The sequence below is a fragment of the Thamnophis sirtalis genome, unplaced genomic scaffold (genome assembly GCF_051295495.1).
Source record: "Thamnophis sirtalis isolate CommonGarterSnake01/CBP01778 unplaced genomic scaffold, rThaSir2_p1.2 scaffold_3, whole genome shotgun sequence".
Taxonomy (NCBI): domain Eukaryota; kingdom Metazoa; phylum Chordata; class Lepidosauria; order Squamata; family Natricidae; genus Thamnophis; species Thamnophis sirtalis.
This window is the reverse complement of record NW_028261383.1, coordinates 118,566,092-118,638,180: the sequence shown is the minus strand read 5'-3', so window position 1 is coordinate 118,638,180 and position 72,089 is coordinate 118,566,092. Positions and strand designations below refer to the sequence as shown.

General features: G+C 40.2%; 1 protein-coding gene across 2 annotated transcripts; it reads left to right on the top strand.

Annotated features, from left to right (window-relative positions):
* The first annotated feature begins 32,861 nt into the window (after positions 1-32,861).
* Positions 32,862-49,428, top strand: TRIM16 (tripartite motif containing 16). Of its 2 annotated transcripts, none has more exons than XM_014068631.2 (6): positions 32,862-33,534; positions 38,477-38,572; positions 44,836-45,069; positions 45,612-45,783; positions 45,934-46,026; positions 47,546-49,428. In XM_014068631.2, exons 1-6 carry the CDS (start codon positions 32,968-32,970, stop codon positions 48,160-48,162), a joined length of 1,779 nt encoding a protein of 592 aa, XP_013924106.2. In that variant the 5' UTR covers positions 32,862-32,967; the 3' UTR covers positions 48,163-49,428. The 2 variants fall into 2 exon arrangements, with proteins under 2 accessions (XP_013924106.2, XP_013924105.2); XM_014068630.2 differs by having other exon boundaries at positions 32,863-33,534; positions 45,931-46,026.
* Positions 49,429-72,089: the final 22,661 nt, after the last annotated feature.

The window sequence follows — 72,089 nt, the reverse complement described above, 5'->3', positions numbered from 1 at the left end:
GAGTCCAGTTCTGAGGATGCTGTGACTTAGTTCATAAAACGACATTGTGATTTAAGATACTGGATTAGGACTTGGGGGTCCAGTTTCAGCCTTGGAAGTCATCTGATGACTTTGGGCTAGCCTTTCTTTCAGCCCAAATGGTTATTGTGGTGATGCAATGGAACTCAGGAGCTCTATATAAGTCACTTTTGAGTTACTGAGAGAATAGGGGATAGAAATCTAACAACCTAATAATACACTTGGCTACCAATTATCCCATTTTTGGATATAGACAATGGATCGAACCATAAACTAAGCTTGAGAATAGGATTCTCACAACTCACTCAGTCAGCAAAAAAGAGAAAAAGAAAATCAAAAGTAGAATAAAACCAATGAAGATCAGCATGTTGTGTGAATGCAACTGTGAATTTTTAAAGATAACTTGAGAAAGCATGTTGTATCTATTCAACCCAAATTTCATTTATGCACCAGCTCTTTTGAATTCAACTGAGTTATCAGGCTCCTAGCTATAAAAAGCTATGGCTGCCTATACAAGTTTCCTTCTTTTGCCTTTTTTTCTTTTACAGCCTGTCTTTTAAACTTTTAATACATTAATTACATTTATTAGTTACTTTATAGTGGCAGTCGGCAAGCTATAGTGCCAAATCTTTTGCTGGTTCTCTGTGGTGGTTGTAAGCTGTTGTTGAATTTTGAGGGCAAAACGTTGAAAATTGTAGCCTGTTTTCCATATGCCGTACTACAGTATTTGGCTGAAAAATAAATATTACGATTTGTTAAGCTTAATGCACTTATAAAAACAATTCCCTAAATAGGCAAAACAAAAGCAAAAAAATAAGTCCTGCACTTCTTGGCAACCTGGAGATGGTGATTGGGCAGATGAAGTGTAGCCCTTGGCTGCAAATAAGATTACTATTGCTTCACACAGTACAATTCTCAAATGGCCTTTATTATCACATATAAAACCAAATCAAAGGCAATATGTATGCCACTATTATAAGAAGGCAAAATATAGGACCTTGGAAAATGGAAAAATTCTCTGAGAACATTTTTGGCTCATCTGGGTAAAGGAGAAATGCTTTTAATTGCATTAAGATCACATGTTTTGACTGAAAGTATAGTGAGATGTTCTGACCCTTTTCTGATTTTCACATGATTGCACTTCACCTGAAAGAATGAAGAAGTAAAACTTTATTTATTGCCAATTTTATTTTACACCTTTATTGCATTTTGAATAAACACAACCACAGCTGTTCCCATGGGAAACAGTCAGCTCTATGGAAGAAAGGAAAATGCAACATATTAAAGCGTGCTTGGCAGTACAAAGCATAAAGGGATTTAATCCTATTAGCTCAGAATAAGGTTCAGTGAAATATTTATTTAATTATTTATATCTTTAACATTTCTATGAAAACTCAAGGTGATGAAAATACCCAATATTCCTTCCTTCTCCTATTTTCTCCACAAGAATAGCTCTGTGAGATGTCTTGGGCCAAAGTTACCCAGCTGCTATTCATGTCTAAAGCAGGATTAGAATCATGGTCTCCTGGTTTCTAACCAGATGTTTTAGCCATTAGACCAAACTGACCCATTCCTAGAATTATCTAGGAACTTCTTGTGGAATTATAAGAAAGTGGAAGACAAATCATTCTTTAGTGTCACATAGAATCTGATCAGTTTTCTGGGTCAATATTACTATGTGTTTTATAACACAAACACACAGGATTTAGGTTGCAGTTTCACCAGGGGTGGGCTTCAAAAATTTCAGCAATGGGTTCTCTGCCCGGTTTCTGGTTGGGAGTGGCCATGGTGGGTGTGGTCTTGTTAGCCTCCTGCACCACAGCAGGTGGGTTGGCCCGTTTTTGCTTTCCACAGACTCCAGAGACTTTCCTCGAGCCTCTGGGAAGATGAAAACTGCCTCCCCTAAGCTCTGGAAGCCCCCCAGAGGGCCTCTGGAGGCTGGAAATGGGGCTGTTTCTGACCTTTCAGAACTTTCAGGAGGCCTGTTTTTCCCCCTCCCCAAGCCTCTGCACAGGACATGCACTTACCTTGCATCCAAAATGGGCCACGTGTATAGTGACCAGACGTCCCGCTTTCGGCGGGACAGTCCGCTTTTGAACAATTTGTCCCACGTCCTGCAGCATTTTTAAAAAGTCCCAATTTTTCAGTCAGCCGCACACGTGGCAAGAAAATACCACACAGCAGTTTGCAACTGCCACACAGTGATTTCTACTGTCACAGGCTCGGGAAGCTGGGGAGGTCCTTTGCAGGCGGCTAGAACTGGCCGCCCGCAAAAGATCTCCCCGGACTTGTTTTGATGAGCGCGGGGCGACTGACGGTAATTTGCGCCCCGTGTTAAAATCTGGTCACCTTAATTATCCAATTAAGGCAGAGCAGAAATGGGCTGTGCGCTGACCCTAGAGAAGGGGCGCAGGAGGGGCCGGCAACCACTCCTGCTGCAGATCTGGCTCCCCTAAGAGGGAGCTCCCTTCGGCTTCTTCCGCCTCAACCACTTCTTTGCTGCATGGCCATTTAAGGGGAGCCCAAGCAGGGATTTGGGCTTTGGTCAAAGCAAACCAGAAGGGCCAAACAACAGGACATCAGACCGCCGGAGGGAAGGGAGGGGGAGGAGGGGGGTGTTGGAAAAAAACCTCACACAAAGGACTTCTCTAGTTAGCCGCTTCTGCAGACAGACTCGGCTCCGCTAGAGAAGAGAAAGTGAGGTCTTCTACCCTCCTTTTGCTCGCTTCTCTCCAGCTTTTCGGGACCCAAAGCGGCAACTGCGAAGCATGCTTCCTTTTCTTCTGCCCCTCATCTTCACCCCCCTCCACATCCCTCCATCCCCCCACGCCCGCCACTGCCGCACCATCTGAGCGTGGGGGGGAGGGAAGCGGGGGCTGCCAAGAGAGAAGCCGAAAGCGTGCAGCCGGGGCAGGTCAAGCGAGAAGCACTGCTTGCCCTTCTTGCTCTGGCCGTGTGTGCGTGCAGAGAAAAAAAGAGAGAGAGGGCTGGCGGGCGCAAGAGCTCAGCCCCGCGGGCAGAGAGAGGAAGAGAGAAAGAGAGAATGGTTCGTTCGCCGATGCTGCTCACTGGGACAGAGGGAGCTTGAGGGGTGGACGGAAGGGAGATGCAGCCACGGTCTCTGGCTGGGAATCTCTGGAGATGAGGTGGGCGTCTGCCACCACCGCTGTGTTTGAAGTAGCCCTGCGTTTTTGAAGGTAGTTTGTGTGGATGGGAAAGCAAGGTGTGATGGGGCGCAGCCTAAGTCCCCCCTTTGCCTAGGACGCCTGGGGGTGGGTGGGTGGAGAAGATAATTTAGACCAAATTTTTAATCAAGAACCCCCCCCCCCAGTCAATGGTGTCCCACTTTACCAATGTTAAAATCTGGTCACCTTAGCCATGTGGAGACTCTGGGAGGTGTGGGATGGGCAGAGCCAACCAGGGGTGGGATTTGGAGGTTCTCTGAACTGGCCACAATGTTAGCTATGGGTTCTCCTGAACCCGAGTGAACCCATAGCAGCCCACCCCTGAACTTCACATAAGTAACACTATTCTTGTCTTCATCCCATGCCTTTACTCTATTGCCCAAGAAGGCCACAGTTCTCATTTCATAGAGTTTGGAGGGACTTTCTAGTCTAACTCACAGCCCAGTGCAGAAATCCTCAGTTCATTCTGGACAAAAGGTGATCTAATTTTTTCTTGAAAACTTCCAGTAATTGTACACCCACAACTTCAGGCAGCAGGCTGTTCCACTTCCTAATAGCTTCAGGACACTGTGCCTATTAACATTGCAAAGTTATAGCTCTTAAGACTTTTAAGCAACATTCAACACCTAAATGTTTAGAAGGGAAGGTTTAGTTACCGTCCCTTCTAAATACTTCCTAATACACTATAATGTTTTCTGCAGTTGTATCTTTAACAACCACAGAGATAGAACTAAGCAGGAAGAATATTATATTTTAAAAACTGCAATAAATTTTCCATAGTCACCATTATTAAATTTAATGCTTTTGATAATATAATAATACACATTAAAAATACTGCAAATATTTATGGCCATGACATTGTTTCAAATACCTACTTACGCTGCATGACTAACACTAAGCTCAACATTTATAAATTTCCTGGGAACTTAAGCCTCCTTTATATTAAGAGAAGCAAGGACGTGTATAAACATAGTAAGAATTTAAAACAGTAAGTTGAAGGTGCGAAGGTGAAGTCGACTTGACTTGGCTTCAATGAGAGTATGCTTCTATGGACCAAGAAGCAGAAATTACAGCGTTGGAATGGAACTTGGGGATCTTCTAGTCCAACCCTTTCTCCAGTATAGGAAGCCTAATGTCAGGGTTCCAAATAGCATCCAAAATTAAATCAGAGTCCAAGGCAAAGTATTGCTCAAAGTTCCAATTTATTAAGAGAGCCATGTTGGCACATCTGGGAAAACCCGAACTTGAAAGCTTCCTGGTTTTCCCCACCCTGTTGAAAGTTTAAGATCTTGCCCCACATCCAAAATTCTATTACATGGTCCAATATCCCACTGCCATGCTGGCAGTTCCACCCATCCAGTTCCGGTCAGGTGCAGAGGTGCAAAGGCAAAGGATGACTTTGGCTTTCTAGAAAATTTTTTGTTATGGCTACATGGCATCTCACACCTGCAATCCCCCTTCCCATTTTTCCACCATGTAGAATATGTTGGATCTGTGGCAGGCCAAAGATCCAAAAGAAAAGATGGCTGCAGGCCTGACACCTCACACTATTCAGGACAAATAGAACTTTAGTCTTTTCTTGCAGACTTCGAGTGACAAAGACTCACAAATTCAGGAAGTAGGTTGTTCCTTTGCTTAATTGCTCTCAAATCCTCCTGAGATCAACTTTGGATCTCTCACTGTAAAGCTTCCACCTAGTGGTCCTTGTCGTCCCCTGAAGTGCTCAGAAGAATAGATCTACTATCTCTTTTCTGAGGCATCTCTTCATGTTTCTCTAGATTGCTCTCCTATCTCCTTTGTTTAAGCTGTTCCACCTTATGAATAAACAAAACAAAGTAAGCCAAACTGCTTCTTGGCCTTGGCTAAGAACAAGTGCAAGTGACTTATGAATAATGTATTAGGATTTTCATTAATTTCATGGGATTTAATAAACGCACAAATTGCAGTTCTGAGTTCCTTCTTTAATTCTGAGCTAATCCAGCCAGTAAGTGATTAAAGTTGGAAACCCCCAAATTTCCCAACTTTCCTGCTCTTCAAGTGCTTCATGTTCTAGCATGCAACTATTGAATATCTTAATATGAAGCTGCATCTCATTAACAGAAACAATATCCATATCCAATGTCAAGCACATGGTATGATAGAATAATAGGCATCTGGCTGGGCAAAACCCAGAGACAGATTACTGACATTCAGACATTTCTTCAGAAAGAGCCTGGAACTGAACATTTTAAAGTCTCGGTTCTTAAGGCTCCACTAAACCACAACCACTCATGATTATTCTGAAGCGTTCCTTCTTCTGAGAAGAAATGGTCCATTTCTCCCAAAGAATTCTATTTTTCAGGATGCCTGAGTTTGAATTCTTTACCGCTTATGGAATCTGAAGTTGGACAATGGCCTAACTAGCAATTCAATATTAGAAGAAGCTCTCTGAAACTTTTTAACTTCTGTTTCACCTCAAGGAGCTTATTCCAAAGAGAAATAATCTGAATTAAGATAAATTTTCTGTTCAACAGTTTCTATTTGCATTTCCCCCCATTCACTGTGTCTGCCCCCATCTATGCTGCCATGGGGACTTTGGAGTAGCTTAATGTCTTTGATACCCTGATTAAACACAGTTGCAACTCATATCCAGGAGAAGGCAAGTTGATAAATAGTTCTCACTTTTGCTATATCATCATGGCCAACCCATGAATAACCTATTTTTTAGCAAGATCCACAACTCTGAAAGTAGACGTGCCTATCTTGTATTAATTTAATGAAGATGATGAGACCATCTTGAATCTGGAAAAGTGTTTCTTACCTGTGTATACTTATTTCAAGAGAATGCTGGGAGCTGAGTCCTCATATCTGTTGTCACAGGTTGAGAAACATTGCTCTAGAGCATGAATTGGAAAAATGGGGCCATGGTTTCTGATGATCAAGCATGGGAAAATTTTAACTCTTAAAGATATATTTAATGTTGTTTAATTAGAATGATCAGGGAGTGTCATGAAAATTAGTTTTGAAATAAATTTATAATTCATCCTTGCTTAAGACATGTCTTCCCCTAAATCTTTGCAGATCTCCATTTAACATTTTGCCAAAGCAGAATGAATAAACATTTATTTTTTATCATATAGTTTACAATAAGGTTTGATAGCTTTTGACATACCTAAGATTTGTTGTACTAGAACAAATAGCACCATAGCTAGAGAGGATAAGGAAGTTACTGTCCTTCTATTACTTCTCCTTTTGAGAATAGGCTGAATTTCATTTCATGAAATCTACATGATTTATTGCTGTTATAAAGGAAAATAAATTTACAGGCCTTGGTTTGACTGCAATCAGTCACATCACATTGCAGAATGGTTACTAATGTTGTAATTTTACCCACACATTAACAAAACTTATTGTGATTTTGTGTGTGTGTGTTTGTGTGTATGTTCAGGTCCTGATGACTTCCTGGACTAATTCCTGTACTATTCTTGGCAAGATTTTTGGAAGTAGTTTGCCATTGTCTTCTGCTTAGAGCCGAGAGAAAGTGACAATCCCAAAACCGAGTTGGCTTTGATACTAGAACTCATGGTCTTCTGGTTCCTATATCAGCACCTTAACCTCTATACCAAGGTGGCTCTTTTGAGCATTAAAAGAACTTGAGAGAAATGCATCAATGAGACATAAAAACAATTACCCCAAGAAGCTCTCCATGTACTTTAGACTGTGTCTTCCATTGTACCCAAAGATTCTGTTAAGTGGAATTGAGGGACCTTATGACCTAATACATTAGAAGGTATCATTCTGGACAAGTCTTCTTTATAACAATCTTGTAAAGAAAATTCATCTTTTTTAATCCACACAATACAAACCAAGAGCAATGAGTAATGCTGATAGGCAACAGTTGACTTAAAGCCACATTTAATCTTTTGCATTACAAAAGATTAAAAATAGGCTATTTCCTGATTCCTCATGTAGTCTCATTCTCACTGTTCTTCCTGCCATCTCTTTCAATAGGTTTCAGCAATGCTGTCCTGGGAGGGAGCCTGCATTCATTCCTGAATAGAAAGGTCTGTACTCTTTTTTTGTATCAGCTGTTAAGTGAACAGTTGAACATGTAGTGTAGGAGTAGGCAGGTTGATGCCTTACACATATTTAAAGTTACTTCTTTTATAATCCCCTAACATTTGAGGCTTATTGGAGTCCTTGAGATATCTTCTCACAAGCATCCCTGGAATCTAGTACTTCGCAAAGTTTACATTAATTTCAGATACTTATCTGCCCTTAAATTCATGGTTTGGATTAGTTCTGGACACTCTAAGCTTCCATTTCTTTGCAAAGATTTGGTACCTTGTGTGTTTAGCACACAGGACTAAACATAAGAATAATCCTGCTGGATAATACTAAAGTCTATTTCAGTCAGCCAATACTTTCTTACAGTAGCCAACCAGATCACGGGTGTCAAACTTGCTGTGTCACGTTGGTGTCATGTGATGCTTCACAATATTTTGCGATGTTTTTCCCCTTCATGGAGCTGGGGTGGGCATGGCCTGCATGTGACACATCCAGCCCACACATTGCCAGTTCAACACCCTGAACCAGATGGTCTGGGTTGATCACAAGCAAGGGAAAGATTGTTCTCCTTGCAACTGCTTTTTGGCATGGTGCCACCAACCTGAAGATAACATCAAGTCTTCAAGGCCAATGAAAATGCATGAACATTGCTCATGCATGCAGTCCCTTCATGTGTTAAATGTTTTATCCTCGATACTCCTCTTGACTGTAACCTAAAAGCAGACCGCAATTGCCTTACTCCCTGCTACCCAAGACCAAAGTTTTAATAAAGTTTAATAAGTTTTAATAAAATCCCAATTCTTATTCCAAAAATTGAGGAACAGCCTTCCTCCATCTTCTTTTGTCACCTGAAATAGGTAATTTCCTTTAGCAGGACTGGCCTAAGTAAAAAAGCCCAAATAGCTGATGCTGGAAATTTGCCTTTCATAAATCTGTCTCCTTTTCTATGGAACAGTTTTCTAAGCCTCAGCTTCCCTCTCCTTATGGAACATTTTTGGAGTTGCTCAGGCAGACAAAATCACCCATGTTAAATTCCTTAAGAGCAGGCAAGTTCTGAGGAAAAGAACATCCTGCAAAAAGTATTCACAGATAACAACTGGTGTTATACCTGCCTGCAGCAATGAAGAGAAACTGCCTATTCATTTAGGTTACCCTGATACTATAGAGGTTCAGTCTCCTCAGTTCTTAGGCTTTTACTACCAAGAAATAGCTCTTTGCCTACATAGCTCTCTATTTTTGCAAGGAGTTTTCTCTTGTCTTTACAGGTGTCATCCGTAGGCCTCCGTTGCTTGCACATGGAATTTAAGAAGAGAGATACTTGCTTACTCACCCACTCCACCCTAACCTGCTTAGCAGGAAAAGCAATCTCTTTTTCCCTTCCCTTCTGGGCGTAATTTGTCTTCCTGCCTTTAGGCTTCAGGGCGAGGTGGGGCAAATGGAGATTGACTATGCACATTGGCTGCTGACAGTAATGAGGCAATGAGGAGAGATGTGGGGAATTGGCTTGCTGATGGGTGGTGATAGATCTGGTTTCAGGTGAGTGGAGAGAAGGGGAGACAGTGGATTTCCAAACAGGACCAGCGTCTGATCAAATGGAGAGGCAAAACTCTGGGAGAGAAACAAAGCTGCCTTTCTCAGGGGTTATGGCCATGTTTCTCAGGCATAGAAATGCTTTTTCTGGCATGGCAGGGCTTTCTAAGATTGGCTTTTTTAAAAAATTCCACTCATCTTTACAAGAGCTTTGGCTGGGCTAATGAGCTTCTTTCTCATCCAGATTTTTCTGTTGTTGCCATTGCTCTTATAACATTCCAGTGTGGAAGGTTAAGCTAAAAGGCCATAGCTTAAGATAACCTGCTCTGCTTTATGGCCAAATACAGATCAGAAGAGGTGATTTAGTTGAACATTGTGGTACAATTGCTTTCTTTGTTCTCCTTTTTAAATAGGTCTGGACTACATGTGGAATATTTTGACCAGCTTTTCTAAACAGTCGGCTCTCTTGCTGCAGTCATAGCAGGTGGAAGCATTTAAGAAATCTTGGCTGGTCTCAAAAAAGTCAAGTAGTTTTCATCCTGGATAATACCAGAGGGAAGACTAGGGCTGTGAGCTAGAAAATTTGAAAATGTGAAAAAAGCATTCTGAGAAAAAAGCAATGGCAAACTACCATCATAATGAAGCTATGCAAATTGCCTGGGTCCTTGTACTCGTCAGGAATTCCAGCTGAAGAAGTACCATGTCTCTTTTCTGAATTGACATTGTTCCACAAACTTTACAACAAGTGCCTTTTAAATACAATATTCACAAATTATGGTAGAGTAAATATGTAGCCCAGGGGTGTGCTTGGATGTGTTCTCTGAACATGGTTGTTTTCCTGCAGATATTTCATTACCAGGTTACCTAATCTGACAATGAACCTAAGAAACCAACAATTCAGATGTTTTCAGCCCTTTCCCTAGAGGTTGGAAAGGCTGAGAATGCATAGCACAAAGGTTTAAAATTCCAGAGCCTGTAGACCATCACAAATGAAAACATGTCCAGTTGGGAAAGACTATCTTAATTCTGCTGCCAAATGTGCAAAGTACGAATGTAAATTCTGTAGGAAGAAATATGGATCTTTGACCAAGTCCCATTATGGTCAAAGGCACGGGTGTCAAACTCACATTGCGGTCATGTGATGTTTTGCGATGTTTTTCCCATTTGTGGAGCTAGGATGGGTGTGACCTGTTCATGACACATCTGGTCTGTGGGTCGCCAGTTTGACACCCCTGGTCTAAGGAGATCAAATCAATCCTAAAGAAATCAATCCTGGCTGTCTTTTGGAAGGGAGATACTGAAGCTGAAGTTCAAATAATTTGTTCACAAAATGAGAACAGAGGACTCATTAGAAAAGATCCTGATGTTGAGAAAGATTGAAGGTAAAAGGAGAAAGGGATGGCAGAGGATAAGATGGTCAGATGGTGTCATCAGTGCTGTGGGCATGAGTTTGGGCAGACTCGGGGAGACAGTGGAGAATAGGGGACCTGGCCTGAGGTAGTCCATGGGGTTACAAAGAGTCAGACATGACTTAGCAATTGAACAACAACATTATTCTCTGCCTTATGGACTGGTTCCATGACTTTCCAATATGCTATTATTGGTACAGGCCATTCTCTTGTCTCACTATCACAAGGTGATAACCTCTGGTGCACCATGTTTGAAATCTGCTACACTGCCATATCTATAATACAGTTTAGGATGACTGAATCTTGATCTCAAAAATATGGATGGCCATCCAGTGGTTGTCTGGAGCTGGGCACCCAAATATGGTAGCGCTGGGACTCACTGGAGATGAAATTAATGTTGGCAAAAGAAGGAACATTTTATATTAAAGGTTAAGGAGTAATAGCTTTTCATTGTCATCCCTACCTGGTCATGACTTCTTGGAGGATGGTGGGAAAATACTAAATTTAGCTAACAGGTGAGAGCAGGTATGATAGCTGCCAGAAAGAGGCTGTGGCCACGGCAAATTACTTAATCAATGTGTCTTAGCCAATGGACCACTTCTACCATATTGATGGGCAAAGAATGGAGCCAGGAAGCAAAACATTGAGGAATTGCATCCTTATGAGAGTTAAATTAAAAGCAATGCATATTTATTCAAACCATTTATTGTGAACACTTCCTATCTTTTCTTTCTTTATTTCCCAAAATTACAGAATTTGGTAGATTTGACTATGTGCCATAAAATCATTTTCAGCTCCTAATGTAGATTGATTTTTTCCATATTGATCTATGCTTAAACTGTTCTTTAAGGTGTGAGGTGTCCATGATGTTACATTACTCAAAGTAGGTAAAATCATCAATGAATACTGATGATGTTTCCTAGTTTGGGTAATAAAACATCTGCAAGAAAACAACCAAGCTCAGAGAACACCAAGGATCCCCTCATTTCAACTCTGACTTACAAATATTCTTTTTTCTTTCATTTTTCCCAATGTGCATACATCACCATTGTAACTGAGTCCATCCACCTTGCTTCTGGTCATTTTTCTCTTTCCCAAAGCAAGTTTTGGCAATAACTTGTAAATAATTTTCATGTTTATAGATCATCCTCATCTAAACTGAGAGAGATATTGGTATGTATTTGCGTGCACCAATAAATTAAGATGTTGGGGTAGTAGACCAAAACTGAGAGGGCAGTTGAAGGCATTCCTGAGGTTTCTATATGCAGATCAATATGAGCAAACGCATCACATCTATTAGAAGAGTGGCATATATGCTGCTTACCTAAACATTTTATGTGCACGTGAAATCATTTCCCATAAATATCCAGTGTTTTGTCTGTCTGGAAGCTAAAAGAAACTGAAGTTTAGAGCTTCTCACAATCTCATCTTTTGTCCTTCTCATTAAAACAGAATCCTATAGATGCCTTTGGTATGAACACTAAGTTTAGCAAGGAAATACCAGTTTCAGATGCCCTCCTTCCCAAGATCCATTCATTGGGGACATTGGCAGTCCTTCTATCTTTCTGCCAAGCTGTCGAATGGGATCTCTTGGGAGTGGTGCTCAGCTTCCTCTCTTTCCACTTCCAGAAAAAGAGACAAGATCTCTTTCATTCAGCTAGGATTTTTTCAGTTTGACTTGATTAATGGTTTTGAAAGGTTTTAATTCAGGTTTTAGCAGTTGAGGTTTCATTTTTTCCTTGAGTGACCATGAGCCATATCCATAATTGGCTAAGAGGCATTTGTTCCTTTATCTTTACACTGTTGCCTTCCTAACCTTTTAGGGCAGGGCTGTCAACGTCGTGGCCCACGGGCCAAATGCGTCATGCAGTGGCCACACCTATACTCAGTTTAGTGAAGGAGGAAAAAAATTCTGACGTGATGACGTGAGTTTTGCACACCTGTTTTAGAGGCTCAAAGAGTGAAAAGACAATAGATGAATGTCTCTTCAAGACTCAAACCTGGTCAAATATGCTCCTCCCTCTAAAAGGTTTGAATGAAGCTATGTGTATGAGTGCAGGTACGAAATCAAAACTCAATACTGCCATTGACTATAGCACATTATTTTTAGGCTACATGATTCCAATGCCTAATCTGGCTATTCTGCCTGACCACTTTGGAGGATGAGAATGAGAATTTTGCTGGGTAAGACCCACACATGATCCTCATTAAAGGCAAAGGCCAGGATAGCTTCAGGAAGCACCTGAAAAAAGCCACTAGACCAGTGAGAGCAAACCTTTTCGGCACCAAGTGCCCAAACTTGAACATGCATGTATGTGTGTATGTGCACATGCTGGAGCACTGGAAACTCTAAGATCAGCTGACCAGCACGTGCATGCCTGTTTTTTAGCCATTTTCTGGTGTTTTTCAGGATGTTTTCAGGCCATTTTCCAGACATTTTTGGGCTCTTTTTCAAGCCAAAAATGCCCCCCCAAAACACCCTGAGAATGGCTCCCAAAACATCCTGAAAATGGCCCAAAATGGCTTGAAAATGGTCCAGAAAGCAGCCCTAGAAAATGCCCCCCAAATGGCCCCGGAAAGGCCCCGAAATATGGCCTGTTTTTTGGCTGTCCTGGCGCTCTGGTGCCCATGAAGATCAGCTGGCTGGCACACATGTGTACACCAGAAACCAAAAGAGCAGCTGGTGATGGCACGTGCCCACAGAGAGGGCTCTGCATGCCACCTCTGGCATGCATGCCATAGGTTCGCCATCACAGCACTAGACTTTTGGGGGAGAATGTTTATGTATATGATATGAGCTAATAACCAGTTAGTCATTGGTGAACTTAACCAAATCCTTTTCTTGCAATTGGTTTGTGCCCTGTACAACAGAAGCAGTTAGCATGGTTGCTCCTGAGTGTTTGTTGGCAGAGCACAAATACCTTCAGCTCTTTTCATCTCAGTTAAAAAGGGGACTTTGCCATTGGATAGCTCTGCCTTTTCCTGGCACCTTTTTGCACAGCTCGGCAGGAATGGGTATCATCTGACAGGATGTGTAAATACTCTCAGGAAAAACACAGAGAAGGCTTGTTTTACACGAAGGCCTCCAAGACTGAAGCACTCCTTCCTGCAGACCCTCAGCCTTGCCGCCCCCACCCCTCACACGGGGCTTGCAATTTGATGGTGAGGTGAATAACTTCTTTGACATCAAGAACTAGACCGAAACTATGTCAACGGAGACAGGGATTGGGGTGGGGGTGAGGGGGGGGGGTGAGGGTGGCTTTTCCTGTTGATCCTGTTTGAGCTTTTGAGCTGCGTCCCGAAAGGTCAGTTTGTTCAGGAGACAATTTTATCTGGGGAAGAAAAGAAAGGAAAACAGAAACCGAAGAGGCAGGAGAGGAAGAAATAAAAATAATAAGAAAAAAAAACCTTTTGATAAATGCCTCAGCCGTGACCTAGCTGAAAATTCATTCCATTTAAGATTGTTAATCAGAAAGAAAGAAAAATAGCTGCGGAGTACAAAAGACATTTGCCTGAAGCTTTGGGGATACATGATTGCTCAACCAAGCAGTGGAAGGAACAAGTAAATAAAAAGTTGTAATTGGGGCATAAATGTTAAAGGATTGCTTTATTGCTTTACAGTTAAAATTTCATCACTTTTCCTTTGTGAGTTTGCAGAAACATATCTGGAGATGTCAAATGTTGCTTGGACAACAGTGCCAGAATTATTAGTGGAGGGAAAAAGGAGGGGTGTCAGTGAAATTGACCTGGCTGTCCCATATTTAATCATATTGTGTCTTTCTACATAGCATAGGCTCAGTGGCTAAGTGGCTAAGACGCTGAGCTTGTCGATCAGAAAGTTCAACAGTTCGAATCCCTAGCGCAGCAAAACGGAGTGAGCTCCCGTTACTTGTCCCAGCTTCTGCCAACCTAGCAGTTTGAAAGCATGTAAAAAATGCAAGTAGAAAAATAGGAACCACCTTTGATGGGAAGGTAACAAGGTTCCGTACACCTTTGGCATTTAGTCATGCTGGCCACATGACCATGGAGATGTCTTCTGACAATGCTGGCTCTTCGGCTTTGAAACAGAGATGAGCAGCTCCCCCTAGAGTTGGGAACAGACTAGTATGCAAGTGCAGGAGAATCTTTACCTTTACCTTACATAGCCTTTAAAAATCAATAGTTGGAAGGGCAATCTAAAAAGTAAAAGTTGGTTTCTTCGTATGGTCTGAGCATCCCAATAAGATATGCTAGTTTTACTAGTTGAATTATAGGTAGTCTTTGACATCTGACCCCATTTGAGCCCAAAATTTATGTTGCTATGCGAGACTGTTGTTAAGTGAGTTTTACTCCATTTTACGGCCTTGCCACAGTTGTTAAGTGATTCAGTGTTAAGTTAGTTAAGCTAGTCACACTTAAGTGAATCTGGATTTTCCATTGCTTGTCAGAGGTTGTTGAGGTTGTTGCCTTTTAGCTTGTTTTTCCATTCGTCTGGTAGTCATACGGCTAGGTCTTTGCTCCATAACACCTTGCCCTTCTAGGGAGGGGAGATGGTACATCTTGTCTGGTAGTTGTGTGGTTTGCTGTCTGTTGTAAGTCGGGGTCTACCTATATACAGGGACTCTTCTTAACACTGAGACAGCAATATGCTTTGTTAAACAGGTAGTGGATATCATCAGTGCAAATAAGGGGGGCAGAGGGGAGTCATGCCATTAACAAAGCAGGCCAGTAACCCATAGTAGAGAAAAGATACCTACTTTTTAATACTGTGTTAAAATTTCTTTTGCAATTTCTCTTCCTCTGTGAAAGAGACTCCATTATACTCTGAATCAGAGGTGGAATTTAGCGGGTTCTGACCAGTTCTGGAGAACCGGTAGTGGAACTTTTGAGTAGTTCAGAGAACCGGTAAATACCACCTCTGACTTGCCCCACCCACATCTATTCTCTACCTCCCGAGTCTCAGCTGATGGGGAAAGAATGGGGATTTTGCAGGAACCTTCCTCTGAAGTGGGGAGGGAATGGAGATTTTACAGTATCCTTTCTCTGCCACACCCACCAAGCCACGCCCTCAGAACCGGGATAATTTTTTTTTTGAATCCCATCACTGCTCTGAATACTTGAAGGTTTTCTTTAGGATGTTTTTGGATCTGTTGGATTGCCAGGAGATGCGGATGCTTTTGTGCTAAGCATGGATCTTCCCATCAGTTTGAACAGCTTCCCATCAGTTTTATGCTAAGCAGGGATCTTCCCATCAGGTTGTAAAACTCTTCCTAGTCTGAAAAAGCCCAACAGGAGAAGTTTTCTCAGATGTCTTCCCTGCTGAGCCCAGAGCAGAGAACGTGAACAACAAAAGACATGACAATAATGTCCACCTTTTACCACCATCAGTTGTGAAAATCTCTTAGATTCTCTTGAATTTGAACGGTCTGAGAACTGTTTAAAAATGCAGGATCCCCTCCCCCCGCATAACACTAATACTTGGTATGCATGCAGTAATACAACAGAAAGGTGAAATGCTTGTGCAGACACACACACACACACACACACACACACACACACACACACACACACACACCTAGATGGAAAGAGTATGTGAGTCTTAAAAACTTTCCTTTTGATTATTATCCTCCTTGTTCCCTTCCAGGGATCTGATTAAAACAATGTAGGATGGAAACAATATTCTTTTCTTGGCCTTCAAGTGACATCTAGTGGTTTGCTTTCAAAGAACACAGAAAATGTAATCTGCAGCACAAACTGAGGCTCTTGAATAGATAGCCGTCAGGCTATCTATAAGATAAGAAAGGACATTAATGTTACTCACTATATTTCTCCAGACCTTCCTCTTTTTGTGAATCATCATTGCTTTCGTTCTCGCAATACACTGATTTATGAATTATCTTTTGCTCTTGAACTTCCAGGTGTTTTCCTCTTCTTCCATACATTGGCTTTGCGATCTCATCTTCATTCATTCCCTTTATATACCCCTTTGTATACCCATCTTTGTCATACAACCCTTATTTCACCACATTTAATGTTGATTTTATTGAATCTTAAATATACCATTCCCCCTGCATTCAACAACTTCTGTGCTTTTCCTTGCATAACCAACTCTTAATTCCATGCCACAGTGGGGGTTTACTCATTCTTTTATATAGAGCCACCTTACTTCTCTTAACAAACATTCATTCTTCACAATAGGCTATGCATTATCCAGTAGATTGGCACAACTGCATATCTTAACATTTCCCTATCCATTTCTGCCTTTTTAGTAAACATATTCTACCGATATACACATTCATCTTTTTGCTTGCATCATTTATATATGACTTTCAAGTATTCACTCTACTTTCCCTGTCAAACAAAACATCTTGGTCTTTAATTTATTAATTTCTAGAGCCATATTCTTCATTGAATTATATACTCTTCATTTGCTGCAATTTATTCAAAATCTTAGCAACTATATGGCATTATTGGTATACAAAATGCATACACACACAACGCGCGCACGCACACACAAACACATCATATGCACATCTAACTTCACTACAAGTGTTCCTTACAGGTATATTCATAAATATATTAAATACTAAAAGGACATTACACACCTTTGCCTTATTTATCGCTTAATATTGAACCAACCACTGAAAAATCCATTTATTTTCATACTTGCTTTGTTTCATCATATACTGATGTTATTATATTCAGCAACCAACTTTCAATTAGATTTTTATACAACACTTTCCATGATTAATTTGTATTATATGCAATAAATTTTATTTCTCACAATTATACATTTTTCAAAGACCTACTAAAAAGCAACAGTCATTTATTCCCTGCCCTAAACCATTCTGTATTACAAGAAATGTTGGATAGTACTGTACTGGAAAAAAAGAAAATTGATGATTTCTTAGAGAATTTTAGTAAAATGATATTGGAGGATTCTGGAAACCACAAAATGGGATTTGGTGCTTTCTATATGTAGGCCTCCAGTTTGTTACCAGGGGATGAAAAATCATATATTTGGGAAATTAAAATAAAAAGAGATACTAAGCAAATGTTAATAGACAACACAGATCTTTAAAGTCAATAATATAATCCATCCATTAAGTAGGAAATAATTTTAAGAATGTATCTTTGTATTCTACTAAAGTACATACAGGAGGCAGAAGTACCTGTCACATCCCAAAGTAAATAGTAGATCAGTTTCAAGCAAACAGAGATGTAATCATATCTAGCAAGAATAAATCTGTAAACAATTATGTAACAATTCCAGAAATATTGAGACTTTGGAAAAAGTTCAGAGAAGAGCATCTAAGATGATCAAAGGCCTGAAGACAAAAACACATGAATAACCACTGCAGGATTAGGTCTGGCTAGTCTAAAGAAAAGAAAAATTAGGGGTGACATTATAGAAGTATTCCAGTATTTGAATAGACTGGAATTCCACAAAGAAGAGGGGGTCAAATTATTCTCCAAAGCACCAGAGGACAGGACAAGATACAATGAATGGAAACTAATCTAGGGGAGAAGAAACCTGAAATTAAGGAGAAACTTCCTCATAGTGAGGACCAGTGACGTGCGGTGACCACTGTTCCCTCTAAGGTGTGCGGCTGCCCAGCCGCGCATGTGGAAAGAAACCCCCGTGCAGCAGTTTCTAACTGCCGCGCAGAGATTTCTACCAAAGCAAACGTGGGGAAGTCCTTTGCAGGCGGCTAGAACTGGCCGCCCGCAAAGGACCTCCCCAGACTTGTTTTGATGAGCTGCTCGTGGCAGTGGTGCCTCTCCCTCCACGCGGAGCACCTGAGCTGACCCCCGCGTTATCCCTCCCCCTTCCTCCTCTGCCGTGCTTTTGAGGCCGCGGGAGCTAGTAGGAAAGTGGCGGAGGTGGAGGCGGCGGCAGGGGTAACCCAGAGCCCAGCTGAGGTGCTCCGAGTGGAGGGGGAGGCACCACCGCCGCTGCGGGAGCTTTGCAGGTGAAGGAAAAGAAGCAAGAGAACCGGCGGCTTTGAAATGCAACCCCCTGGTCCCGCCGGCTGCGGATTTGATTCGGCATAAGCGGGGGCCGAACACATGCTGAGCTGACTTTGCGCAGTGAGGCGGAGTAATTCAACCCCCCCCAAAGAACGTGTGTGTGTGTGTGTGTGTGTGTGTGTGTGTGTGTGTGTGTGAGAGAGAGAGAGAGAGAGAGAGAGAGAGAATTGGATCAAAATTGGTGGCCAAAGGAGTGGAGGGAGGGAGGGAAGGAAGGAAGGAAGGAAGAGAGGAAGGAAGCCCTGCCCCCTGTGAAAAAAACTGAAGATGGAGCAGTGAATGAATAAACCATAAAAGCAACAAACAGTTAATGCGTAAGTAAGCTGAGGAACAAGTTCTCAACTAAGGAAGAAATATAAGAAAGAAATATAAAAAGCTCAATATGCCAAAACACTTATTTTAGTCTTCATTTAATTACTTGTATTGTAGTCTGATGTAACATCTTTTTAAAGTTAACGTTAGTTAGAAAAGATAGGGTACAAAACTTAAATAATAATAAAAATTGTACATTCATTTTGAAAAATAAATGCAATACTTGATTAATTTCATATCTTTATTTAAAATAGTTTTGGCATGGCATATGATTTTATTGACTCAGTTGGAAATGCTGTGGATGTTGTATCTGATTCTGAGGTATATATATTCTTAAGTAACATAACATATAGCATATTGTCCAAACTTGCTAGACTATTTAATTGATCTTACTACTTTAAAGGGGGAGAGTTTCATGATAAATTATTTTATTACATTTATGTTGCATTTATATATTATATTTATTACATTTATATTCCACATTATATATTTGTATTGTTATTTTAGTGTTTATTGTCAATTTTGATAGATATTATATTGATATATCAATGCTGATTTTAATCATACTAAATAACAATTACTGCTATTATTTATCAGCATTAAATATTTACAGTTTTTAATATTGAGTTAGTCATATTTTAGAATAATAGCATTATCGTTTAATAAGATAATTGGCAAAATCTAATTCAAATGTGATGGGTTGCATTCCAAAGGAATGTGAGAGGACAGGTTGCCTGCAAAATGCCAGGACCCAGGACCCCGTTGGTGCCATGTCTCTCTCTAGCCAGTCTAACAATCTAAAAGCTGAGCAGAGAGCCTTTTTTTTTCAGGGTGAGCGGAAAAGTATAGTGGCATTCATCAGGCTGAAACCTCGCTCGCAATCGGCACTTGACGCTTGGAATGTTGTGCAAATGTCCAGCAGACGTGACAGCAGTTCAAACTGTTGCTCTCTTAGGTGCTCAGGCATGAAACTGAGCAGCTCAAACACTGTACTTTTCCGCTCACACTGAAAAAAAATTAGAGGGAACATTGGCGGTGACGGTTACCGTTGGTGAGGCAAGTCCGCAGCAGTGGCGAGAAGCAACGTCCCCGGCACTGTGTCCGACAGGCATCTCGCATTTATGGCGGACATAAACACGACACACCTGTCGGACACAGTGGCGGGGGTGTTGCTTCTCGCAGCCGTCGCACTCCACCGCCTTGCCCCCCGCCTCCTCCGATAAACAATCCTGCTGCCCCGGCCTGCAGCCAGCCCACCCACCCCTTGCCCGACCTGCTCCCTGCCTGGACTCACCGCTCTTCTCCCCCTCCTCCTCCTCGTCCCGCTCGGTGCTGGGCTGGGTGGCGAGAAGCATCTCAGATGGAGCCGGGACACCCGGAAGGCAAGCCGGCACTTCGGCATGCCTTTGATGCCGGCTTGCCTTCTGGTTTCTCGCCGCCATCGCATTCCACCGCCTTGCCCCCTCTGCCTCCTCATACGAACAATCCTGCTGCCCCAGCCTGCAGCCAGCCCACCCACCCCCGCCCGACCTGCTCCCTACCTGGACTCACCGCTCTCCTCCTCCTCCTCCTCGCTCGGTGCTGGGCTTTAAAGAGGTCTCCCCTCCCCAGCCAGACAGCCCACCCAGCCAATTTCTCCCCCCACCACCACTGTGTCCAACAGGCCAGGTGTCTCGCGTTTATGGCGGACATAAATGCGAAATGCCTGGCCTGTTGAAACACAGCGGCGAGAACGTCCCTGCTGCTTCTGTGCTCCGCGGCATCGACCCCCTGCCTCCTCCGACCCCACCGCTGTGAAGAAAGAAAAAAAAACACACACAAACCTCACAATAAAAAAATTACAAATTAAATTACAATAAATTTGAATCCCCCCTCCCTCCGTCCGATCCACCTTTTCCAGCTGTGGAAACTCTGTCAACTCTCCTCTTGTCCGCCCAACGTAAGCGTGCTCAACGTAAGCGTGCTCATAAGGCATGATTCGCTGCTCCCTGATCAGGAGGCAGGAGAATCAGTGCCTCTTTTGCATATGAAAGTTTTCGGTTTTTAACTCCTCCTTAACTTTTAAAAGGCGAACAATTCCTTAGGCAAAAGAGGCCCCGAGTTCTCTAGCCTCCTCCCATAGTTAACACTGAGAGCAGACATCAAGCCACTGTGACTTGGAATCTGGTAGCAACTACCCTGGCTTTAATTATTTAAATTTTTTTTAAAAAAATTCTTCCTTTTCCTCAGGAGACTGGGGAGGCCCAGCCTCCCCTGCCTCTAGTGACTGCACGTCCCTGGTGAGGACAATTAACCAATGGAACTGCTAGCTTGCAGAAATTGTGAGCGCTCCATCACTGGAGGTTTCTAAGGAGAGATTAGACAGTTGGTTATCTGTTGTGGCCAAGCAGGATCCGGTTGAGCTGCTGATGGACTCGGATAGCGAGGAATCATATGAGTCTGCCAGGAAAGATGTGGAGGACCCTGGCCAGACTCAGAGCAGGGACCAGAGAGGATGGTTGGTCACCAGGAGGCACCTGAGGCATGTAGCAGTGAGGAGGACTCAAGGCAGTTTGTTCCTGATGCCAGACAGAGAAAGGTGGAGAAACGGAAGCAGCAGCTGAAGAGGCAGACTCAGAGATGATAATTAAGCCCAGAGTTTGTGGCTTGGCCCCTCCCAAGAGAGCATATAAGGAGGAGGAGGAGTCATTTGCAAGACACAACCTTTTGAAACTGTATTGGAATACTCTGTCTGTTGTGTATCTGTGTCTGTTGAATTTTCAACTAGTCTTGCGTGTGAGTCGTGTCTGGTCCTTCAGCCAAAGGAGTTGATAAAGCCGTGATTAAAGAGTGCAAACAGCCAAGTCTGTTTCTAGATAATTTGCAGGGGGGGGGCGGGTTCAGAACAGTTATCTAAAATGATGTAAGTTCTCCTGCTTGAGCAGGGGGCTGGACTAGAAGACCTCCAAGTTTCCTTCCAGCTCATTCTATTCTATTCTATTCTATTCTATTCTATTCTTTAAGGGCTTAAATGATAGCTAGTCTTTGGGGAAGACAATTGCCAGCCCACATAAAACATGGTTGGAAAACACAGCATGCATATGCACTATGGGATTTCTCTGTGAGTTTATACTACTAGATTAATATGAAAATCTAGTAATAGAGAAAGTAGAGAGGAAACAGATCACAGTGGGATCAAATAAATAAGTGTTTGCAGTGGTGATTTTGTAGATTTGGGGATGAGAGAAATATACCCAATAGCAGATCTAGAACAGATATAAAAATAAGAGAAACCAAAAATTCTAGAAATACAGGCTTGTGGGCAAGTGTTTAATAGTTTAATAAGTGATTAATATGAAAGACTGCAGAGAGAAGAAATATAACCAAATGTACATTTCAGAATTTGTGAAAAAGCAATAAAGAGAAACTGAGGTATTTGTGGCAAGGAATTTTAAGAATACACTTTTGAGGAATGGCAAGATAATCAAAAGGAAGAAGTTGCAGGACAAGGTAATAAAAGTGCATTTGGGATAGTAAATAATCCAGGATATGTGTGAAAAATGAGAAAGTGTAAGGTAGTTCAGGGATTGAAGAATTTCCATACTGTTATCATCATTCTCATCCTCTTTATAGTTAACAACACCGTTGCCACTGTCACATTATTTCAGAGTTACTTCAAATTTATTAAATTTCATTTAGTGTTTGGCTTATATCTGAACCATACATATTCCTATAATGTGAACATTGTCATGATACCATGGGGCTTTTGGGAAGGGATATCTATCAAATCTAAATGTCTGTTACAGTTGCTCCTTTTTGTCCTTTCTCTTTGGAAGTTGACAACAAGCATTTATGAAAACATCTTTTGACATTGTAATTAGGGTCATCCACATTGCTGCTGGTCATCCTCTTCTTCTCCTTCCACCTTTCCCAGATTTAGAGTCTTTTCCAGAGAGCTATGTCTTCACATAATATGTAGGATAATTGGAGGCTATTTATTTGTGCTTCAAGACACTGGGCCAGTTAAACACTCAGAGCCATTTGGAGCTGTTTACCGCAAAACAAAACAAAACAAAACACCGGGAGCTGTTTCTCCCATTATGAAGCACACTAAATTTAACTGTGCTGCGCAAGGCGCAATGAGAGCAGCGAGCAGGCTATGGAGATGGCAACAGCAGTGGCAACAGCTGCAGCCGGGGTGGTCCAGGCCAGTGTCTCAGAGTGGAGAGCAAGTTGCATGTCTCCCCGAGTGACTGAGATGCGTGCAGCAATAAGGGCCAGAAGAAGTGTCCACGAAATATGGCAAGTACAGAGGCACTATGCTCTGGAATATGGAGCAAGTCTCCATCCCCCACCATTGCCCTTACCTTCTCAGGCCAGGCAAAGAGTGACTGGGAATGGGAAGCCAGCCAGTGGTGGGTTCAGCCAACAGGGAGCCACAGCAGGGAGATGAAAGAGCCACATGTGGCTCTGGAGCCACGGGTTGCTGACTCCCACACTAGACTGATTTGTTCAATAAATCATTTATTTTCTTGGCTGTCCATGGATTCTTAGGAGCCTTCTTCAACACCAAATACTCTTCTGCTTCTTTGCATTGTATTCTCTTTCTTCAAAATTCTGTTTTCATTTCCATATAGTGTCATAGGGGATAACATAGCTAACACTATTTTAATCCTTGTAGGTATATCACATCAAAGCATCTGTATAATCTTTTCCAAGGCTTTCATGGCTGCTTTACTGAATGCTAGTTGGTGGTGCATTTTTGATTGCTTCTTCCTTTACCAATGGTGGGTGATTCTAAAAGGAAGAAGTGATCTATCACTTTGTTATATTTATAATCAGTTCTATGAATGGTTGTATCAGTTGTCATTCATTTGGTGTTTGTATTTATATTCCTTGACTTTCATTACTAGAGTTTGCACATGCTTTGCATTTTCAGGTATCTGAATAGTGTCATCAACATAGAACAAGTTATTAATGTTTCTTCCTACAGTTTTAAAACTGTGCTCTTCCAATCTAGCATTTCCTAATTCAGAATATATGCTGAATAAATAAGAGGAGAGACCTTGGCTTACATCTTTGTCAACCTAGAGCCAGTCTGTTTTTATCATGTTGTGTCTACCCAGAGGCTTCCTACCATGTATATAAATCTCATGAGAACAATGCAATATATTCTGGGATTCCCAATTTACCAAGCACATTTCAAAGCTTGATGTGATTGACACAATTAAACATTTTTCTATAATCAATGAAGTACATATAAACCTCTTTATATGTACTACACACACACACACACACACAAACACAAACATCTTGGGTTTCTTAATTATACAATGCACATCAGCAGCAATGTTTCATGTTCCTCAGTCTTTTAAAATGCCACCTTAAACAACTGGTACCTCTTTTTCTATGTAGGACTCTCATCTACATTAAACAATTCTAATCATTCTTTTGCTAGCATGTAAAATTGAGGATGTTTTACAAAAGTTGGCTTTTTTGGTATTAGAATATAGATTGACTTCTTCCAATCTTTTGGCCACTATGTCATTATCCAGATTTTTCTTCTGCTTCTTGCTCTTGCTCTATGGGTAAGCTATGAGTACTTATAGTCTTCCAAGTGAGTAAGGACCTACTAATATTAGAAATTTTGTAAATAGGCAATATTCTAAGGCATTTTGAATGTTGACATGACTGCTGTACAGTATTTCAGTATACTCCTTCCACATTTATTTTATTTGCTTTGAATCAGTTACTATCTGTCTACTGGTATCCTTTAGCATACCAATTCAACACTGGAATGTCTCTTTTTGTTCAGAGATCTTTTGGAAGACTTCCCTTGTTTTTCCGTGTCTGTTTCCATCTTCAAAGGCTTACAGATGTTATTGTAATACTGCTTCTTGTCTTTTCTAACAGCTCTCTGAAAATCATTGTTAAGTTCCTTTCTGAGATGTTTGTCTTTCTTGGCTTTGGCTTTTTTTCTCTTCTTGGCAATTTTCACGGTTTGTTCTGACATCCCGTTTGCTTTCTTCTGCTTCTTCATTTTTGGCAGTCCCTTTTCTCATTTTATCCTTAACAGATTCTTTGAGTTCATTCCACAGTTCCCTATCAATAAGGTTCAGAGTTTCAAAACAATTGCTAATTTTCTCTTTGAAAATAGTGGGTAAATGATCAAGATCATATTGTGGAAACTCACACTGGCTTTCTTTTTCTTTTCTTTAGCTTAATTCTTTTACTTAACTTTCCCAGATAACCATCAATAATTATTTCAACAAACTATTTGGACAAACATTTTGTTTGTTGTATCTGAAGTCTGCTAAACTGAGGAATTATTGTATCTGGAAGGAAGAGGAAGTTGGAAAGATGGTTTTCTTCAAGAACATCTAAATCTTTCCATATTCTATTCTTATTAGCATAAGATTTCTGCTTTCTGAATAAAAGTAAAGGAAAGCTATTATTACAGTACTAGGATAGGGGAGAGTATGGGTTTGATTTAAGAGTAATATATATATATATGATTTTTTTTTAAAAAAATCCAGTTCATTGTGGTTTTGGAAAATGTATTTAGCAATCTGTATTTCATTTTCTTTCCACTTGAAAGCCATGATCAATAAGCATTTCCATATATACAAATAACACCAATTTTGTACTTTATAGTTTTTATATGGAACAGTTGGTGATAGGCTGGGTATAGTGACCACAAACCAGTGCAGAGCCAACTGTGCTGAAGCCCATTAATTTCAACTGGTTACAGATACAAACCTTGTGTTTACCCTTAGTTGCTGAATAAAAACCATGACATAGCTAAACACTGCTGTCTATTGTATAGGAAGAAATTGCTGTGTTGTTGTGGTCATTTTTTAAAGATGGCTGCTGCACTTTTCCTGGCTTTCGAGAGCAGAGGAAGAAAATATTAGCTCCTAATTGACAAGATGATTTTGAAAAACTGCAGGGGAAAAAAGACCAATTAGAATTTAGCTTGGGATGATTACAAGGAGGCATTTGACTCCATGCCACAATTGAATAATTAAGTGTCTAGAAATAATAGGAGTCAATGAAAACATCAGAAGCTTTATACAAAGATCAATGGAACAATGGAAGACACGGTTGCTGGTTAATAGTGATGCAGTAGGAGAGGTTAATACCAAGAGAAGAATCTTTCAAGGAAACTCACATTAGTATTTACCATTGCATTGATATCTCTTAATTTTGAACATATTTCTTGAACAATTTGGGTCATAGCTATCAAACATCAAAACCATCTGCCAGTCTATCCCACTCCTTTATAAGGACAACTGGAAGGTGTATAGAACAACATTGTCTGAAATAGAATTGGTGCTCAATACTGTCCTTATATACAGCCAGAATATCACAATGGAGTTTGGATTGGACAAATGTGTCAACTAGGGGAAAACTAGAGAAAATTAAGGAATCAAGATGTTTTATAGAAATAACATCAGGGGTATGGATGAAGAAGATCATTACAAATACTTAAACCAACAACATCAAGCCAACTGAAGTCAAGAAGAAAGTTAGTAATGAACTTCTTCAAGACTGAAGAAAATTTTAAAGTCCAAAGTCAGTGAAGGAAATGCCATCAAGACAATTAACACTTGGGCAATTCCAGTCATTAGATACTCAATTGGCATAGTAGATTGAACTCGAACAGAACTAAAAACCCTGCTTCTAGATTTTTTTAGATTTTAGATTTTATTTATTATTTATAGGCCGCCCTTTTCCCTGAGGGGACTCAGGGCGGCTTACAATTCATGGGAGGGGGTGTGCAAGACAAAACATAAGACAGTACGTGAATAAAAAGAAAAAAAAACAATAAAACACAACTTTCATTCAACATTCGGGTGGGGCGGAGTAGAATCTTTATCCCCAGGCCTGATGGGATAGCCAGATCTTAAGGGCTGTGCGGAAGGTCTGGACGGTGGTGAGGGTGCGAATCTCCACGGGGAGATCGTTCCAAAGGGTCGGAGCTGCTACTGAAAAGGCTCTCCTCCACGTAGTTGCCAGTCGGCACTGACTGGCGGATGGAACTCGGAGGAGGCCTAATCTGTGCGATCTAATAAGTCGAAGGGAGGTAATTGGCAGGAGGCGGTCTTCTAGGAAGTCTAAAAAATAATAATGTCAGTAAATCATGCCCTTTGTCAGCACAATACTGTTGATAGGCTCTACTAGCTTAGGTGGACATGGAATGTTGCACGCTTGAAGAAGAAAAAATGGCATTGGAAAAATTTCTGAGGGACAGTGAAGGAAGATGAACTGAAACTAATATGCCATGAAGGTTTACTGAGTAATTGAGAGACCACACTGGCCTACAAGAAAGATCAAATGAAGAAAAGAGACATGAGAAGGCAAAGTATTACATGACCAGTACATTAAAAAAACAGAAGGCCAAGGGGATAAAAAGTTGAAGAAAAAGACAGGCTAATTTTGTCTGCACAAGACGAGTGGTGAAATCTAATCCCCGCCCACTGATTTGAGGGCGTGGTCAACTGTTTTTTCACTTTTTAAAACTTTTTTTAGTTCAGGCAAACTGGCAGGAGAAAAAAATGCTTTAAAAAGCTTTTTAAAACGTTTTCGACAATCGCGCGGCTCAGCTGCAAGCAATATGATCATTGAAAGCTATTTTTAAAGCTTTTTAAAGCATTTTATCCCCTGCCAGTTTGGGCAAACTGGCAGGAAAAGAAATGCTTTAAAAATCTAAAGAAATAACTTTCGACTATCGCGCAGCTCAGCTGTGAACTGGGTCATTGTCGGAAGCTTCTTTTAAATCTCGAACCAGGAAGGAAAAAATGCTTTAAAAAGCAGAAAAAAAGCTGCAGATGATCACGTGGCTCACAGCTGACTGTGCGATCCTCAGAAGCTTCTTTTTAACTACTGGTTTGCAGAACCAAGGACAATCGTCCCTACCAGTTTGTCCAAACCAGGCTGAACTAGGAGGATTTCACTCCTGCACAAGACTAACCCTTCAAAACAAATGCATACAAAATCAAAATTGAGAAGACAGTGTCAGCATTCCAGATAGCATCCAAAATTAGAGTCCAAGGCAATGTGCTGCTCAAAGTTCCAATTTATTAAGAGAGCCATGCTGGCGCATTTGGGGGAAAACCCAAATCTGAAGCTTCTTCCGTTTTTCCCCCAAGTTAAAGTTCATGATCTTGCCCCCATACCCACAAGCCCATCACATGGTCCAATCTTCCACTGCCATGTTGGCAGTTCCACCCATCCAGTTCCGGTCAAGTGCAGAGATGCCAATACAAAGGATGAGCTTGGCAATCTAAAAGGAATTTTATTTTGGTTACATCACATTCTATTCCTTACTATCCCCCTCGCATTCCCCCACTATAGAAACAGCATTGTAGATAGAAGTGTGGCAGGCCAAAGATCCAAAAGGAGCATGGCTGCAGGCCTGACAGACAGCAGCAGACCGCAAATGCCTTCTCTACAAAGAAGCTGACGAAACAGTGGACCACCTGGTTAGAAATGCGGTTGCACAGATTAACTACAAACAATGTTATGACAAAGAGGCAACAACCGGGCACTGGAATATTTACCAGAAATACCTGCCTTCAAGCAAGAACTGGTGGGATCACAAAATAAGCAAAGTAATAGAAAATGAAGAAGCTAAAAAGGTCTTGGATTTTAAAATTCATATAGAAAGCACTTGCTACATAACAACAACATAGATTTAAAAACTGTTCATAAGAAAGACCAAAAAAAAACCAAACCTCTGGATAGTGGACATGGCAGTACCTGGAGACAGCAGAATAAAAGAGAAAGAAGTGGCAAAAATAACAAAATGCAAACACCTGAAAATAGAAGTAGATTAACTGTGGCAAAAAGGCAAAGATAATACCAATGATAATAGGTCCCTTAGATGCAATCCCAAGGTATCAGTAGCACCCATTAAACATCACTGGCTTTGACAAAATCACTATCAGTCATTTGCAAGAGGTAGCTTTACTTGCAGCTTATGTTATGTGATGATAGATTTTACACCATCAAACAACAAATCTGCCTATGCCAGGTCTTTGGGAAGGACTTGATAGAAGCACTTAATTAATGGATAAAACTGCCAAATCCAGACTAAACATGTGGCTGACTGTAATAATTTCAAGCAGCCATTTCAATTCTGACAAATTGTAATTTTTAGTATATAATTCCTAGAAATAAATGCTTATTTATTACATAAATTCTTATGCTACCTATCGCCCCCATAAGGTGACTGTGCTAATACACTGATGAGAAAGAAGAATTGTCTTTATTTGCTTTTCAGTGGAGAAATGTGAAATGTGAAGGAACACAAGAATGGAAATGGAAAGAATGAAGAAGAAAACAAATTGGAGTCCCAACAACCTCTGGGGCTCATCATATGAACAGGATGAGATCCCAGTGTGGCTCCAAAGCTTGTCCATCCCTAGCTATTTTCATAATTGCCATGACAAAGTCTTCCTCCTTCCTTCCATGTGTAAGTGCCATGATAGTTGGGCAATTCAACTGTCAAGGTGAGAGATCTGCTATGTGTCAAAACATATTTACGATGTTCTCTCGATAAAACTGCAATCTTTCTATCCAATATACACCAATAGCTATAAGAGACCCCACTAGCAATACATTCTAAGTCCCATGGAATAGAAATAAATTGAACTAATTAAATCCTTATTCCAATTATTTGTTATTAAGTCACTGCAGGATTAAATATACTATTTAATCTGGCCATTACCGGGGAAGGAGGGTTCGCTACGTCACAGAGATCCCTCCTTCCTGGCCCTATGAGTCCCACTCCGAGGCCAGATGGCGCGAGTAATCAGGACCCTGGTCTCAGGCTGTTGTCGCTAAATGCCAGGTCTGTAGTTCACAAGGCTCCCCTCGTCCGGGACTTAATTTTAGACGAGAGGGCAGACCTGACATGTATTACTGAAACCTGGCTGGGCCCGGAGGGAGGAGTCCCCCTCGTAGAGATGTGCCCAGATGGATTTCAGGTGCTTCATCAGCCGAGAGCCCAGGGAAGGGGTGGAGGTGTGGCTGTTGTTATCCGGGAGTCTTTAGCACCTCGTAGGATCCCTGCTCCGGAGCTTGTCGGGTGTGAGTCCCTGCTGGTGAAGTTGGACCTCAAGGGTCAAGTGGGTTTGCTGTTAACGTACCTGCCTCCCAACAGCGTTGCAGCAGCCCTCCCCTCGCTCCTCGAGTCGGTAGCCGAGCTGGCAATTGAGTTCCCCAGGCTTATGGTCCTGGGGGACTTCAATTTGCCTTCGCTCGGTGAACACTCTGATGGGGCGCAGGAGTTCATGGCTTCCATGACGGCCATGGGCTTGACCCAGGTAATTCGGGGCCCAACCCACTCAATGGGTCACATGCTCGACCTCGTATTCCTCTCGGAGCAGTGGACTTGTGATCTTGGTCTGAGGGGTAATGAGATCATACCCCTGTCGTGGTCAGACCACTGCCTACTGAGGCTTGACTTTTGGAGGCCTAACCCCCACTGTAGGGAGGAGGAACCGACCAAGTGGTTCCGCCCCAGGCGACTTATGGATCCTTTGAGGTTCCAGACGGAGCTTGGGGTTATTCCTGATACTCTTGCCCACAGTCCGGCGGAGACTCTGGTTGCTGCCTGGCACTCGGCAGCATCGGAGACCCTTGACCGGATTGCGCCACTACGGCCCCTCTGAGGCAGCGGATCCCGGAGGCCTCCTTGGTTTACCGAGGAGCTCCGGGAGAGGAAGCGCCGGAGGAGACGCCTAGAGCACCTGTGGAGGTCCGATAAATCCGAATCGAACCGAGCACTCTTAACAACTTGCACCAAGGAATACATCAGGGCACTTAGGGCAGCAAAAAGATCATATATTGCCACCTTGGTTGCGTCCGCTGAGTCCCGCCCAGCCACCCTGTTTAGGATAACCTGTTCCCTCCTAAATAGGAGGGATACGGGGGTCCCCTTGCAGGGTAGGGCTGAGGATTATGTCCAATTCTTAGCGGACAAAGTTGCTCGGTTTCGGTCGGATTTGGACTCCACCTTTGCAGATCCAGCCGAGGCACAAGAGGATGAATTGGTAGACCACCCCTGGGTTGAGTTTCAGGATGTTGCCCCCGGGGATGTGGACAAGGCCATGAGGGCTGTGAGTGCCTCCACCTGTGTACTGGACCCGTGTCCCTCCTGGCTGGTTACTAACAGCAGTGAGGTGACACGAGGCTGGATCCAGGCGGTTGTCACCGCCTCCCTTCGGGAGGGGCACTTCCCCGCCGCACTTAAAGCGGCGGTGGTGAGACCCCTCCTGAAGAAACCATCCTTGGATCCAGCTGTACTCAACAATTATCGTCCAGTCTCCAACCTCCCCTCGTAGGGAAGGATGTTGAGAAGGTGGTGGCCTTCCAGCTTCAACGGTCCTTGGAGGAAGCCAATTACCTTGACCCCTTCCAGTCGGGCTTCAGACCTGGTTACAGCACAGAAACCGCTTTGGTCGCATTGACCGATGATCTCTGGAGAGCCAGGGATGGAGGCCATGCCTCCATCCTGGTTCTCCTTGATCTCTCGGCGGCTTTCAATACCATCGACCATGGTATCCTTCTGCGACGACTGCGGGAGGTGGGGGTGGGAGGCACTGTCTTACAGTGGTTCTCCTCCTACCTCTCGGACAGGTCGCAGTCGGTGTTAGTTGGGGGGCAAAGATCGACCCCTAGGCCCCTAACATATGGGGTGCCGCAGGGTTCGGTCTTATCCCCTCTACTACTCAACATCTACATGAAACCGCTGGGCGAGATCATTCGGAGGCATGGGATAAGATACCACCAATACGCGGACGATACGCAGCTGTATCTGTCCGCCCTGTGCCAACTCAATGAAGCGGTGGACGTGATGAACCGGGGTCTTGAAGCCGTTAGGGACTGGATGAGGGCTAACAAGCTTGTACTCAACCCGGAGAAGACCGAGTGGTTGTTGTGTTTCCCTCCCAATAATTTGGTTAGTGTTCCATCACTCAGGCTGGGGGGGCCAAATTTTATACCCCTCAGACAGGGTTCGCAACTTGGGAATCCTCCTGGACCCACAGCTGACCTTCGACCACCATCTGACGGCTGTGACCAGGGGGGCATTTGCCCAGGTTCGCCTGGTGCACCAGTTGCGACCCTACCTGAACCGGGAGGCTCTCACAACAGTCACTCGGGCCCTTGTGACCTCTAGTCTGGAATACTGCAACGTGCTCTACATGGGGCTGCCCTTGAAGAGCATCCGGCGACTTCAGCTAGTCCAGAATGCGGCCGCGCAAGTGATTGTGGGTGCACCTCGGTTCGCCCACATAACACCTATCCTCCGCGAGCTGCGCTGGCTACCTGTTGATCTCCGGGTGCGCTTCAAGGTGCTACTTACCACCCATAAAGCCCTTCATGGTAGTGGATCTGTGTACTTGAGAGACCGCCTCCTGCCAATTACCTCCTTGCGACCTATTAGATCGCACAGATTAGGCCTCCTCCGAGTTCCATCTGCCAGTCAGTGTCAACTGGCAACTACGTGGAGGAGAGCCTTTTCAGTAGTAGCTCCGATCCTTTGGAACGATCTCCCCGTGGAGATTCGTACCCTCACCACCCTCCAGACCTTCCGCACAGCCCTCAAGACCTGGCTATCCCGTCAGGCCTGGGGATAAAGAGTGTAATCTGTCCCCACCCAAATGATGAATGTTGTGTTTTACTTTTACTTGCACTGTTTTCATGTTTATTGTTTTATTGTCTTGTATCCCCCTCCCTATAAATTGTAAGCCGCCCTGAGTCCCCTCAGGGAAAAGGGCGGCCTATAAATAATAAATAATAAACAAAAAACTATTTAGTTTTGTTCAATTGATGAAAAAAATGGATATGAATATATTTCCTGATTCTTCTTTCACATACACACATACACACACACACACACACACACACACACACACACTCATACACACACACAAAATATTTTCTAAGTCCAAGTCCAAGTTATGGCAATTATGGAAATAGGTAGTGATGGCCCCAGGCTACACTGAGCCCTCAGCCTGTTCTTATGATGGTCCCAGAGGTTGCTAGTGTCTTCTAAAACAAACAGAGGAACAAAGATATCAACATTGCCTAACATGAAATTATGACAGGACACACACACATTCGCATTCTACATGATTCATACATTTCCTGGATATACGTCATAACACAGATATATAAAAGCAAGCTTTGGCTGGTTAAGAACACTAACAGAAAAGAGGTTGAATATATGCCAACTGCTTATATCACCTGATCCCCTGTTGCGTAATTTCAGACCATGCATTCTAGGAGATGGAAAGAAAGAGTTAATTCCCTAACGCACACATTCACTCAGGAACATTCAGGCGTGACTGGTTTTTTTTTTCTTTTTATTTCTTCCTACGGTGCAGTTACACAACAAGCACCTTAGACAGCTAGAGCTACTGTTAGTATTGCAGGAGTGGTTCTGTTCAGAAAATAGTAGACAGGTAATGGCTGCCTCCGATTCAAGTTGCCCTGAAGAGCTGGCTGAAGACCTGGCAGTTCAGGACCCTGTAGTAAATGGCTCACCAATCTGTGAAGATACATGTGGGAGTAGAGAATTGAAAAATGAAGGAACACCTCTTATGGAACTTGAAAACAAAGACCCATGCCACAGTGATCCAAGCCTGGGAGAACACCTGTCTGAAAACGAATCAGCCAAGAATCACTCACCCAGTATCTTGACAGAAAGTCACTCAGAAGAGGAGCAGAAGGAGGAAGAAGTGCTTTGTGATTTCTGCCTAGGAGAGAAGGTGCAGGCAGTAAAATCCTGCTTGACCTGCATGGTAAATTACTGCCAGGATCACTTGAGGCCTCACCTTGAGAATGTCAAACTACAAAGCCATAGGCTTATGGATCCACTAAAGGACATTGACATACAGAGCTGCAAGACCCACAAAAGGCATCTTAGCTGGTTCTGCCACAGTGACCTACTCTGTATCTGTGAGGAGTGTCTTTCTGATGGACATCAAAACCACCAAGCTGTAATCTGTGGGATAGCCAGGAAAGAAAAAGAGGTAACGATTGCATATAAGTTTATTGTTAATATGGTGTGTAGGAGAATTGTCACAGTCTGTTCAGTGCTTGGAAATAAGAGGTCAGAGAGCTCTTACTTTCACACTTAGCCTTTCGTAAGGTCATCTACATGAACATTAGGAACTAGGTCACAATGCGTTTCCCTATTGTCTCTTGGGCTGTGGCTTAGCAGAACACATGAATCTAAGTACTGATTTATGCATTTTATGCAGCTTTATGTATAAATCCTACCTCTGTGGCTTATTCCATGAATCATGCTTTAGCATGCACTTAGGCTTGTTCCTAAATGAACATAAGAGAACAGTGTTATACTGGGATTTCATGAATTTGCAAGTGGGGTATTATGAAATAAAAGCTTCCTAGTGAAAGAGGATTGGGGGTTTTCAATAGGGAGAAATCCTGATGAGCAAAATGACTTTCCTACTTTCTATGAGAAACTGACTGTCATGCCAAGCATGACATCTGGTATATTCAGACTACTTATGAAACACCTAGATTTTGCTTAGTTTCTACTGACTAAGACAATTGGCATTTGGCTGATTGTCAGGCACAGTGGAGGAATTTTATGATACTTCTTGGGAGTAATACCAAAAATTACAGCCAATTTTATTGTAGGAGAACGCGGGAATTATATCCACATGTGGTGGTTCTTGCTCTATCATAAATTCTTCCTTTGTACAGAAAAGCTAAAAATGCCCTCAAAAATTGTCAACTGGGTACAGCTTTTGGTGACTTCAGAGATACAATCATGCAATTTTCCTGGCAATGATATGGGAGTGGTTTGTTATAGCTGATCCCATGGTTTAGTTTTCCCTACCTGCGATTCCTGATCCTGCTTAGTTTCCAAACTTAGAGAAGTTCAGGTCATTTCCCTTTTTGAAAGGCTATCACCTGGCTATGCGTTTCAACTGAGTGCACATTTTTCTTAACAAACCTTTGCATCTCTGCATCATTGCAAAAGCAAACAGAAAACAAATTTCTTCACTGTCTTGCAAATATGGAGTTTGAAATAATTTCTCTCTGACGTGTTTTTTTTTCTATGTTTGCTTGAACTTGCATTCAGTTTTGAACAAACAAGCTGGTATCATGTCTCTTTCTCTTATAGGGTGTTCCTTTTTATGTCCCAGTTTCCATAGTGAAACATTTCACGCCTGAAGCATAGATAATATGAAAACTGTTTCAAATAGTTATGAATCATATCTTAGGTGGCGAAATCAGGCATTTATAGCTGTCATAAATAAATGCTTTTTGTTGGTATAAACCTTTTACTATCTTTTGTTAATCTTCCTGTTCTGAAGGATAAAATTATTAGTAGCAGTTATTTTATAATAAACAGAGTTGTGTGACTAAATAAACACTGTTGTTCCTTCACTTTATGCCTTTATCTCTCTTCTTTGATGTCTTTCACATCAAGGGAGTAAAACCTGACAGGGTATTGGAATCCCTCAATCCTGTTTGGGACAGAATTTTTTTTTCATTTTGATTAGATTTATTTAATAGTGTAGTCTGTTCAAAATATAAAAAATTAAGAGAGATAAATATAACTTCATTACATTGTGTTGGTTATAAGATGCCACAGAATAACGATCAGTAGGAGCTTCAACCTACTATTCCTCTTGGGAGCTTCTTGTGTGCAACTGGAAAGGAGCAGTTACTCATACTTAACATATTAAACTGAGTAGATCACAGGGAAATCAAATGGAAGAAACGAAATGGGAGGAATAGACATGAAGAGACTATATGTTAGAGAACATACTGACATTACCTTCTAAATCAATCAACAACCAACCAGTTTATTTTTTAACTGGCTTGCAATGACGGTAGTAGGTATCTCTGATGACATTGTCCAGATAAATAGTTTTTTAAAGTTGAATTTTGGGGTGTTTAAGAGGCTGGGTACCTTAAGCTTTTAAAGGACTTAAAACAAATTTGTTCACCCATTAACTTTTTGAATGGGAAAATTCCTGTAATAACATTTATTAATACAGGATTTGGGGATGGCAATGCCTTCATTTATCAATTTTTCTAAAACATTGATCTGGAATTTGTGTATCATAAATGTGATACTGAGAGCAATGAGATCAATGTCCCTTCTTTTTCTTTTATCATTCAACAAATAAAATGTTTTCTGTAGAAAAGTTATTCCCCGATTGCTATATGGAAGGAAAATATGGGGAATGGAAAACTGGAGACAAGGTGGCGCAGTGATTAGGGTGCAGTACTGCAGGCCTCTTCAGCTGACTGTTATCTGCAGTTCAGCGGTTCAAATCTTACCGGCTCAAGGTTGACTCAGCCTTCCATCCTTCCGAGGTGGGTGAAATGAGGACCCAGACTGTGGGGGCAATATGCTGACTCTGTAAACCGCTTAAAGAGGGCTGAAAGCCCTATGAAGCAGTATATAAGTCTAACTGCTATTGCTATTGCTATAATAATCAATGTAAAGAAATTCTTTTGGCTTTTCCCTTGATAATCTTCATGCCTTATTGAAAATGGAAGAAAACTAACTTGATCTCATAAAAGGGAGTGATTAAAATCCATTTTTCTCTTCTTTCTAGGGTTTGTCAATACTTTAGATTTTCCTTTGGTCACTGTTTCCGGAAATATTTTGAAGCAGAAGGATGGGTCCAGTCTTGTTTATGGCATTTTAACTATATTACCTATTTATGAGTGTATAATTCCAAGTTCTAAGGTCAAACTATAGAATTTTGTTACCATCAACAGACAATTTTAAGGACTGGTCTTTACTTCAGATTATCCTGCATGGTTTGGTCTGATTAAATTGCACAGAGAAATATTTGTCCCCCTTTTTTATTAGCTAAATATAAAATAACAAAAATAAAATTACACCAAATTATAAAAGGAGGAAAAAACCTGAAAAAGGACACAAAATGTAATATTTACAACATAAATTTATTAATAAATTGAGCTGTGATTCATTACATTCATGGTTGATGTATGTTAATCAATTCTGCAAGCCACTAAATAGTTGGAGCCATATGTTTGTGTTTCCAATGTTGAACAATACATCTTTTGATTATGTGTTCATTTTCTCTGTCCAGAAGTCACCCCCCCAAGATAAATCTCAAGATTCATTTAATACATGTAATTGCTTCTTACCGAATGGAACAATATATTTAAATCAAGCATTCGTTTCACTGCGTCTCCAAAAACATAAATCGTTATGATCATTTTTGCAATACTGTTTCTTATTTAAAAAGAAGTGATTTAAAAATCTGTTGAAATTTGGGATTTTTTTTTAAAATGTCCCTTTTATTCATTTAAGTAAAATGTACAAACAAAAAAGGAAAAAAGAAAAAAGAATAAAGAAATTGAGAAAAAAAATTAAAGGCAAAAAAAAAGAATAAAAGGGTCATTCTGGGGCTCATTCTGTTTCATCCCCCATTAATCTTCTTCCAGACTCTAATTACCGTACTGCTTGGATACTTTTCATAGTTTACTTTGGATATTATTACTCATTTCTCTTTGGGCCATAGGAATCTCTAATTATCTCTGTGTTTCAATTCCCAGCTTTAAGGTAAGAGCTTACAGAACTCACTTTCTAGTTTATGCCATTAATGTGTCTGGATAGAGTAGAGGTGTCAAACTCAAGGCCCGGGGGCTGGATCTGGCCTGCAGAGTGCTTAGATCTGGCCCATGGGACAGCCCTGGAAACAGCAAAGGACTAGCCCGCAATGCAGTGGTGAGTTCTGGATCCCGTTGCAACCAGTATGGTGCAAAGGGGCCGGGTGTCCACCACATGAATGTGCGCAGTGCACGCATGCGTACCTAGCACCTGCGACATCTCTATGATGCTCCAGCTGCTTTGCGGAGTGTTGCGCAGGCGCCATATTCTCCATGCGTGGAAGCCCCGAACAGCTCAAATACAGGTAAGGAGTGTGGGCGGGAAGGTGGGCCCTCTGGAGCACCATACCAGAATGGTATCTGGTGCTCCCAGCAGGCACCGGTACTCCCATACCGGGGCATACCATTTGTATCCCACCACTGCTGCAATGCCTCTGCCAGAGAAAATGGTGCTCGGGCCCCCACTGGCACCTCCGACATGAGTGATGTTGAGCTCTCCATGCCCCCCCCGACTCCCCCACACAACCCTGATGCAACCCTCAATGAAATTGAAGTTGATACCCTTGGAATAGAGGATATCAGAAAATGCCAATGACTTTATGATTCTGTGGTACATCTATGTATGCATACAGCACTTAAAAGTTATTTTTACTTTCTATTGAAGCAGCAAAGCTGTAATTTGTATCAGGTGTTTCTTTTAGCAGCCATAGAACATTTTGGTAATTCAGCAAGTAGTAACATATGCAGTTGCAATAAGAAAATTTAGTACAAAAAGAATGTCAGCTAGAATACTTGCTTGCAAAGGATATGAATTGTTTTACTATAAAATAGGTTGCAGCGGCTAATTTTTCCACCTACTGTTGATGGTTTAGTTTTAAGTCACTCATTTATGTTAGTTCCTGTTGTCTAATTGCTGGTTTGGATGACATTCCTTTGATTTTGACAAGTGCTTCATGGTATTGATCAAATAATATGTTTGCAATAATATGTTAATGAAATATGATAAACCAGTAGCAAGGCTTTATCAGGGAATATCATCAAATTGTAAGTTTTGTATCAAATTAATTCTAATTAAATTACTTTATACTCCATCTCAATTCTACTGGATTCTGGACAGTTTTTAAGGAAGTACAACCTCATTCAGAATGACTAACATGGATTACTTTTCTTACAGACCAACCACACCCCAATCTTGTCTACATCAAGTGTTAGTTCATTACCCATCACTTTACCTAACTTGTCTGGCACCATACAGAAGCAGTTTTCATTCTGAATGATCATGAACAAAATTGAATTTCAACAGCTGTTGTGTGACATCTCTCCTGGTTTATCTGTCAACAGTGTGAACTTCTTCTTCATCAAGAAGAGTATGATTGGAAACTGAAGTCAGCTGAAAATGCAATTGTTAAATTGGAGAAGAACTCAGAGTCTATAGTGGTAAGAATTAAAACAGAGCCTCTCTGTTCATTAGAGGTTCAGCCCTTGGCAATGATAGAAGGGACTTGTGTGCTTTAAAGAGTCTTCCAATACTCATTGCTTGACAAAATATATGCTTGCAGACAGGTGGTTTCTTAATAGACCCAGTTGCCTCACAAAGAGGTGGGATATGAACTAGTTTGAAAATTATAGTTGCTGCACTAGAGATTTAGGATAGCCATTCCCTAGAATCTTCCAGGAAATATCCATTAGGGCAGTGGTGGAATTCAATTTTTTTTTACTACTGGTTCTGTGGGTGTGGCTTTGTGGTAGGGGAAGGTTACTGCAAAATCCCCATTCCGTCCCCACCCCAGCTCTGTTCTCCTGTTCAGGGTAACAAAAGAAGATCACTGAAATTTTTAGAGTTGTATATAGCTACTAACAAAGAAAGCCAAAATCTATTTAAAGATCAGCATTTAAACTGATTAAACATACTGTCTGAATTAATTCTTAAAGATTAGCAATTCCTCAAACCTTTAAATGGGTAATAAAAATAGTGAACATAAACTTTGTGTAGGTTTTTTTTTTACATAGATTCTCTTTGGACTGTTTCTTTTCTTTATAAAGTTTTTATTTTTAAACAAACATAAAACAAACATAAACACACACAAAGTATAAAAACCCTTCTCTAATTACTTACAGTGTGTCGATTGGTTACAAAACTTTTGTGCTTCCTCACAACAGTCTTCACTTGCAATTTACATAGTCTCATATCATCAATCATATATGTATACAATTATTATGATTATTAAACATTCAATTGACTATAACTGATTATTACACCCCTTTTATGTAAAGTATTCTAAATTTAAAATAAATTTATATTATGGCATTTCATTACATCATCCTGAAAACATCCAATAGTATTACATCTTTATATTCTATTCTATATAGAGGAGTTGTTTATCTTTTATAACAAAGCTTTTCAGCATCCTCTCCATATTCCTCACTTAAAATTTGTGTAAAAATTCATATGATCAATCTAATATATATATATATATATATATATATATATATATATATATATATATATATATATATATATATATATATATATATATATATATATATATATATATATATATATATATATATATATATATATATATATATATATATATATATATATATATATATTAGATTGATCATTCCACTACTCCTGGAAACACCAAACCTGAAGTAGTCAGCAGCAGCCTGAAGATGACGAATGTGACTTCGTCGAAACGTCGCCAAGACATCTCCAATTCTACGCGGGAGAAAACCCGAACAACTAGAGACCTATATATATATATATATATATATATATATATATATATATATATATATATATATATATATATATATATATATATATATATATATATATATATATATATATATATATATATATATATATACACACACACACACACACACACACACACACACACACACACACACACACACACATATATATATATATATATATATATATATATATATTATCATTATTAATCATTTATTTAACTATAATTATTGTTATCTTTTTTATACATAATACTCTAAATTTAACTAAGTTTAACTTAATTTTTATTATAACATTTCATTTAGTCATCCTTTGTCTTTGGACTATTTCTTGTTAAAGTAATTTAAGAGTGACCAGTGAATTCATTATCAACTTCTGGAAAGATCTTTAAGCTTCAGAACCCTTTGGCTACTTGGCAGTATATGAAGGACTTAAAAATATTTATTTACGCATTCAGCCAGAGAGATATCAGTGCAACATACCAGGGATAGGTGTTAGATTGTACCAAATCCCAAAATGAATTGTGTGATTTCAATTCTACATGCCAAACTAAGGTTCTCTCCAGTGGTGGTATTTGGCAGGTTCTGACCAATTCTGGAGAACTGGTAGTGGAAATTTTGAGTAGTCCAGAGAACCGGTAAATACCACCTCTGACTGGACCCATCTACATCTATTTTCTGCCTCCCAAGTTCCAGCTGATTAGGAGGAAATGGGGATTTTTCAGTAAGCTTCCCCTGGAATGGAGAGGGAATGGGGCTATTACAGTATCCATCCCCTGCCATGCCCACCAAGCCATGCCACACCCACCAAGTCATACCATAGAACCAGGAGTAAAAAAAAAATTGAATCCCACCCAGTGGTGGGTTTCAAAAATTGTTTGAACCTACTCTGTGGGTGTGGCCTCCTTTGTGGGAGTGGCTTGCCGCCCATGTGACCGGATGGGAGGGGCTTGCCGCCCATGTGACCGGATGGGAGTGGCTTGCTGCCCATGTGACCGGATATGAAGATGCCGACGACACTTGTCAGAACCACCTTAAATTACCTCACACACAGCACTGGCCTGCATAAGAATAGGATGTAAACTTGTTTTTTAAAAGGCATCTTTGGTTTGCTTCAACACACGCAATGTTCTGATTGCACCACAAACGCAGTAGTCATCCTTACCTTTCACAGAGGCACTGAGTTTTATAAATATGAGCATGATAGTGTAGAATAATCATATCCAAGGACCAGTGGTGGGTTTCAAAAATTTTTGGAACCTCTTCTGTAGGTGTGGCCTGCTTTCCGGGTCCACTGGTGGAACCTCTTCTAACCAGTTCCATAGATTTGACGAACCGGTTCTACCGAATAGGTGCGAACTGGTAGGAACCCACCTCTGATCCCACCATTGGTTCTCTCCTGTTTGTGCACAAAAACGAATCAAGGCTTTTATGAAATCTTGCAAACAGCTAAACACTTCTGAAGGCTGCAGATAATGACTAAATTCTTTTATCTGCTAATCCAATAGTTATACTATTGTAGACTGTTAAACATCCCATAATGTTGTAGTTAATACATAGCATTGCATGTGTGATGACAATAGGTAATCATGTACATGTTGTGCCAAATTAAAAATAAATCACATTACAGCTAAGCGTGATATATAAACCAAACTAACAGGCTTGAAAAAAACACTATTTTGCTTTTCTCCATATACAAAGTGCCAGGAAAGAAGGTAGAGGATAGATGAAGAGACAGTGGATGATGAACAGATTTATCTTTCATTTGCAGTGTTATTTATTAATATAAGGTTATTTATAGGTTTCACCAGGGACTCTCAAAGTCACAGTATTTTGCACAAAGGAAACTGATTTATATGTCATTCTTTTCTCTGTGGTCTTTCGTAATGCAAGTTTTCATATTTTAAAAACGTGCATTTAGTTTTTCTGGAAGGAATTTAAGGCTAGTTTCATACTTTACCTTCTAAAGTCAACATTAATAACATTTAACACAAGGATTTTATAGTTACCCTTGCATTACTTTACAAGAGTCATCTGTAAAATATCTGCAGTTTTTACTGGAATTTCTCATTAAATTCCTCCACACGAGGTGAGGAACGAGTGAACCTTTCACCTCCAAATCTATAAAGACTCCTCTAGAGCAATGTTGATGTTTATGCAGTTTGGTAAGGTTTATCTCACAGATTCCACAATCCTTCCTGCAGTCATCTCTAATGTCACCTAACAATAACGAAAAGCAGAAAACATATAGCAGCTTTTTTAAAAATCAGCATTTGAAGAAATATTGTCTTCCTTCAGAAGCATTTACTGAGCCTGCAGGTTAGTCCTAATGTTCTAAAAAGGAAAACACAATAGCAACTTTTGGGGGTTTCCAGGGTTAGCCATTCGCAAGTACTAAACTTCAGTTTTCTAAAATCTGAACCAAATATCCTATGTTATTGTCATTTGTGAGACATTTAACAGCAATACTGAGCCCAATAGGTGAAGAGCTGAAGTTTCCCCCTTTCGAAGACTCTTTCGGCCTATACATCCTAACCACCCTTCCAGCCATGATATAGTTGCTTGGTAGTTGCTGTGGTAAACATTTGTGTTCAAAGGAATGCTTTTATTTTTCCATATTCCCTCATATCTCCATTGTATGAAAAATAGGGTTGCTAAATCCTGTGTGCCTGACAGGCAAACATAAAGAGGAAAAATGATAGAAATATAAATGATGAAAATATATTTCACAGTGTCCTTTCCAGACTCTAGAATTTTGAGGTATGTAGTAGGGAAACCAGTCTATCCCATCTATCACATTTTTATATATGTATGCAGGTATGTGTGTCTATAAAAACTTTTTACCTGTTTCTTAGAGATAAATAATATTTCCTGCTTGCTTCCTTCATCTCTCGGATTCTTCCAGATGCCAACCTTTAACCACATGCAATCCTTCTTGCTTCCTTTTCCTAGACCTAGGTCATAACTTTTGTCTCCGATTTTTAAAAGCAGAATCTTTTCTTCTACAGAAGAGAACAAACTGGCAGGATATCTTTTTTTTTTTTTGCTAAGCACTAATATAAGCATCTATCCTCAGGAAGGTGCTGCTTGGGCCAGAATGAGGTATACTAGGGAAATGTGCAATTTATATGACATGCTGCTAATAGTCTGGAGTAAAGTAGGAGAATTTAATGAAGGAGAAGTCTAACTAGGAAAATAAAGAGGCTGTTTGCCACTAGATGTTTGGATGATACAATTCTAGTCAGGCTAAATTTTCCATTGATTGGCTTCTTTTGAATAACACTCCATCTTGTAAATTGGATGAAAAACTGGGAAGCCATGTTCGGCCGTTTTGCTGTATACACTAAGAATATACTAAGAGTACACTAAGACAGACGCTTGCCACCACACACATCCAGACACAATGAGCAATGTTATATATGAAGTACAATGCAATCAGACATGCGCAGATCTGTGCATTGGAGAAACAAAGCAACCACTTCATAAATGCATAGTACAACATACAAGAGGAGAACAAACTCATCAGGACAAGATTCAGCAGTCCATCTACATTTGAAGAACAAAGATCACTCTTTTGAAGTCCACATTCTGGATGGAGGGGCCACTGGTTTGAAAGAGAGGTAAAGGAAGCCATCTCTGTTAAAATTGAACAACCCTCTCTCAACAGAGACACCATCTACGCCTGTTTACAACACAGTGCTTTCAGCAGTTCCAAGAAGGTTCCACACCTTTTGCACTCTGATTCAGGTAGCCCTGAGGGTACAGAAAAACCCCTAAGTGGCCTCAATGACTCTCAGAGAGCTAATGACCAAGCTTCAAAGTGCTAACAGCTAGATGGCTGCAAGGAATATAAATCCTTCCATTCCCCACAATTCAGTCAGAACTGAAAGATTGTCAGAACTCCTTCTTGGATGAGAAGTGAAACATCTTCCCCCCCCAAAAAAAACACCCCACAGAAAGCTCAATTGCCTGTTGAAATAGCACCTGTAAAATATATTAGACATCCTGGATCTGGCTGTAGGTTTGCTTGAGTCACATTCATTTAGAACAGAAATGAACAAGTAGCAACAATTGTGTGATAATTGGTGTTGTGGCTTTTGAACATTTTACAATATCTCTATTTCTCTTCAGTTTTGATTTTGTATATGAATGTGTATATGATCAAATCCCCCATGTCTTTTGGTTGTAGATCAAGCTTACCAAATGATATCACAAAGATAGCAAACAAATTAGAGTTCTGAAAGACTGAATTCCTTGCTATTTTCTGAGATGTTGGAGACTGTCAGGGCTTCAGGGAGGCAAGTCTTCCCCACTATTTTCCCACCTCTTGCACTTTTCAGTTCACTGAATAAGCTTCTTTCTTTAATGCAAAGATCATCGAGACTGATTGCTGTATGTTTTCTACTGCAGAGTAAAAGACAATTTATTCTTCCTGCAAAATGGAGGGTGGGTTTACTTTGTAATTTAAAAGAACTACTAAGAAACTTTAATTTGGCAGACACGCTGGAGAACATCCAGGGGTGGTTATTATAGCCACAGGCTGAAAGTTCTCTATGCTTGCCACAGCAAGTTAGCATTTGATGAGTTATTCTTTATAATAACCCCAAACACAAGATACTATTAGAGCAATAATAGTTTTCTTTCTCATTTGGTGGGATGTTACAAGTGAATTGACATACTGTAATGATGGCATGCATAATAGTAAGTTAATACTTGGGAAATAGCTGCTGTGTTTACATAGAATAATTTATTCTTGAATGTGGCTCATTTTTTATTCCTGTCAGTCTTTCTTATGCATCTAAGGAACATTTTGAGTGGAACATGACTGGAAGGACTGCATGGTTATGGGTACAGCTGTACAGTTTATTGCATGGTCAATTTAAAATGTCAAACAGATCAGCTTTAAGGCTTTGCAGCAATGGTGGCTTCTGTTCTTACAGAATTCAGTATCTGAAGTGAAACTCTTGGTGGAAGAGAAGTTTGAGGAGCTTCTCCAAGCTGTCAAGGCAACCCATGCCATTGTGCTCACTTTTCTGGAGGAGAAAGAGCGTGCTGCAGTTAATCATGCAAATGGAATGAAGATCTACCTTCAGAGCCAACAAGTGACAATGGAGGAATGGAGGAAAAGACTGGAGAAGATGGCCACTCACACTAATGATATCATCTTCCTAAAGGTACCTTAAATAATGATAGTAAAAATGTTTAGATCACCCTTCAATGACTGTTCGCCTTTCATGAATATTTTGGGTTTCAACCATTAAAGTTCTCTCACTGAAAGTTATGGGAGCTGAAACCCAGGGCATCTGATTTGTACATCATTTGGAAAGGTTGTTTTGGATTAATTTATTTTTTGCCTTTTCACTAGATAGCCTGTATTGATCTGTTATTCACGTTCACATAAAACACAGCTGCTGCTCTGAATCCATAACTGCCCAATGTCAATTGCACAGTCCTAAGAGAAAGCAGAGAATACTAGTGTGTGCATTTGAGTGAGCAACGAATCCTATGATTTTTTTTTAAAAAAAATCCAGGTGTGGATAGGAAAGTAGAAGAGTGGCACAATATGCTGTGATGTGATGAACCAAACCTCTTGATTTGAATATTTTCATCTCATGTTGAAATGCAAATGTGAAAGGAAGTAACACAATGCACAGGGTTCTAGCCCTTCCTCCCAGTCACTGTCCAAGCAGTCTTCTATTTTTCTGCACACATTTAGGAATACTGTGAATTCAAGAAGCATCTGGGGGATGAGACATTGCCCAGTGTGTATATTGGCCTGAAAGACAAATTATCAGGCATCCGAAAGGTGATCTCTGAATCCACTGAACAGCTTTTACAATTACTACACAGTTCCTATAAAGAAAAATTGCAGGGGTTTGCCGATGATGGTGAGTACCCATTCCTCTTTAATTTACATGCTTATTCATTTTGAACAATTTTAAGGCTCCTTACTTATCAACAGTTCTGATACTGACAATTCATTAATTCTTAGTCACACACACAAAAAATCCATTTCCTTTTTTCCATCTACATAGAAGATGCTGGGATAAAAACAACAGTGGCTGCAATTGTCCCATCCAAATATCGCCTGTCAGCTCCAGAACCTCAAAGTAGGAATGACTTCTTAAAGTGTAAGTTATTGTCCAATTTTTGGTGCAAAATTTGAAAGAATTAAGAAAGTCTTGCAGAATCAGACTAACGACATTGGCTTATATGAAGATGTCTGTGGGAAACTGAAAAATAGGAGATATGTGCAATTATGACCTCTTGGGAAATTCAGGAGCGCACTGAACATAATATATGGTGTTTATAAGAGCAGCCACTGATTCATTCTGATCAATTTTATCTTATGTTTTATTTACTGCTATCATTTATTGTTATATTACCTCACTTTGATATATCAAATATAATTGTTATAATAAGCAGTAAACACAAGCTAATAAGGCTGTGTGAAGCATTTGAAAGGAATATTTCTCAAAGTACCGTATTTTTCAGACCATAAAACGCACCTAGGTTTGGGAAGGAAAACAAGAAAATAAAAATCTGCCTCTCCCTTTGCCTCCTAGAAATTTGCCTCCTTGCAGCAAACAGCCTGGTCAGCTTCAGCACAGCCTGATTTAGTATGAGCAGCTGATTGGCGGTTGGATAGGCCTCTCGGAATACCTCTGATCAGATGTTCCAGGCTGCAGGGATCACTGCTGGCCATCGCCATCATCACTGCCCATCGCCGCCGCCACCTATTGCCACCTCTAAGTGCCCCATTTTCAGCCTCTTCATGTCCCGTTTTTGGCCTGTTCCAGGTGGTGGGGATTGCCGCAGCCTATCCCCGCTGCCTGGAACAGCTGATCGGTGGTATTCTGGGAGACAGATCCAACTGCCAATCAGCTGCTTGTGCTAAATCAGGCTGTGTTGAAGCTGACCAGGCTGTTTGCTGTTTGCCTGGTGCGTGCACAGTGAACTGGTTGTTAAACTGGTAGGATCCCACCCCTGAATTCTATTAAGATTATATTGAATTCTCCTCAATGTGTGGCTGAGGGGACCCAGAGGGTTAATTTTATAAATACATTTATTAGAATCAGAATTAGAACAAAAATCCTAAGAAAATATTTTGGAGGAAAGAACATTTTCCTTTGCTTTTTAAAATGGTTAATAAAATTATGTCAAGAATGTTTTAAAAAACTAAATGAATATTAATTTCACATTAGTGATCTGTCATTAATTTAGTATTAGTTATTGAATATTGCTTTTTCCTGTACTGAAATATAGGGAACTATTACTTAAGCAAGCAATTTATTTATTCCAAGCAAGCATGCGATAATCATAGTGATTTTACTTATCAATCCAAGCTGTTGCCTAAGTCTCCACCTCTATCCAATATATGAATGAGCACCAGTTGAAAAATCTACTAACCATCATGTGTATTTTAATATTTTTAGCCAGCACACATAGCATAGCTACAACCTAAATATTGTCTGAGAAAGGTAAAAATAAGTGAGATTCTTTCAAGTTCTATACATTGTAGACAAAATATATCCTGGCCTTACTCTTCTTATAAACTCTAATTAGGTCTTTTAGGTGCAGTATTCTGTCATATTTAGTGTTCAATTAATTATTTCTAGCTTTAAAACAATGTGTATATTTTTTGTGCAGATGCTTGCCTGTTAACATTTGACCCAGTTACTGCTCATCGCTATTTGAGGCTTTTGGATGATAACCACAAGATTTCCAACACCACGCCCTGGGAGCACCCATACCCAGATCATCCAGAAAGATTTGCACACTGGCGCCAAGTCTTGTCCAATCAAAGCTTATATATGGGTCGTTATTACTTTGAAGTCGAGATATTTGGAGCTGGTATTTACATTGGCATGACAAATAAGAGCATTGACAGGAAAGGTTCAGAGAGCAACAGTTGCATCTCAGGGAATAACTTCTCCTGGTGTATTAAATGGAACGGCAAGGATTTCTCAGCTTGGCACATTGATGTGGAGACGCCTTTGAAATCTCAGGAATTCAGCAGAATAGGGGTCTACCTAGATTACCCCAGAGAGACACTCTCCTTTTATGGCATCGCTACTGACTCCATGACTGCCTTGCATACTTTTGAATGCAAGTTTAATGAGCCTTTATATCCAGCCTTCTGGCTATCAAAGAAGGAAAATAGCATCCAGATTGTTAGGTTGCGTGAAGAAGCTGGGCAGAATCCAGAAGCTTCTCTTCCTTCCACAGGAGAATCGGCTTCCAGTAGTTTAGGGACACATGATTAAAGCAATATACAGTTGAAACTGTTAACTCAGAACCGAGTCATTATCTTTGTCATACAATCTAGGCAATACTGATCAATTGTGGGCTTTTTGTAGAAGAATCTACATCTATTGAAAAATTGTGTCTTATATACTTTTTGGTTGCTTACTACCTCTGCGAATATTACCTCTCACCGAGAGAGAAAACATAACATTATAAACATCCTCCATCAGAGGTGGCATTTAGCAGGTTCTGACCAGTTCTGGAGAACCGGTAGCAGAACTTTGAGTAGTTCAGTGAACCAGTAAATACCACCTCTGACTGGCCCCGCCCCATCTATTCACTGCCTCCCGACTCCTAGCTGATCGTGAAGAAATGGTGATTTTGTAGTAACCTTCCCCTGGAGTGGGGTGGGAATGGAGATGTTACAGTATTTTTCCCCTGCCATGCCTACCAAGCCACGCCCACCAAGCCACACCCACAGAACCGATAGTAAGATTTTTTTTAATCCCACCACTGATCCTCCTGTTTTTAAGTGAAAGTATTGAAAATACTTATTTGCAAAACCAACTTATTTTTGATTGTAAACTTCTAACAGGTGCATTCAAAATAAAAACCAAATGGCTGTTAGCATAACTCCTCTGTATTGAAAGAATAAGACAATTTATCTATATATCCAGCCACTCCTTGCCCAATTCCCCTGTACTGCCTATGCTAAAGAAACTTTTGACTGTAGGGAAATAATTGTATACATAAAGATAAAAAGAATTGTCATTATCCACAATGGAGGAATGGTCTGTGAAGATGACAGAACTTGCTGAGATGGCTAAATTAATTACTTTGATCAAAGAAAAGATAGTTATCTATATTTATTGCTGATTGGAAACCTATTATGGCCTTTTGTGTAAGGCAAAAAAAATGAATGTAGGACTTATGTTTTTCATGATTTGATAGGATAAATTATAGAAAGAAGAGAGTCATGTTGTAACCATAGTATATGGAATAAATTTATAATTGTACTTATAACTACTGTAAAGAAGATCAGAAACCACGTCTTTGTATCTTTTTTTTTGTATTTATGTTTCCTCTGCTTAATAAGCATATTGTATCTCAGCAGATAGACAAGTATATCTCTTTAGAGAAAGAGAGAGAATTCAATATGCGTATTTAAGGGCCAGTTAATTCAGTTGTGCATAGAACTAGCTCTTTTATTATCTGAATTAGTCAGTGAGTACAGTATTACAATTGCCTATGAAAGTTAACAATGGCTACCAGATAGCAATAAACAACTTGTTTTCCTTGAATGTTTAAGGAATGAATCTCAGTGACGACTCTAGGCACTCCAGTTCAGATGAGTTTTCTTATCCTGATATTGGGTGCTTGATCTTTCGTGATTGTTTACAAAGCCCCAGGTATTACCTGTCTTCATGCTATCTTGCTGTATGAGCTTGAAATTTCTAGCATTGTCAGTCAGTATTGCGACGCATATGATGTTTGCAACAATTAGGGTTCAAGATTCTGGAGGATTATGAGCATACGTCTACGGTAGATCTATCTAGATATCTACAGCCATGACACAAGCATTGAGGTGGTGCCAGAAGAAAACTGCCTGATGTTGGGAGCACAGCTAAATTCTCCAATGATCATATCACATTTTGATGTGTGGATACTGCAAAGATGTACAATCAATGTAGACAACTATAAAGACGGTTCTATTTAGAATATTTGCTTTGTCTGGTTATAGAAATCTGTTACTAACATGTAATTGTAATTCCATATTACAACTTCAGATAGTCTAAAGGGTCTTTTAATGTTGGAATGAGAATTTGACACTCTATTGATTTAAAAAAACAAAAAACCCTCTTAAGCCAGAAAATTTGGTTTCAGTTACTATTTGTTTCTATTCTGACTTAATCAGATTCTGCAAAGTTTCGGATTGGTGAACTGATTAGCTTTTATAAATGGAGTTATTCATTTCCAAGATAGTCTTGTAATGGGCACATTTGCGTTGGCAGGATCGTTGATAAGGCGTAACAATGAAGAATGTGTTTAAAAAGTGATAAAAAACAAATGACCTCAGTAAACCTTCAAATTACGAATAATCAAAAAGTTGTGTTAAAACTAACATTTTTATAAATGCTCAGAAGATATTTGTTTAATAAATCACTAAATGAATTGAAAGCTGTTAATAAATAAATATAATGTTTCCATTAGCTAATTCTTTTTAGGCCCAAGTAGCATTTTAGGAAGGTTTAGGAACGCCTAATAACTCAGTTCTTTCCCACAAGGGGGCAGTGTTGTGTCATAATAATTGGATAACCTTGCTTTAATTGCAAACATAAATGTGAAAAAATTGTATTTCAGTGCCTTAGAAGGCAAATTATGTATGTTCAAATGCATATGAATGCTTTTGAATGGACCACAATTTTTTTTCAGGCATGTATTTTTCAGACTAGTAAACTGAAATTTATTCTAAATATTCACGCTCAAGGAAATAAATGGAATTCAAATGATAGGTATTGAGTGACACCTCCCTTTTAAAAATATTTTGCTTATACCAGAAAAGGGCACCTGCATCTCTCTTGAGCCCAGAATGCCTAGGTGGCAACCTTTTCAGAAGCTGCATCTATTTCAGGATAGGTCAAGTGTATCTGTAAGAACACCAAGCCCAGTTTACAATTGAACTAGGCTACATCTGCCCATATTTAGTGATGTTTTTTTTCAGTTTGCTCTGGAAATATTAACTGGGTCAAAATCCAGATGCTAGTTTGGGAGGAAATGGCTGTTTCAGAAAACCAGCAGTGAGTTCCAAGACCTTTCTAGACACAAAATGGGGTGATCCCTGAAAGAGCTAAGACCATCTTCTAAATTCCATGTAGGTTCCCACTGTGATTGATTAGGTTGCATTTTGTTGTGTATTTAAAAGGTTACGGAACTTCAAAAGCACTGAAGTAGACTTTTTTTTTGCACAGTTATTCAATATGTGGTTCTCCAACCTCCACCTCCAATCAATTGAGTCCCTGGGGTACATTTCATCTTAAGTGGCTATTCTGCTGTAAAATGGTTTTACATTAAATTGGTTTCAGGTATGAGTCCAGCTGAGAGTCCAGGGTAAGGTTGGACATTTGGCGATTGTCATCCTGAAGTCTCTTAAAACTTTGAGTGACACTGTTTCACAGGCCCTGTTCATTAAGTTGAGCTCTAAGGAGTGGTTGGGATTGTTGCTGTTATATCAGCTTCCCTGCTGCATAACAATCTCCCTTCCTGAGCTGCTGATTGGGGGCCTGGGCCTGTGGTAGAGTTTCCAGACAATATGCCAGCTCTGTAAACTGCTTAGAGAGGGATGTAAAATCACTATGAAGCAGTGTATAAGCCTAAGTGCTATTGCTATATGGTTCTGAGGGAACTTCAATCTGCTTTCTGTGATATTAAAGTCAGAGACAGTTCAGGAGTTCATGGCTACAATGACAGCCAAGGGCCTATCTCAGTTTATCCAGAGTCTGACATGGGACAATGGCTCACACCTCATCTGGTTTTTTGTCCGAAATTTTACATCGTGAGGGAAGACGCAGGAGCCATGGATGTGAGGAACCAGATCTTTATTAAAACATAGATGACAGCAATTCGATTCAAACTTCCCTGTAACGGCCAGGGTATTTATACGAAACCCAGAGCAACTGTCAAAATGACCAGCCAATCAGGGGCTGGTAACTGGCTAGCAACAGGCTATGCTGCGTCCCAGCCAATCAGGGCGCAGCACAGGCTGTTGCTGGCCTTCTAAGACTATTTACATATTCAACACGAACAACGGCAAGTGATCTGGAATTGAGATAACTCCTACGCTGATGACCATGGACTTCTCGGGTGCCACTATCTACTGCAGGGAGGTAGGATCTATGAGACCAATCCATCTTAGGTGACTGATGATCGGAGGACTTCAGAGTGAGCTGAGGTTATTGTAGCTCCAATTCAGGGTGCTATTTTCAGCTTTAAAGTCCTTCATGGCATGATCTCCTTTTCCTGATTGTAAGTGTGCTTCCCATCAGGTCTTGTAACTGAGGTAAATCAAGGTTCCGTCTATGAAGAAGTTACATATGACAGGGCCCAAGTAACAAACCTTTTCTGCTGTGGCACCTGCCTTGTGGAACATCACCAATCCTCAAGTGAGGTTAGCCTCATCTCTCCTGAGCTTCCAGAAATCCCTTCAAGCTTGGCTGTGTCACCAGGCACCTTGCAAAGGAATGCTAATTTGATTAAATTTCTCTGTTGTTTATAATCTGATTCTCTCTTCCCCTCCCTCTCTCTCCCTCTGTCACTTCCTCCTTCTCTTTTATAATATTACATTTTTGTACTTTTGAATGCTTTTAAAATTGTTTACATGGTTGTTTTATGCCACCCGGAATCCATTTGTTGATAACCATATTGCTGTGGCCAAATAGTGCAGTGATTGTGAGAGCTCAATTATGTAAGCCATTCAGTTAATAATAATAAAAAAATGTATTAGTAAACAAATGGTAGGTTAAGCGCATGCCTTTTATTCTTCAAGCCATTTCACTACAAATCCCTGGACTTTGTCCACTCCCCTTAAACCACACAATGTGTCAAAACCACTTTTCCTTCATCAGATAATGAAGGTGTGCCTCTACCTTACATGAACAGCAGAAACTATTAAATCCATCGAGAATCTGGGCTGCTCCCTAGCAGCTTGGGAAATGTGAATTCCTCTCCTTATGGGACTTGCCAGATGAATATTTGGATTGCAAAGTCCAAGAATACAGACAGAGTTTGGTAAAACAGACTGTAGAACAGGGATGCCCTACCCTGGCAACTTTAAGGCTTGTGGATGTCAATTCCCAGAATTCTTCATGCTGGCTGGGGAATTCTGAGAGTTGAAGTCCACAAGTCTTAAAACTACCATGGTCGGACCCCTGTACTGTTTAAAGATGCTCAATGGCAGATTTGAGTCATTCGGTTCTTCCCTCATAGGAACTTGTCAAATATTTAACTCTACTTTAAGTGATTACTTTGATTGGTATCACTGGAAGTCGCCTTTGAGAAACAGCTTTGAAGAATAAGTGTATGAATAGGAAGAGTCACATTTCCCCAAATTTCTACTTTGCTGCTATTTTTCTGTCTCTTTCTCTATTTTAACTGGGATACCAAGAAGATACTTTTGAAGGGTCCATCAAGGCAGGAAATCAGTGGCAGATTCTTTACTTAGACTAGGCTTCTTAACCTGGTTGAAGCCCATCTATCTAGGCATACCTTTCAAAAATGCCACAGATGACAGATGAGTCTAAGGGGGTTCAGTAAGCGAGGGCCCTGCTCCTCTTCTTTCTTTGAGTGGGGACTTCAGAGGGGGAAAAAACCCTTGAAAATGGCGAAGGGTGCTTATGAGAGAGGCAAGCTTTGTCACATACGGACAAGCTGTTAGGGAAATGTAACACAAGCTTATTTGGCTATTCAGCAGCTTTAATTCCTGTCATGGCAACATGCCAATCCCAGGCACCCAGCATTGGCTTAAATAGAATACATGTCTACTTTTGCTCCCGGCATATGCATTAGCCTGACCATACTATATTCCTTCAAGGTGATTTATTTCTCTTCTATATATTTAGGGGAAACAACCTGCAAAAATTGGCACACAAACAAGCCCGCTGTTACACTTGGTTAATAATTTGAATGTAGCTGTAAAGCAAATGCCCCTATTACCCTTTAAAACTCACTAAGAACTGACATTTTTGGATGGAGTGGAAGAAGGTTTCAAGCAGAATATGCCAACTTCTCAATAGCCTGGAGAAAATGTAAGGGATATCCAGCTTAGGCAGCAATTCTGGATGTCAAAACAAGTTTCCTTGCTGTCATAAAATGCTATTTGGATTTTACATTTTTAATTAAAATTTTAATTATCCCCAGAGTATTTTATTAGTTTTTATGAAGGCAGCTGCTTTTTATCCTATCAACCAAAGCTTTGCTCTGCTCTAAAGAGCAACTTGTCCCAGTTAGGAGTTTTGTCCTGAATAATTTTCATCATTGGTAAACTAGGTTATTTAATTTAAAGTGACATTTACCATCCCAATTTGATTGAAATGGCTTTTTATTGCAGAAGCAGCAAAATAAACTTGCATGGGGATTTTATGCTTTGCTTAGATAAGACAAAATCTTCCCAAGAGCCTAATTTCCCCTTATTTCCATACTGGATCTCGATCCCACCCACTCTGTTTCTATACCATTAGCAGCATGGACCCAGCGAGGTCCCTAGAGAAATCAGTGGTTGCTGTTAGTGGTTTGTGGTTTGGAGCGTATTATAGAATGATATGGTTGGCATTGTTTCTTTACATGTCTATTGGTATATATAATGTGAAAACCTGGATAATAAACCTGGACCTTAAATGTATTTTTTCAACATAAGCAAGCTTGTTATTAGCTGCCTATTTTAATTAAGGTTCAAGTTTCTGCTCTTTTTAAAGATCTTTTTTTATCCTGCCTTTATTATTTGTATAAATATCTCAAGGCAGCAAACATACCTAATATTCTTTCCTCCTCCTATTTTCCCCACAATGACAACCTTGTCAGGTGTGTTGGGCTCAAAGAATGTGAGATGTTGGATAGCCATTTGTCTGAAACGGTATAGGGTTTCCTGCCTAGGCAGGGGGTTGGACTAGAAGACCTCCAAGGTCCCTTCCAACTCTGCTATTGTATTGTAATGTGATTGGCCCAAAATCACCCAGCTGGCTTTCATGCGTAAAATGGTACTAGAACTCACCTTCTTCTGGTTTTCAATCCCTAGTACAGGTGTCCTGCATGAGCAGGATGCTTTAACACCCCCAGTCCTAATTTGCTTTGTAATCCTGGTACTTAAATTGAGCTCACATTGTTTTTATTGGAGGGGCACAATGGTTCAGGCTTAAAACACTTAGCTTGTCAGCTGGAAAATCAACAGCTTGGGTCCAAGACCTGAGTGTCATGTGACAAGGTTAACTCCAGTTACTCACTCCTACCAACCCAGCAGTTCAAAAACATGCAAATGCAACTAGATAAATAGGTACCACTTTGGTGGGAAGGTTGCAGTATTCTGTGTTTTCATATTGGCCACATGATGACAGTATTATCTCTCACATAATGTAGGCTCCCTTAGGTGAGAATCAGAGATGAGCTCCACTAGGTGCTCAGTAGCTAAGACACTGACCTTGTCAATCAAAAAGGTCAGCAGTTTGGCGGTTCGAATCCCTAGTACAGGTCTCCTGCATGAGCAGGGGGGTTGGACTAGATGACCCCCTTCCAACTGTTACCTTGAATCGGTCATGACTGGACTGGGAAAACCTTTAAACTTTTCATTTTCTTGAAAGACATGCTATTCCATGGACATCGTTCCAATCAGGACTGGGCACAAATGACCTTTAGGAAAGCAGCATCCTATTGCTAGGGTAGATTTTACCCTTGATTCATCATTCATTGTAGCATAGACATTTCTTCTTGGAGGAGCAACTAGCAAAAGAAGCAATTGCACAGCTGGGTCACAACAGACATCCTAAAAAATGCCCAGGATTAGCATGGAGGGAAAAGGTCAGGGAAAAAGAGGCATTTCTCATTCCTCACTGGGGATATATGAATCTCTCCACCCAGCATAGGTGACATGGGGAAAAAGCACATGTAATGCATACCTTACCTTTTGCTGCTCTTGTCAAACATCTAAAAGTTCTCAAGAATAGTTTTTCAGAGAGGAGGGAAGGCACTGAGCTGGAGATGAGCAAGACTTAACATTTACTTTCTCTGTGCCATGATACCAAACCTGCTCCTTCATACATGACACCAAGTCCTGAAAAGTCAACACTTTTAATCTAGGTTGACTTTTAAAAAACCAGAAGAACCATACAGAAACCTTGGATACTTGTAGAAACCTTGGATAAGTCAAAGAAGAGCAGAGGAAGGCCAAAGCCCAAGCAAAGCCTGCCCCTCCATTTTATTAGTTTCCATTTCATGGCTGGTAACAAATTAAAATTAAAAGAAAATTCCACTAGATTAGATTTAATCTAGAACTTTGTTATGTGAGTATGGAGTGCAAAGGAAAGATGTAGATACCTTACTGATTGTACCTATATCTGGTATTTATAGGTATGCAGCTAGTCCTCAACTTAATTACACAATTGAGCCAAAATTTATGCTGCTGGTGAGAAATGTGTTAAGTGGGTTTTGCGCCATTTTATGACTTTTCTTGCAACACTTTTTAAGTGAATCACTAGTTGCTAAATTAGTAACATAGCTGTTAAGTGAATCTGGGTTCCCCATTTTGCTTGTTATAAGGTCACAAAAAGGTGATCACATGACCCTGGGACACTGCAATTGTCATAAATTTGAGTCAGTTGTCAAGCATCAGAATATAGGAAGAAGGAGATGACGTCACGACAACACGACATGTGATCTTGGACCTCCAAGATCGCAGTCGATATTTATGCCACTGGATGGTCCTTTTGGACCTAAAGCAGGGGTGGGTTTCCCCTGGATCGCCCCAGTTTGCGGGAACCGTATGGTCAGTGAACCCGGAAGTAATTATCTTCCGGGAATGCTGGTACCGCTCCTGGCCCCTGTCGCTGCAAAGCACCCTTGCCGACAAGGCAGCACGACCCGCTCGCCATGTAGAAACAGCAAAACAAGGAACAGGAGAGGAGTTCCAAGCCGGGCTTTTCAAACAGCCAAACTCCTCTTCTGTCCCTTTCTTTTTCTTTTTGAACAAGCTGTGTGGGTTGCGCTCCTGGTTCTGGGGATTTTCCCCCTGCCAAAAAAAGACGGGCTGCCCGTCTCTCCAGATCTTATGGCTTTTCAGGATTTTCTTTTTAAAAAACGTCTCTCCGGATGATCTTGAAAAACTTCAAGGTTGCTTTGGAAGGGGACAGATGGGCAACATTTCCCCCTGCCCCCCTCCCTGGGTGCCTGCAGCCTCGGAGCCTGCAGAGATGGGGTGGAGGAATGCTGCCTGTCTTCCCCCTCCCAAAGCAACCTCGCAGGTTTTCAAGATCGTCTGCAGAGGCATTTTTAAAAAGAAAATGGTCTTCTTGGGAGGGGGACTGGGCTGCGGGTTGCGGTCCTGGTTCTGGGGATTCTCCCCCCCCCAAAAAAAGACCAGCTGCCCATCTCTCCAAATCTTGTGGCTTTTCAGGATTTTATTTTTAAAAAATGCCTCTCTGGGTGATCTTGAAAACCTGCAAGGTTGCTTTGGAAGGGGACAGATGGGCAGCATTTCCCCCTGTCCCCCTTCCTGGATGCCTGCAGCCTCAGAGCCTGCAGCCTTAAAGCAAGCCTTTGCACAGTAAAGAAAATCTCACGAGCGAGAGAAGTTCTTAATTGCCTTTACTGTGCAAGTTGTGGAAGGCTCCAAGGCTGCAGGCAACCAGGGATGGGGTGGAGGGAATGCTGCCTGTCTTCCCCCTCCCAAAGCAATCTCGCAGGTTTTCAAGATCATCTGCAGAGGCGTTTTTAAAAAGAAAATGGTCTTCTTGGGAGGGGGAATGGGCTGCACTCTGAAGCAGTGCCAGCCAACATGTCCATAAGAAAATCCCCAAGGGCAAATGCGGCAGCGCCGCACCCACCTCCGCCCTGCTGGCCGCCTAGCAACACATCCCCGCTGCCTCCTTCTACTCAGCAGTGGGGACATCCCATCTGTGCCCACTTCCACTGCCGCCACCTCCGCTCCCAAACGCAACTGTCAGCTGCGAGCAGGTGCCTGAAGCTGCTGCTTGCAGTCATTCATGGCTGCAGATAGATTGTGCCTGAAGCAGGAAGCTCTTCGCCCTGTGAGAGCTCCTCTCCAGCACTCCTAGTTTGGTAATATCATCAGTGCTAGAAGGGAGTGGGGTGGGGGGGGGAGAAAGAGAAAGGACAAACAGGAGAAAGAGAGGGAGAAAGAGGAAGCGGGGGTTAGTGGGATCCTTGCTGCTTTCTGAGCTTGGCGGTTTTCTTACAGGCATTTCATTACCAAACTAGGTAACATCATCAGTGCTAGAAGGAAGTGGGGTTGGGGGGGAAGGAGGAGAAAGTTAGGACAAAAAAGAAAAAGATAAGGAGGGAGAGAACTGTGGGGTCCTTTGGTGTTCTCTGAACGTGGTGGTTTTTAATTATTTTAGGGAAATTTTATTTATTTATTGTTTATAGAATGTTTATTACAAGAAATGTTATTCCTTTTTGCAAATGTTTTATTTGTGATGCAATATGTTGCTTTTAAGTGTTCAGACCAGGTTTAGTGACTGCTTTTCTATGGGCAGGCCAGGTTTGTTGCAAGGCAGTGTGTTTCACCCTCCTTGTTTAGGTAATTCTGAGGTGGTTGATGGTTCTGTGGGCGCCTGTCCTTTATAATTTTCCACATTGCCTTGATGGTTTTTATTCCAGTGACTTTGTCTTTCCTGTCCTTAAGCTTAGGAAAAAAAACTGGTTTCATTGGCAATCTTTTTTGGGGGGGGGGATTCTTATTTTTTTGGGTGTTTTCCTAGCACTGTCATAGTTTGTGTGTGTGTGTGTGTGTGTGTGTGTGTAATGTCCCGCAGTTATCTACATATTAATAATGATCTAGTAATATTAATAATATCTAGTAATTAGTAATATCTAGTAATAACATCATCTTGGCCACTCCCATCCGGTCACATGGGCAGCAAGCCACTCCTACAAAGGAGGCCACACCCACAGAGTAGGTTCGAACAATTTTTGAAACCCACCCCTGACCTAAACCGTCCCACAGAGATGGTGATAGTGAAGAGTACATCCTGCTGATCTCAAGGACACAGCAGAATCCCTGACTGATCCAGGAGAAGCTCTTATTTCTGATGACAGAAACATAGCCATTGAAGCTGCTGAAGTTGGGACAGTTCCGGAATGGAAAGAAAGTGGAAAAAGAAAGTGTGTTGAATAGATGAGGAAATTTTATTATTAGAAAAGAGGCTATCCCCCCAAAAATCAAAGCTAATTTAAAATTGAAGACAGAAGCGAATAAGCGGTGAAATTAAGCTACATTAAACTTGATCTGTTATCTTTTTTAAATTTTTCTTTTTATGGATGGAATTTTTGCAAATGTTCCCTATTTTTTAAACTGAATGGATTAGTTTTTCTTCTTCTACTTTTTATTTTTTCTTATACCTATGGATTAAAAAAATTCTTTTTTATAATGCTTGATTGGATTGTTTTTTTCTCTATTTAAGATTTTTTTTCTTTAAATTTGGAACATAAAAAAGATATAAAAAAGGAATATAAATAGGGCTGTAACAACAGAGGGAAAAGAAGTAACACTGCCACTTAGAGGCTGGAGGCTTGGAAACATTGTTTTTTCTTTTTCCCTTTGATTATTTGACACTCCAAGGCTTCTCAGCTTGTTTACTGGGAGTGATAGTAGGAAGAGCACAAATTGTTTACACAGGTATTCTTCGGGAGTTCTATCAACAGCTGGATTGGAGGGAAGACAAAAACTTGACTTGAAAGATTATAATGAACTTGAAATTTAATAAAAAGCCTTGAATGCTATAGTGACAGTGTTTACAAACTGGAAGAATGGTGCAGCAGGAAAAAGAAACTTTAACATTGTAAATGATTATGTTTGAAATTCAAAAATTCTTAGTAGTAACAGAGAAAATTGAGAAGAGATTGGAGAATATAGAACACAAAACAGAAAAATGTGATGGAAAAATTGAGGATGTTTATCAAATGAAGAATGTGGAGGACAGAGTTCTAAAGATTGAAGAAAAATGAGCAAAGACATAAGAAAATTGTGGATACTGGCAACAAACTGAGTGTGGTTGGAAATGGCAGAAGCGGAATATGGAAAGGGGAGATAGATGGACTGGAACTCTACCCCAGATTTCAAAGTATAGAAGAAGAAAAGAGAGAAAAATTGATGGAGGTAAGGAGAAAAATATTGACAGAAGCACCAGTCATAACCAAAGACAAACTGATGGAAGGAGCAGATGGAGGGTTGCGAGTTTTCATGAGATACCAAATGAACAACAACTTGTGAAGAGAAGTCTATACAAGACTTACCAAGAAAGTAATCAGAATATTAATGCTACAAATAGCAAAAGACATAAGACTGCACTGTTACTGGAAATATACAGGTTGATGTAATGAAGGTGTATAATAAAAATTAAGTTATACTTAGTTAAATTTAGAGTATTATGTATAAAATGAAGTAATAATAGTTATAGTCAAATAAATGATTAATAATGTTAATAATATATGCATATATATATGGAGAATGGAAGTGTGACCTTCCTCCCATATTTGGGCATACCAGGGGTTGTGACTTTAAATATATACCTTTCACCCTGGCCTGGCTGATAAGGAGTCGAGCTCTGTAGTTCAATGGTTAACACATCTGCCTAAGAGGCAATAGAGCACAGGTTCGATTCCCAGCAAGGGTATGGCTAGCTGATGAGAGCTAAATAGCTTGAAATAGATCTATACTAGTCTCCCTTTATTTATTTATCAGCACAAATATAACATATATATATATATATATATATATATATATATATATATATATGTGTGTGTGTGTGTGTGTGTGTGTGTGTGTGTGTGTGTGTGTGTGTGTGTGTGTGTGTGTGTGTGTGTGTGTGTGTAGGTCTCTAGTTATTCGGGTTTTCTCCCACGTAGAATTGGAGATGTCTTGGCGACGTTTCGACGAAGTCTCATTCGTCTACTTCAGGCTACTTCAGGCTTGGTGTGGAAATATATATATATAATATATATATTATATTATATTATATTATATTATATTATATATATATATATATATATATATATATATATATATATATATATATATATATATATATATATATATATATATATATATATATATATATATATATATATATATATATATATTATATATTAATTACATAAACAGACTGCTTACAATTAATCAGTTCCTTCCCTCCCTCCCCAATACTTACCCTTCCCTTCAATTGATTTAAAAATATGTCCATTCATAATCTTGTTTCATTTTGTGTCCCTAAATGCATCTGCCTTCCGGGTTCTCTGCATTATGTCCCCTTCCTGTGTCTATTACTGGAATCTTGATCAGCTCATCAGTTACTTCCTCTGGTTGATTACCCCAGTCACAATTAGAAAATGTATTTATGTATGACCAATTGCATCACTCTGGAACATGTAGCAACATGTCCCTTTTATTGAAAAGAAAATGAAAAAAGAAAATATGGGTTTCCCAATCTAGCAAGAGGCTCAACCACAGGATATGTTAATTAATGGGGGTAGTTTTTGGATTATTATTTTTTTAAATTAAATTTATTTATTATTAAACTTCTATGCCATTTTTCTCACCAAAGTGACTCTAAGCGATTTATAGTCATATAATTAAAATGTTATAAAACGTTAAAACAATAAATACCAACCATATGTTAAAAAATTAGTTAACATTCAATTACAGAATCAAAGATAACAATTCCACAAAGTATATATACATGCATATATTACTGCATAGCAAAATTGATAAAAAATACAAGCATTTTGCTTTGATATTCACCTTTAGCAAGTTGAGAGGTGTCGACTTTGGCTAGCAACCCAAATCCTTGAGAGTTTTGTTACATTCTGCTGCTCAATGTGAGCTCTGCCATTTGATCTCAGGATGTTTGATCTCAGGTTGAGAATATTTATTTTGGCTCTTCACCTATCCCTGAGTCAGCAGAAAAATAATAGTAGCACGAAATCTGCCGACCCCAGGGTGGATCCCCTCTTTCCTTTCTTCTCCCTCTTCCAAGTTACTACCAATCCATTCCCACCGTCTTACCCCAAGGAAATTGATTATATATACCTTGAGGTTACTTTTGAAGAGTGTTCGACTAAAGATGAAATTACTACTTCAACAATGGTATCACCAAGACTGTCTTAAGACCTGATCAACTTTTTGATATGAGATGCAACATGAAAGCAGACCCAACAGAAAAATGAGATTGCTAAGAAATATTTTGTGCTGTGGGTAGGAACAAGCGCAGAAGGGCACTGAAATCCAATATGCCTAAAAAAACATACTACCTTGAATCTGATACAACATCTGAAAAAAATCTGCTGTTCGTCCTGTGAGCCTCCACAGTTGGTGTTATGCTTTAGGCTGGAGAAAGATCAAGGTGTGAAGGGAATTTTTGCAAAATCTTACACATCTGGGATAATCAATATGACACTGTTCACAAAAAGAAATATGTTGCTGTCAACTAATAAGATACGCACTTAATTAAGATACCACAGTCAATCTACTTAGATTTTAGATCTGAAATTGCAATTGATACTCCATTCATTAATAAATCTGAATTCTAAAAATAATCGATAATGCAAAAATAGAATAGCAATAGCAATATAGCAATAGCAGTAGACTTATATACCACTTCATAGGCCTTTCAGGCCTCTCTAAGCGGTTTACAGAGAGTCAGCATATTGCCCCCAACAATCTGGGTCCTCATTTTACCCACCTCGGAAGGATGGAAGGCTGAGTCAACCCTGAGCCGGTGAGATTTGAACCGCTGACCTGCTGATCTAGCAGTAGCCTGCAGTGCTGCATTTAACCACTGCGCCACCTTGGCTCTAATGCAAAAATAGAAAAAGTCTGGTTTAAACTAAGACCCTATTAAAAGGCAAGAGTTTTTATGAGCGAAAGCATGGAGTGGCTAAACTGATGTAGGATTTAAACTGAGCTTTGGTGGAGGCAGAGGTGGGCTGCTACAGGTTCGCCTGGGATCGGTAACGTTGTGGCCGGTTCAGAGAACCTCCAAATCCCATCCCTGGATGGCCCTGCCCACCCAACCCCACTTAGCAAAAGCAAGAATCTTATATAAAGAAGCACTGAACCCAGAAATCACATTTGATCTCTCTACTAAAAAAGCAGGACACTTTTTCAATCAATTGGCCAAATAAAGCCAAATGAAGCTGTATAAAAGTAATCGTGTATCTATAGAAAGATGAGCTTCCTTCCCTTCCATGGAGGTGCTGCCTTGAGAGTTAAATGTTCTGATTTTATTTTGCATTTTTCAGCTTCTATGAGAATGATGAGATTGAGAATTCTCTGAGTCAGAGGACAATGTGTAAGGACAAAGACAATTGTCCAAGGATAATATTCAGATATTTCTATCTGAATATTTCAGAACATGAGATCACTTTTATGAATTATCAGAATCTTTTGATGGACCTTGAAATGATTCTCTTCTCTCAAAGCAAGAGGTAGGTTTCATTGACCTACTAACTGAAACAGGCTTATTTGCTCACCAATTGCTTCTAGTTTAGAGATCAGCTTCCCAATATGTCAACATCCAATTACAGAGCTCCACTGAATGAAGAGTCAGATGCTTGAGGAACTAAAACGAAGAGAAAAATGCAGGAGGGTTAATTTTTCCAGAAGAAACTCCCCACTTTAATATTAACTACAGACAAAGGTTTATGAGATCCATTTTCAGGCCAAACTGTTTAATTGTTTTCCTGACGAAAAAGGGGGCTTCCCCTTTAAACTGGGGTTTGTAGAGTTTAATTTATTTTTCAAGAAAATGTGTTTTCATGCTTGGAAGGGTTTCCATTTTGCACACTGACATTTTCCTGCAGGAGCAGCAGAACAGGCAGCGTATGGTGTTCCCCATGATAATAAGTCTTGAACACTGCTTTTAAAATTGCACCATGCCCTTTTTGCAAGCCAGATCCATCAGTACCAAGAAAGTGCAATTCATACACATTCAACATGCATTTACTCTGTAGACAACCCCCCCTCCCCCATCTGCTTGGGAGAAGGCCATGCTTTGGATACTGCATTACAGCTGATAAATAATAAGAAGTAGACTGGGTCTGCCACTGGGGTTTCTGGTGATGGATGAAATACAGGCAGACTGAATGCTTACAATATGTGGTGCTGAAAACCAGAGATAAGAGAGAACATGCATTAAATATACAGCTTTATACAAACCATGGAGGAGGGTGGCAACTTGCTTTCTGCACTACATCTGCAACACACCATCAACATCTCTGGTCTGACAGCTCTGCCCACCCATAGATATCAGCTTTGCAGTACAAGGGCTTGGAAATGTCATCACAGCCTCACAGTGCTACTGTCTGGAGCAGAAAAGCAGGAGCTATCAGAAAGCATGGGATCAGGGAAATAATTTAAAAAAAGGGACAAGTAAATATGGGAGAAGAGAAGGTTAAGGGAGGTGATTTTTCCCTCCCCAAATCTCAGGGAGGGTTTCTTACCTGTGAATATCAGTTCCAGATATAATTTGCATTGGTCTGTGTCTGTCTCCAATACCAACAGTTAGACTGCTATGAAAGACTGTGCGGAAAAAAACTCGAGGAGTTTGGTAATTTTTCTACTGCTTTCTATCCTTCTACTTACAGTTTTTATGAGCTCACTCCTCTCTACTCCTTTGCAGCATCATTAAGTAGTGAATAGTGCACCAGGGCCTTTCCAGCATTGGTCTTCAATTTTTATCTTTTTGTGAAATGCATTTTCGCAATCGCACCTCTATAAAGTTTCTCATAATCATCACCATTTGCTTGATTCATTGTTTCCAACTGATTTAGGGGTGTTGCATCACCTTGCAGGCCACACTCACCCCAGCTCCGTGAATGGGAAAAAACATTGCAAAACATCACGTGATAGCAACGTGATGTCACGAGTTTGGCACCTATGAAACTTTAGACTGTGTTTCTCTTTCAATTCACAGGAGTAGATCTGATAGCGTTTGTAACATTGTGAAGGGAATGCAAGGCCTGTTCCCAATCTAACCCAGTCATTTTTGAATGTAGTTGGTTCTGCCATGGAGATAGTCTTAGCATACTCCATGGACTTCAGCTGCTCTTGATAGCTGATTTGGTCAATGGACCACATCTTGCTTAGCTAATATAGCAATAGCAATATCACTTTACAGCCCTCTCTAAGTGGTTTATAGAGTCAGCATATTGCCCCCAACTATCTGGGTCCTTATTTCACCCACCTCGAAAGGATGAAAGGTGAGTCAACCTTGAGCCTGGTGGGATTTGAACTGCCAAATTGCAGGCAGCCAACAGGCAACAGAAGTAGCCTGCAGCACTGCACTCTAACCACTGCTCCACCATGGCTCATATTTATATATTTAAAATGACAGATGTTCTACCTGCCAATTCATCTGGACTGCTATAAAGATAGCAACTCCTAACAAGGCCAAATGGAATACCAGAAACAAATTAGTGGAGTGTGCTATTGTCATTTCAAACGCTATCACTTTAACAATAACTGTATTCACTGGACAGCTTAGAAAAAAGTTATTAGGGAATTTACCCTGAATCCATGAACATCTTCATAAATGTGTGACTATTCCAGTATTTAAAGTAATGGAACATGGAATCTCCCTTGTTTTTAATTGGATGCCTACTATGAAGGCTCTTTGTCTTCAAGATAACTGTTCTTTTGGAAAATATTTCCCAACTTAGAGCTGAATGGTGTCACCATGAAATTAAAATCTCTGTTACTAATACACACTGCCTTATTATCTGAATTTATCTGAAACTGAAACTGATGACTATGTTATCTTGTAAATCAGCACTTAATGATAACCTGAACAATCTTTTGACTTCCTCTGACAGTATTTGTTTAAACATCTTTTGACTGCACAATTAATTTCCCTCAAAAAATAATGAATGTCAAGCAATTAATTATACTTCTTCAGACTTTTCTCCTTTTACAGTTACTCAGGAACATATTTCTGCAATCTCTGAATCCTTCTGAGAAGTGTAGGCTACCTTGTTTTCCCATTTATGCAAAAAATAATTTCTAAAAAAAAACAAAGCAGAAAAATGGAGAAAATGGAAATGTGCTATAGAGAATGATCAGTGGAGCCCAAGGCATTTAAAAAGAACAATGTCTTTTCAAGTACCATTGGCAGTGTGCTATTGGATCTAACTTTGATTGGCCATCATAGGAAGCTGAATTTTAGTTTAGTGAACATTTGGCTTCATCCAATTTAATTCTTCTTACAAAAGCTGCCTGCAATCTTGCATTTGATGAATATGTGTAGCAAATGAGAGAAGTAACAGCTTTGCTGTTACTTCTGCCAAACCAGTACTGCCAAACCAGGATTAGGGTTTTATTTTAATATTCAAACCGACATCTGAGTTAAAAACATTGTATATGTTTGGCAACAAATCACAACCATAAAACATTGTTACTAGTTAGCTTGCAAATTCCATTTTGTTTCAACAAAGCAATCATTATGTCTAAAGTAAGGATTTTGGATTATTTCAGATGTATTTGTGTCAGGCCAACAAAATGCAAAACAGCCAAAAGTGGCTGATGCAGCTTCATTTTTTCTTCTTCCAGGTTTTGTTCTCTCTTCTCATTGTCCTTGACAACAACATTCTTTCCATGTTGAAGTCTTTCTTAAGTCAAAGGCAGAAGTACAAGCTGGATCTATCCATACTGTCAGACCACCTGTTTACTCCCATAAAGAAAAGCAAAATGCTAACTTCACAAAGGGAAACTGGGGATATCCAGAAAAATGCAGAGATAAGACACCCAGCCAACCAAAAAATCCACCTACAGGGAAAAAATGCACTCAGGCAAAATGCTCATCTGGCTAAAATGTTCAAAGAAAACAAAACTTCACAATCAAGCAGGTTGATTGAAAAAACATGCCTTCTCAAACCTCTTGTACAAAAAACAAAATACACCTCAGAACTTGTCCTTTCTGCTTTCAATAGACTTTTTTTCATGGTTTTCACCTGGGACACTAATATGTGTAACACATCAAAGAGTTGACTGATGGTACCAAGGCACTCAGAAAGAAGTAGAAATTCTGGAGATCTCTGAAAAAAATCCCTGGGAGATATTTTGTGTGTGTAGGAGGGGAAGGCAAATTGTAAGGATCAGGGATGTTGACAAAGTCTGGCCAAAAGAGTCAAGATGTTCACAATGCTGCAGTAGAAGCTTCACCAATTTTTAATGCACTGATCATACCCAGTAAGAAAAAAAAGCCTATTGAAAAGAGGAACTTATAAAAAAATGTGTCACTAATTTAGCAATTGCAGCAATTCACTCAACAACTGTGGCAAGAAAAGTCATGAAATGGGGCAAGGGCTGGCTCTTGAAATGGTTTTGATTTGATTGATTTGATTTGATTTATTGGATTTCTATGCCGCCCTATTCCCAGAGGGACTCAGGGCGGCTCACAAACCAAAATAGGGGGGGGGGATACAAACAAGACGAACAACGGACAAACAACTACAAACAATTTAACATCTCCACTGTAGAACCACTGGCTCTAGGATTTCTTTTCTACTCCCAGGTCTTGCTTCTTGGAGAACGTCCATTTATTTTAGCCAAGTCAGTTTGCCTTCTGGGAAATGCTTACATGTTTACCATGTTTACAACTGACTCTCAAAATTGAGAATGTTCCTGGTGGTCCCAAAGCCCAATGCCTTCCTTCAGAACTATGGAAAAAAAGGGAAGCAAATTGTTATGAACTGATAAACAAGCATAAGAAGATTTTTTTCCAGCTGAGTCATTTATTAGTATACAGCTATGGATTTATGAAAACTGGGCAAATGACAAGAAATAACAGAAAATAGAAACCACAGGGGAATGGAAGCTTAAATTCAAGCTTTGCAGATCTTATGGGCTTGTGAGCTGAATCGTGCTGCTGAAGCTTGAACTTTCAAGGATGACTGCAGCACCCATATATTGTTGTCATCACTGCTCAGCCCATCTGGCTCACAGCCAAGTCTTTTCTTGTTTGACATAGCTGCCATTTTAGACTTTCATTATGACAATGACAGGCCCCACTATTGTGGAGGGTGTCCCAATAATTTAAATAGGAATTGCCAAAATTGCTGTAACCTCTGTGTCTTTTCCCAGGGAAACAGAGCCTGAAAAATAAAAAGGACAATATTTCTGGAAAAAGCTGAATCTTTCACTTCATTTGTAAAACTTTCAAAGACATAATGAAGTGACTTTTTGGAAACTAGGTTGACTTCAAAAGCCAGTATATATTGCAGAGATACAGTAACTTTGCTATAGTTTCAAAAATGAATGTATTTTAGCAGTTAAAACTGATCGTGCATGCAAAAATGTATCTGCATTCATTTGTTTTGTTCATGTTAAATGACATTTTCATGTGAAATATGTATGTTTCATTATTGTATTGACTGTCTGAACACATCTATTCCAATATAAGAAGATGCATGCACAATAAGTCTTAGCCTTAAATATGCTCTGCCTTTTCAGTAAGGAGTCCTTATGAAAGTGTGTATGTATGTATATGAAAAATCATTACCATCGTCATCGTCATCATTATCACCATCAACATCTTCATCTTGAATCAAACCATTTCAGGATGAAGACCTTCTGGTATCCCCTATCCATGCGAGTTGCATTCACTAGCAATATAAATTTATAAAGGCATATAAATCTAATAAACCAAACTAATAAACCAAATCAATATAAGTGGCCTGCTTAAAGTATCCTTGTAAGGAAATGTTCACAGGAAGCTAAATTGAATATAGGCGTTTTTGGCCTCCCAAACCCTCAGAGTGTCACATTTTTGCCTCCCCAGCCCCCCGAAACACTCTGCAGTGTTCCTCATGTCCTGTTTTCACCAAAAATGGACCCGTGTTTGGCCAGCAGAGTGCTTCTGGGGCCGAGGAGGGCAAAAATTCAGTGCATGGTGACAAAAATCTATTTTTTTCTTGTTTTCCTCTTGTAAATTTAGGTGTGTCTTATAGTCTGGTGCATCTTAAAAAATATGGTAGTTAGGGATCTAATCAGAGTTTCATATTAATTGTAAATGGGATTTTCCCATGCATTTCACTGCAGTCCACAAAAGAGTCCAAGTGAAAAGCTGTCACATTTTCTTTCCTTTGGGAACCTCCTGAAATCTAACCCTAACACCGTTTTTCAGCCCTGACTCCAAGAAGACCTAATCCTAGCTCTAACCCGAACCTTAACCCTAGCTTCATATTCATTGTGAATATGTATTTCACTGAATCCCACAAAAGAGTCCAAAGGAAAAGCTGTCATGTTCTCTTTCCTTTGAGAACCCCTAAAAATCTAACCCTAACACCATTTTTCAGCCCTGTCTCCAAGGAGACCTAACCCTAACACTAACTCTAACCCTAAACATAACCCTAGTTTCGTTTTCATTGTCAATGGAATTTTGCCATATATTTCACTGTGGCCCAAATAAGATTCCAAACGTAAAGCTGTCATTTTCTCTTTCCTTTGAGAAACTCTAGGAAACTAAACCTAACACAATTTCTCAGCCCTGACTCCAAACAGACTTAACCCTAAACCTAGTTTCATTGTCACGGTCAATGGGATTTCCCCATGTATTTCACTGCATCCCTCAAAAGAGTCCAAATGAAAAGCTGTCCTGTTCTCTTTCCTTTGAGAGCAGGTCTTCAATGTAGGGATTCTTATGGATTCCTAGATTTCGCTTGAGGTGCAAGAAGGGGCTAAGTCCAGAGAGACCTTAACAGTTACCTCAGTTGTTTTTGGTCTTGGACACCTTTTGATAATGACTTATGCTCTACTCATTATGAGTTTAAATTATCCATTTGAAGGCAACGTGGAAACTGAAGTTGGCATTACATTTGTTTCCTGTAAGTTTCTGAATTAAGTTAAAATGCTGATACTTATAATATCCTATGTGTCTTGGCTGCTCTAACCTGCTTCAGCAAATCTTGAGTTTTCCTAAGCAGGGATGGTCTGGATCCCCAATTTATTAGAAGTAGAAGAGTAAGCACCCCATGGAATCATTCTTACTGAGGGCCCTGACATTGTGGAGTGGCTTGTTTTCTAAGGTTTTGTTGGTCCCTAACATATTAGCTTTTGAATTGGCTTTGAAAATAGTTCTTAGAATCCTTTGGGTGTTACTAGTGTTATTAAGTTGTTTGCAAGGTATCTTCCTTGGTTTGACTAGACAACTTTTAAAGAGTCATTTATTGTAGAGTTGTGGAACTTTGGAGGCAATATCTTTTATGCTTTTATGCTTTTTTTGAACTCTTATAACCAACCTTGAGGCATTTTGATGAAACAGTCTATAAATATGTGATTATTAAACAGCTAATCAATTACCTGTAGTCAATTGTAACATCAACAGAGGTACCATCCCATCAAAGAAGGTAATGGAAGAGGAGAGGTCTGCTGGATGGAGAAAGTGTGTCTAGAAGGGACAGGTATGCTATATGAACCTTGTTTTTTATTTAATCCTGGCTCTTAACACCTTACACCGCCTGCCAACCAGTTCAGAGATTGGTTGCTACCGGTTCCCACCAGTTCGGGTGAACTGGTATGGGAAATTGTGACTGTGTTGCCGAACCGGTAGGGACGGGAGGCTAGGCAACCCCCCCCCCCCCGAACTGGTTCACTGGTTGCTGTGGCATGTTTTTTTTTTTTTTTGATATTTTTAATGTTCTGTACATACACAGACCTATTTACAGGCAACTGCGCGCACACAGAAATTGAGCATGTACCGATCTGTCAGTAACACAAGCAGAAATCCACCTCTGAACCAGTGGATTTATAATGGATTAACTGAGGAGGTCAGATGGACCTCTGAAGCTTCCTCTTCTGATCTCCAGCAATAGTCAAGAAAGCAAGGGAAGTTTGAATGGCATTTCATTAAATATATATGGTATGTGGATTCACAGGGTGCTGCTTATGATATAAGGTCACTAAAGAGCTTGGGTAGCTGAATCTTTCTCTTTCATGTAAATCCCATTCCCAACATAATTTCTCTGTGGCTCTTCCAAAGTTTTGACATCTGCCAGGACAACAAGTAAGAAGTCATCAATGGAGGGTTATAAATATTTACCTTTCCTTGGCTTTACTGATAGAAGCATTTCAGGCCAGCATGTCTCACCTAATTAACAGAAAGCTTCAGAAACCAGAGGAAGGCTTTCTGAGGGAGTTCACACTTCATCAGTAACGTTCACCCCATCTCCCTTTTATACCCTGTCCAGCACTCTCTGACATGCCATTTGTACAATGGAATATGTTAAAGTAAAACATGGCAATGTGTGTGATGTATATGAAAGGCAAGCCTAGCTTGAGTGGGTAAGAAGCTGAGAGACCAATTCCTACAGCCACCCAGAGTGAGGTTGTTTTCACTCCATGACTGATCTCATCTATCCAAGATATGAAATAGATATACGTGTTGGCTGGGATTTATAAATATTTGCACATCATCATCCAAAGACACCTCTTTAATGAAGTCCATACCACTTTCGTATTGGCTCTGAGGTCCTTAGCTACGTTCTGAAGATGCTAAATCCCAGTACAAGGCCACAATGGAAAAACGGTAAAGTAAGGTAACATAGGAGGCCTATAAATTTTACAAATAAATAAATAAATAAAATGATGGAAAAGAATTGCTGCCTATAGTCTGTCATGCAGAAAACCAATGTGGATGATGAATCTCCAAAGGGTATGTGATTTAGATATTCCACATTGAATTGTGCTGCAAAGCATTCAGATCCATTTTACAGTTTTACATTAGGTGTAGATACTGTTCATTTTGATGTGGTAGAAATTGTGCCTCCAAGTCAATCTTTTACAAATCTTGTTCACAATATTCCTAATGCTTCTCCTCATATCAGCATTTCTCTCCTAGTTCTTGTTTCTGCTTTATAAGATGTGCTACATAAACAGTGTCCATCCAATCAAGATCATGAAGATCTAGAATGGTTTAACAGATTAAGAGGTGGAAGGGACCATATAGACTAGTCCAACCCACCCACCCTCGATTCAAGCAGGAGACCCTACACCATTTCTGACAAATAGCAGCCCAATCACAATAATACACTATCAATAAGTTGCTTGTATGCTACTGCATCACAGAGCATTGGTAAGAAAAACTGACAGGAAGGAAGGCAAATATGGATAATGAATAAATCCCCAATCTGATGCCCTCAGAATGCAGTATGTTTCCAGAATTTCCAGTTTTTGAAA

What these genes read in the sequence shown, in the direction of transcription:
- TRIM16 (XM_014068630.2), top strand. Translation starts at nt 32,968, where the DNA reads ATGGCTGCCTCCGATTCAAGTTGCCCTGAAGAGCTGGCTGAAGACCTG. An exon ending in TAGCCAGGAAAGAAAAAGAG is followed by an intron (nt 33,535 to 38,476) that starts GTAACGATTGCA and finishes ATCTGTCAACAG; the next exon opens with TGTGAACTTCTTCTTCATCA. An exon ending in ATGATATCATCTTCCTAAAG is followed by an intron (nt 45,070 to 45,611) that starts GTACCTTAAATA and finishes GCACACATTTAG; the next exon opens with GAATACTGTGAATTCAAGAA.